The sequence below is a fragment of the Argentina anserina genome, chromosome 5 (assembly GCF_933775445.1).
Source record: "Argentina anserina chromosome 5, drPotAnse1.1, whole genome shotgun sequence".
NCBI lineage: Eukaryota > Viridiplantae > Streptophyta > Magnoliopsida > Rosales > Rosaceae > Argentina > Argentina anserina.
Genome location: NC_065876.1, coordinates 19,564,673 through 19,636,761, shown reverse-complemented (window position 1 = coordinate 19,636,761; position 72,089 = coordinate 19,564,673). Strand labels below are relative to the sequence as shown.

At 37.9% G+C, this 72,089-nt stretch overlaps 2 protein-coding genes, 1 non-coding gene and 1 pseudogene across 4 annotated transcripts; 1 reads left to right on the top strand and 3 right to left on the bottom strand.

Moving 5' to 3' along the window:
* The first annotated feature begins 11,544 nt into the window (after positions 1-11,544).
* Positions 11,545-17,684, top strand: LOC126794239 (thiamine biosynthetic bifunctional enzyme TH1, chloroplastic). Its single transcript, XM_050520904.1, has 10 exons — positions 11,545-11,694; positions 11,784-11,957; positions 12,057-12,131; positions 12,237-12,312; positions 12,399-12,474; positions 14,352-14,486; positions 14,707-14,771; positions 14,884-15,011; positions 15,678-15,934; positions 16,798-17,684. The coding sequence occupies exons 1-10, from the start codon at positions 11,602-11,604 to the stop codon at positions 17,327-17,329; spliced, it is 1,611 nt and encodes a 536-aa protein (XP_050376861.1). The 5' UTR covers positions 11,545-11,601; the 3' UTR covers positions 17,330-17,684.
* A 487-nt stretch (positions 17,685-18,171) lies between these two features.
* LOC126793159 (serine/threonine-protein kinase SRK2A) lies at positions 18,172-21,318 on the bottom strand. 2 transcript variants are annotated; one of them, XM_050519602.1, is made up of 8 exons: positions 20,923-21,316; positions 20,746-20,847; positions 20,593-20,646; positions 20,402-20,494; positions 20,201-20,293; positions 19,478-19,582; positions 19,293-19,391; positions 18,172-18,898 (listed from the first exon to the last, which is right to left on the bottom strand). In XM_050519602.1, exons 1-8 carry the CDS (start codon positions 21,115-21,117, stop codon positions 18,578-18,580), a joined length of 1,062 nt encoding a protein of 353 aa, XP_050375559.1. In that variant the 5' UTR covers positions 21,118-21,316; the 3' UTR covers positions 18,172-18,577. The 2 variants fall into 2 exon arrangements, with proteins under 2 accessions (XP_050375559.1, XP_050375558.1); XM_050519601.1 differs by having other exon boundaries at positions 20,593-20,847; positions 20,923-21,318.
* Positions 21,319-28,011: 6,693 nt separating this feature from the next.
* LOC126795677 (cytosolic Fe-S cluster assembly factor NBP35-like) lies at positions 28,012-64,536 on the bottom strand (annotated as a pseudogene).
* On the bottom strand, positions 35,071-35,177 carry LOC126796559 (small nucleolar RNA R71). The gene has a single exon (XR_007672400.1). It is a non-coding gene; the product is annotated as a small nucleolar RNA R71 (small nucleolar RNA).
* Positions 64,537-72,089: the final 7,553 nt, after the last annotated feature.

Here is a 72,089-nt window from a genome sequence, read left to right as displayed (position 1 = left end):
AATAATTGGTTTGTCTGAGTTGTATTGAGAACTCAGAATTGATCCGTTGTGACATTTAAATGATTTCGATTTCATTGAGATTATTTTGTGTTTGACGACTTTAGAATTTTGAGTTTTTAAGCTTGAAATTTTAGGGTCGTTACAGTCGGTATCAGAGCCTAAGTGTGTATTTGGCGATTATCAATATCATCCGGGAGCGATGATCCGACTGCAGGCGGGCACCCATCACATGCTCCTCGGTATTGATATGTCGTCGGGTACGCGAGAGTGTATTAGGAGCCATACCTTATGGTTTGGTCCTCTAGGGAGTATCGTGATGATACTTCGATGATTCATCTTATCCTGAAATTTCATGTTAATACCTATTGAATCTGTTTTAGTGAATTCGCGATTTCACAAGTATTGACTAAGTGTTTCGTTGTTTGAAGGTGATGAACGCTGATAAGGGCCGAGGACAGGGCCGAGGACGGGCGAGAGGCCGAGGTCGAGGTAGGGCCGCAGGCCGAGTCCGCAACGTGGAGAACCTGTATGAGGAGGCTGCTCCACAGGAGGAGCAGGTTGAGCCAGCTCCTGCGGTTAGAGATGACGGTCGAGTGTTGAAGCTGATCAAGGATATTAGTGCACTGTCAGCGCCGACCTTTCATGGAGGACTAGATCATATGGTAGTTGACCATTGGATCGAGGGTATGGAGACTTATTTTGAGATGATAGAGTGCACAGAGATTGAGAAGAGAAAGATAGCTACATTCTTTCTCAAGGGTGATGCTCTAGACTGGTGGACGAGCATGAGACAGAATGTGGATGTGTATACATTCACATGGGGAGGTTTCACCACCATATTCCGAGACAAGTATTTTCCAGCCTCAGTACAGGAGGATTTAGAGTTGGAGTTTCTGGCACTGGTACAGGGAGACATGACCATTAGAGAGTATAATGCTCGATTTTCGCAGCTGTATCGGTATGTCAGGCCTATGGGTACGACCGCTTTAGCTCAGAAGTATCTACGAGGGCTGAAACAGGAATACAAAACCATGATATCAGTCCTTTGCCTGACTACTAGGGAGTTGATATTTGAGAGTGCCATGAACTTGGAGCAAGCAAATAAGACTCAAGCAGGAGATGTGGGAAGCAGAGATATAAAGGGAAAAGGCAAGGCAATCTGTACAGGTAGCGAGCACTCAGGACCGACGGGTAGGTCATGGAAGAGGCCAAGACCCCACTATCAGGTTCCGGCAAGGGCGACACCCCTAGCTAACAGGGCTGCACCATTCAGACCATTGGCAGCGGTGAGGTGTTATGGCTGCAACGAGATGGGACATTACGCCTCAGCATGCCCGAAACCGAAGAGAGCAGGCTGCCACCGGTGCGGGCAAGTGGGACACATAGCTCGAGATTGTACCCGACCACTTCAGGGTAGGCAGGAACGGCCGCAGAGACAGCTACTAGTGGGCCAAGCTAGAGTGTTCGCAGTGGGTCAGCGAGACACAGGAGTGGAAGGTACATTATCACTTTTTGACTACCTTGCTAGAGTACTGTTTGATACGGGAGCATCGCATTCATTTATTGCTAGTTCGGTAGTAGAGATGCTAGGATTGATTCCCACACCTCTTGGGAACGCTTTATGTGTCACCTCGCCTCTTGGAGTGTCACTTGAGTTAGAGACAATCTGCAAAGCTTGTCCGATTTTGATTGGAAGTAGAGAGTTCTCTGCTTCTTTGATTGTGATTTCGGACCACACTTATGATGTGATCTTGGGGATTGATTGGTTGAGACCACAGCATGCTGTGATTGATTGTTTCGACATGGTGGTGTCATTTCATAGACCTGGGGAGCCTGCGTTTCGTTATCGTTGCCTCAAGTCTGATAACGCCATGAGATCAGGATTTTTGGCACATGTGGAGTCAGTGGATCAGAAAGTAACTATCGCAGACATTGTGGTAGTATCTGAGTTTGGTGAAGTGTTCCAAGAGATACCGGGGCTACCTCCTCGAAGAGTGGTAGATTTATGCATTGATGTAGTACCCGGTACAGCACCTGTGTCAAAGGCGCCATATAGAATGGGGCAGAATGAACTTAAGGAGCTGAAGGTGCAGATCGATGAGCTATTAGACCAAGGGTTCATTAGACCTAGTGCTTCACCTTGGGGAGCACCTGTGTTGTTCGTGAAGAAGAAAGATGGTTCTCTACGGTTATGTGTAGACTACAGAGAACTGAACAAGGTGACCATCAAGAATAGGTACCCCTTACCTAGGATTGATGACTTGTTCGATCAGCTCAAAGGTGCTACGGTGTTCTCTAAGATTGATTTGAGATCCGGTTATCATCAACTCAGAGTGAAGGAAGAAGATATATCGAAGACAGCCTTCAGGACCCGGTATGGACATTATGAGTTTGTTGTCATGCCATTTGGTCTAACGAATGCACCAGCTGTCTTTATGAGTTTGATGAACCAAGTATTTAGCCCGTACTTGGATGAGTTTGTTGTGGTGTTTGTGGATGACATTCTGATATACTCCAAGACACAAGAAGAACATGTGGTGCATCTGAGAACAGTGTTGCAGACCTTGAAGGAGGCGACACTGTATGCCAAGCTAGAGAAGTGTGAGTTCTGGAAGGAAGAGGTCAAATTCCTTGGTCATGTTGTCTCAAAAGATGGAGTACTAGTGGACCCGTCAAAGGTAGAGGCAGTAAAGAATTGGAGTCGTCCAAAGAACCCCACAGAGATCCGTAGTTTCCTCGGTTTGGCAGGGTACTGCAGGAGGTTTATCGAGGGGTTTTCTAGTATTGCATCTTCATTGACCAAGCTGACCAAGAAAGATACTCCGTTCGTGTAGACGGATGCATGTGAGGAAGCATTCAACAAACTAAAGATCAGATTGACCACCGCCCCAGTGTTGACGATTCCATCAAGTGGTGGTGGCTATGACATTTACAGTGATGCTTCGCTCCAAGGTTTGGGTTGTGTGTTGATGCAGCATGGAGGAGTTGTTGCTTATGGCTCGAGACAGTTGAAGATTCATGAGAAGAATTATCCGACACACGACCTAGAACTTGCGGCAGTTGTGTTTGCCCTGAAGATTTGGAGACATTACTTGTATGGTGAGAAGTTTCAACTCTTTTCAGATCATAAGAGTTTGAAATACTTGTTCTCACAGAAGGAGCTGAATATGAGGCAGAGGAGATGGATGGAACTCCTCAAAGACTATGACTTCACATTAGAGTACCACCCGGGGAAGGAAAATGTGGTGGCCGATGCCTTGAGCAGGAAACCGAGAGGCGTGGTGGCTTCACTTATGGTCCAGGAATGGTTCATGCTCGAAACTGCATCGGAGTTTGATTTAGTACCATCGGGAGGAGAACCAAGAGTCTTTCTTGGTAGTGTCACAGTGCAACCCACATTGATCACGAGGATCATAAAGGGTCAGGCGCGGGATAAACTCTCACAAGCTAAGTTGGCAGATCTTGTAGTTGATACGCTTGATGAGTGCCCTTCTGAGTGGAGAGTTGGACCCGATGGAGGGTTGAGGTTTGGGGCAAGATTGTGTGTCCCAGATTTTGATGATCTTCGGGAGGAGGTCCTTCGTACGGCACATCGATCACGTTATACCGTTCATCCAGGGAACACCAAGATGTACAAGGACTTATGCAGGCAATTCTGGTGGAACGGTATGAAGAAAGATGTAGCAGAGTTTGTATCGAAGTGCCTTACATGTCAGCAAGTGAAAGCAGAACATCAACGACCAGCTGGCATGTTGAAACCACTGACTATTCCTCTTTGGAAGTGGGAGTAGATATCTATGGATTTCGTGACCGGATTGCCTAGATCAAAAAAGGGTCACGATGCCATATGGGTGATTGTCGATCGGTTGATGAAGTCGGCACATTTTCTCCCAGTGTCGATGAAGTACTCTGTGGACATGCTTGGGAAACTATATGTGGATGAGGTAGTGAGACTTCATGGTGCTCCAGTTTCTATTGTTTCTGATCGAGATGCGCGTTTCACTTCGAAGTTCTGGGGTGGTTTGCAGAAGGCGATGGGCACCACCCTGGATATGAGTACAGCTTTTCACCCTCAGAAGGATGGGCAGACGAAAAGGGTGAATCAGGTGATGGAAGACATGTTGAGAGCATGTGTGTTGGATTTCAAGGGTAGCTGGGAAGATCATTTGAGATTGATTGAGTTTGCCTACAACAACAGCTACCATTCTAGCATCGACATGGCACCTTATGAGGCACTTTATGGTAGACCATGTCGTTCACCGGTCTGTTGGGCCGAAGTTGGTGATGAGGCACTGATGGGTCCAGAGGTGGTTCAGGAAACCACTGAGAAGATCTCGATCATTCGGGATAGAATCCGGACCGCTCAGAGCAGACAGAAGAGCTATGCGGACTTGAAGAGGAGACATGTGGAATTTGAGATCGGTGATCATGTATTCTTGAAAGTTTCACCTATGAGGGGTGTAGTGAGATTCGGCAAGAAGGGAAAGTTGGCACCGAGGTACGTTGGGCCCTTTGAGATACTTGAGAAGGTGGGCGAACTAGCATATCGACTAACCTTGCCTACTAGCATGTCGGGCGTTCACAACGTCTTCCACATTTCCATGCTGAGGAAGTATGTACCATCGATCATAGCACCATTGAAGTGAAGGAAAATGCCACATTTGTTGTCGAGCCGGTTCGTATCCTGGATAGATCCACAAAGAAGCTTCGGAGGAGAGAAGTTGAGCTAGTCAAGGTCCTGTGGAGTCACCATGATGAGGGTGATGCATCTTGGGAACTAGAGTCAGACATGATGACCAGATATCCACAGTTGTTTGTTGAGTGAGTTTGAATTTCGGGACGAAATTCCTTTAAGGGGGGTAGATTGTAATAACCCTAAATTTTCAAAACAATATTTGATGTGATTTGAATTCTATAAAGTTATGAAATTCAATTAAAATGAATTTGATTGTTTGCAACTTTACGAAACAGAAACGGAAACGTTCTCAGAACGTTTATTAAGAAAAACGTTACGTTTCCGAACGAATTTATCGACTTTTATTCCGTCGCTCGGTTGTGAAAACTTCCTTCACGAAAGTTGTAGAGCTCGTCGATACAAGTTCATGGATATGTGACGCGTTCTAATCGGACGACGTATGTAAAAGTTATTAACGTCGGAAGTTAGTTTCCGATTTGGAAACTAGTATAAATAGATATTTATGGGATTAGGGTTTCCATAATTGGAAACTCTCTCTCTCCTGATCGGTTCGATTACTCGAGATTAATATTAACCCTGTAAGCATCGTTAGTAGTATAAAGCAAGAGGGTATCGTTCACAAACCGGGGATCCAACCAGGGCATAGAATCACAAACATTTAACAACGAATTCATAAGAGTTTGAGGATTTTGAGGATTTTGAAATATATTTCGGATCAAACATAAAATAAACCTAAACTAATATATACATGTGATCAACCAACCAACACATAAGACAAACAAATAACATAAGAACAAAGGTAACGAAATCTACTCTCAATCTTGTTCGTGCCGGAAGTATCATAGTTCATCTTAAATTTGATCATGCATCAAGTTCCTACTTGGTTCCTAATACATAGATATTATCGAGCTCAACTACTTGTCTTGCTATGAAATCTAACATACCAATTCATCATGCAATTACGTATCACAAAGAGAAATCAACATGTTTAAAGCACTTATCCAATGTCGAACTTATGATCATAATCGGTGGAGGAACACAAAGAGGACAAACAATTAATCAACTACTTGTATCAAAATTGTTTTTAACTTTGAATGATTAACATATGCGACATCAACTACTTGTCTTAATCACACATGCAATATAAGAACACACCGAAAATTAATTAAGAACATAAATCGAAACTCATGGCATAAAACCTAAAATCATTGAATAAAAATCGAAAACCTTAATTCATCATGTCATTCGAAAATTACAAATATCTCATAGACAAGAATAAAAATAACTTTAACAAAACCTAAACATAAATCATCCAAGAACAAGAACATAAAAACCCGAAAACTAAACATGAAGATCATAGAGTTACACTTTATAATTCTCCTCCAAGGTTCCTTACAGTGGTAGCACGAGATCTTCAAGAGTATGGTATCCTAGGCTCCCAAGCTTTGGACAGAAAATATGATGAAGGGTGGTGAATTCGGATTCTATGATGTTTGGTGAATGAAAGTGTTTGGGCAGAGCTTTGGCAAGTCTTGTGAGCAAGGTTGATGATGTTTTTCTGTGGAATTGAGGTGCTATATATAGAGGAAGAAACCCAAGGGAGGATGGCCACAAAGTCCACAAAGTTGAAACCAAATTGGTTGAGGTTTCCTAGATTCGGCAGATCTGACCTTTGTCCCTTGTTGTGGACATAACTTTCTCTAGATAATAGATATTTAGATGATTCCAACTGGCAAATTCAACTAGACTTCCGTGGCTTTTCATCCATATAAGGTACATTTTCTCAATCCTTTTGAGCTGTCCAGGAGAGCTCGTCAAAGTTGGATGATCTGCAGTGCCAGAATTCTGATTTCTATAAGGATTGCATATCTTTTGCATTAATTGCATATCTTCTTCCTCCTTTAATGCTGATTTCTTTTGCACAAATTTCTTCCTTTGAATTAGGGAGGCAGCAAAAGTCTTAATTGTTTCAGCCATGTTTGATTTTTCTTACCTCTCCTCATTAAATTTGCTGCATGCCTTCTTTGACTTTCTTGCCTCTTCTCATTTAATTTGCTGCATGCCTTCTTTGACATTCTTTGGTGCAGGGATTTATGGAGATTCTGATCATATTTGTGCTCTATATGCAGGAGGAACGAAGTCCCAAGTTTCCCTCATAGCCCTTGGATCAAAAGCAAATCAATGGCTGAGATAATTCCGTCGAGCTCACTGGACCTCCGAGTAATAATTCGGTCATATCTCCCTGTAGTAATATGATATTGATTTGATTCCAAATCCTACAGAAACTAGACTCAAAATCATTTTTATCCATATAAGGTACGTCTTCTAACGCCCGTCGAAGTTGGACTACAAATCTTGACAGCATTTTCATTCTTGCATGGATTGGGCTTTTAAGTGTAATTTCTTCTCTTTCCTTGTAAAACTAGGATTTCTTTCCTTCTCCAACATGGATTTGTATTTCCTAATAAGAATAAGTATGTTAGAAACAAAGAAATACGAAAGGATGAATCCTACTCGAACAAGGAATCATATCTCAACAAGGATTATTAACACTTAGCACGATTTCATCATCAATTCACTCATAATTGATATAAGCTCTACCTACACACTTATTCATACAAAAGAAACTAAAACAAACTAAATAAGAGGTAACAAAGAGTAAGAATAGGGCATAAACGCATTAAGAACATCACACTTTGTGCTCCTATCATCTCCTTTCGGCCCGCCTCCCTCCTTCTCTCTCTCCCTCTCGACTCTCTCTCCCCTCGAGCTCTCTCCTTCCGAACGAGGTCTCCTCCAGCGATCTCGACATCCAGGCAGCCATAGTCTTCACCGCCTAGCACTGGAGCACCGCACGGTGCTTCTCATCAAACCCCGAGGGCGACGTGACTCTTCGAGACGTTGTGAGTCTCCACGCTCCAAACCAAGGCCGTAAGCTTCGTCGCCACCGTCGAGCACCATCGGCGACACGAGGGCACGGAGGAGAGCATCACGACGCCGGTCCTCGCTTTTGGAGCCCTGATATCGACTTAGGGGCAACCATCGCGCGATTCAAGTTCTCCCCGAGGAATCGAAGCTCCACCGACGATCCGAGCTTTTCCGACGTCAAATCGGAGGTTTTAGCTTCGATTAAGGTATGATTTGTTGTAATTGATGGTTGGATTGTGATTGTTGATGAATTTTGGGATCGAATTGAGGAGATCGGAGGTGTGTGAGGAGGAGGGGTTACCGCCGTCTAAGGGCGGCGCGTGGGAGGGCGTGGGTTAGTTTAGGAAGTGTCTGAGGGTGTGGGAAGAAAGAGGAGGAGGAGGAGAAGAGATTGGACCCGGCGGTAGCGTGATGCTCGCCGTGGTTGGTGTCGGCGCGTGTGCCCCACGCGCGGCCTGCCGGAGGTGGCGCGTGCACCCCACGCACCGCCACGTGCGGCGGCGCGTGAACAGTGATTCCGAGAAGGGTATTTTGGTAATTTACTTACGTACGGTAAATGTAAATGTAAATTTTATTTACGTACGGTAAATGTAATTAAATTTTACGTACGGTAAATGTAATTAAATTTTACGTACGGAAAATGTAAATATAAATTACTTTCAGTAATTGTAAAAGTAATTTGTAAAAGGTAATTTAGTAAATTTTATTTACTGAGATTGTATTTACATTTAAATAGTATGTATACGTACAGAAATACGTAAACATTATGTATACGTACAGAAACAGTATGTATACGTACAGAAATACGTAAATAGTATGTATACGTACAGAAATACATATTATTTTGTGTATTTGTACAGTAATACAGTGAACAGTAACACTGAATAGTGACGTTGAACAGTAACTTCGTAAAAACCGAAAATCGCTGAACAGTAACCGATTATTACTGTTTCGGCATTTAAAGGTTGACGAAACGTTTCTAAATTTATTTTCTTATCTTTTCAAGGTGATCGATAAATCAAGGAAATGAATTATCTTCGGAAATTGTGGAATTACGCTCGAGTTGAAAAGGTGAGTAAAATCTCACATATTTACGAATCTACCCTCGCGGTGATTCAAGATTTTTGCAAGAGTATTTAATAATGAATTACAACATGTATACAATTTAGTGGATTACATATATACTGTATAATGGTAATAAGTACATATATATATAGTTCATTATATTATATACTGTTATTAATTCATTAGAAATGGTCATTTTGATGACGGAAGATTGTGTATTGAGCATGTGTTGTGAAATATGACATGTATAAGATATAGTGGACTATATATATATTGTATAAATAGTAAATAAGTACGAATATATATAGTTTGCTATATAATATACTGTTATGATTTTATTGTGATTATATTGAGCATATGATTGAATTGTACAATATGATGTGAGATTATTGTACGTGATTTTTAACATTGAGATTGTTAAAATGTGAATTGTCTTCGGACCTGATTTTTGGTACAATATGATGTGAGATTATTGTACGTGTTTGGCAAGTCGAAACCTAGCCTTTGGCCGGGCGAAAGTTACGATACAGTTAGAGCTCTAGTCTGTCTGCCTTAGTACTGCATGTGAGGTAACGGGTGGTTATCTGCTCATGGGTACTCAGATTGTTTGGATGTTGGGTAGCGGGTGGCTATCCAATATCGGCGGTGTATTACGAGAGGGTAACAGATGTGTACCAGCGTTTTTGGTACCCGTATTATAAATGCATTTGGGTAACCAGAAGGGTTACTTAATTTTCTCATGAGCGTTTCATTTCATATTCCTTTGGGACAACCAGATGGGCTGTCCATTGACTCATGAGGGCATTTATATTTGTTGATTTGTGATTTTTCGTATGTTTTGATATGCGAATTATATTTTGATTTTACTCATACGAGCTATAAGCTTACCGGGTTTGTGTTTACAATCCCGGTGCACCAATTCGATGGTGTAGGGGAAAATTCCGCAGGTGCTGATTAGTGGAGATTGAGCGACAACTCCGGAGGCTCGAAGTCGTTCGTATCTTACTTGTGGTGAGGTTTTTAGCGTGGATTTGTGTGCGAGAATTGGTGTGGTTTTATTTGTGAGAATTGTGAGTGATTGTGAGGATTATTACATTTTCATTTTATGTATGGATTATAAATTTGGGTTGTAATAATTGGTTTGTCTGAGTTGTATTGAGAACTCAGAATTGATCCGTTGTGACATTTAAATGATTTCGATTTCATTGAGATTATTTTGTGTTTGACGACTTTAGAATTTTGAGTTTTTAAGCTCGAAATTTTAGGGTCGTTACAGTTACCAATATAGTTACACCATGTCAATTTAGTTACTCGTGATATATACATCTCATCACCTCCATTATCCTATCTCTACTATATCCCGACATTACTAGACAATTAGCAATATAGTTACCGAGACAGTTACTCAGTTCCAACAAAGTTACCAATATAGTAACTAAGATGGTTACTCAATTTCAACAAATTTACTAATAGTTACTAAATTCCAATAGAGTTACTAATATAGTTACCAAGACAGTTACTCAATTCCAACAAAGTTACTAATAGTTACTCAATTTCAATTGAGTTACTAATATAGTTACCAAGATAGTTACCAATATAGTTACACCATGTCAATATAGTTACTCGTTATATATTCACCTCATCACCTCCATTATATTGTCTCTGCTTTATCTTGACATTACTAGACAATTAGCAACATAGTTACCGAGATAGTTACTCAGTGCCAACAAAGTTACAAATATAGTTACCAAAACAGTTGCTCAATTCCAACATATTTACTAATAGTTACTCAATTCTAATAGAGTTACAAATATAGTTATCAAGACAGTTACTCAATTCCAACAAAGTTACTAATAGTTACTCAATTTCAATAGAGCTACTAATATAGTTATCAAGACAGTTACCAATATAGTTACACCATGTCAATATAGTTACTCAATATTATCAGTATCTGCTCATGTAAGGCCATAGTTTCTTTCACAGTTACTTTACACTCACACACTTACCTATCCAGTAACTCACACATTTACATATCCAGCTCAAGGCGTTAGAGCCTTTGGTGGAGGTTTCCTCGAGTGAGCCATCAAAATGTTTCGCCATTTTTGGATTCCTACTACACAAAGTAAGGTCATAGTCATATCACAGTTCCCGACACAGTTACTTACACAGTTACGTGTATGGACAATCATAAAATCAAATCAGTTACATAGTTACAAAAGCGGTTAAAAACACAGTTACTCAATACTTTGAGTATAAAAAGCCCAAATGAAAAACATAAACAACTTCAACTCATAGGATTCCTAACCAAATAACTATTGAAAGTTCATGCTACATATAGATACATGCATGCAAATCTCTCAACCTTAATAACCTAGCACTTAACTAGAAGACAAACACAACCAACCTACATGGATGGAATCCATAAATTGGATTCAAAACTCTAGAAATTGATATGCCCAATCTTAAATCTCATAGATCTTAGCTTACATAACAAAATCAATTTGAAAATTTTACTTGTAAAGTGAGAGAGTCATTTTCCGACTAGAGTTTGTGAAGGAGTTGATGACGTTAGTGCTGTTCACAGTTGTGGAGGACGACGATGACGACAGTTTGCAAAGGCAAACGATGAAGGTGACGACGACGGCAATACACGATGAAGGTAGAGAGAGATAGAGAAATTGGAAAAAAAGATGTAAAGTTTATAAGAAATGAGTTAGTTAGAATTAGTGACACGCTCGTAATAACTTATAATTTTAAAAGTACAAATTTTACTCATACCCTTATTTATTAGAAGCACGATGTAAGGACTTTAATTAACATTTTTCAATGCCCTTACTTATCAAAATGCCGTATAATTTCTTTCCTAAAATCGTCAAATTTTAACTAGTTGATTTCAACTCATCGGCGGAACAATGTCGATGGCATTCTACGGGGACGCTCAACTCCTCTCCCGCCGCATCTCCACTTTCTCCATCAACAACAACAACTCGAACAAGAACAACAAGGCAACTTCTTCTTCTTCTTCTTCTTTTTATCCTTTTATCCTTTTTATGGATTTGCTCACCACCAATTTCCCATTTCCTCTCTCAACCAGCCCAGAATAATTGTCATGCAGACGCACCATTTTCCACATGTCCTCACTGTTGCCGGCTCCGATTCCGGCGCCGGTGCCGGAATCCAAGCTGACCTCAAGGCTTGTGCTGCCCGCGGAGTCTACTGCTCCACTGTCATCACTGCTCTCACTGCCCAAAACACTCTTGGTGTTCAGGTCTCTCTCTCTCTCTCTCTCTCTCTCGCTCTCTCTCTCTCTCTCTCAATCAATCATTTATATACTATAATATAATGAACCCATGTCTTTAATATGTAGGGTGTTAACGTTATTGCTGAGGATTTTGTTGCAGACCAACTCAAGTCTGTTCTGTCTGACATGCATGTTCATGTGGTGAGTCCACTTCTGTAATCCAAGCTCTGTTTATTATTATTATTATTAGTAATTACTAGGAAAATGTGGGTTATGGTTCTGCTCATGATATTGATATTTTTCTAGGTGAAAACAGGCATGCTACCTTCTTTAGGCATAGTCAAGATTCTTCATCAGCATCTTAAGGAGTATCCAGTTCGTGGTATGATGATCTAATAAAGTACGTATTAATGTTTAGATGCCATTCGGGTAGCATTTTAACTGAATGGGGGATGTCATTGAAGGCAGCTTTAGTGGTTGATCCTGTTATGGTGTCTACAAGCGGAGACGTACTGGCTGGTCCTTCCATTCTAGCTGGGTTCAGGTATGCCAAAATTTTCTCATCAACATCGAGTAAAATCATATAAAATGCCATCTGGTTTTGTTTGATGGAGTATTTGTGCTCTTCAAACCATCTTCTGAATGCAAAGATTACATTTTCCTCTGTATGTGGGTTGTATAACTAGTATCTCACTGAAGCTTGAAACCAGCTTTTGGTGAAACCCCAAATAAATACTGCCATTGTACTATAACATATTGTCTGATATATTACATTTGCACCTAGTTAAGCTTCAGCGGGTCACACTTTAGAACCTTTTCTTCTTTCTTTTCTTCAAATAGCTACCTTTTCTATGACAAGCATGTTTCATTCGTACTTCTAAGTAACTGAAAAATGTATATATCATATGACCTTGTGATTCTGTTAAGAGAGAGCTCATAACTACCTGCTATCCTGAAGAAGTACTCCTAGAATGTTTACCATGACGGAACAGAATGTCAAGGGATCGTGCCAATTCACATGCATCCTCTTTATGAAAATTAAAGTTCTTTATCCATTGCCTTTTGAGTTCATCAATTTTTAGAAACATTTTCTGCATTCTTTTCATATGGATCTTACGTGGTTATTCTTGATATTGAATTTATAATAAATTTTGAACGTAGACTAGAGGCATTTATTTAGTGCAAAATTTTCTTTAATTCTTTTAACAGCAAAAGAAGATGATTCTACTCTATTTTGTTTAGAAATTTAATAGTTGGAAGCGTTATTTTGCCTACTCTGACAAGATTGACTTAAAGCAAATTTACAGGCAGGGCAATGTGTTTGCTCATGCCCTTTCTAAAAACAGTCTTGAGTCTGCAGTATTTTCATCATGGAGCAGGCTCCTATTCATATGTCCCTCTTTGTTGTGGATCACATAAGTGTGCTTGCTAAACCTTGTGTATCAGGGGTTAGACCAACTGCCTAGTTGTCTTTCCTTTTTGCTATATTGTTGATTTTCGTTTATGTTGGAGCTTATTTGTTTGTGGTCATTAAGTAAATCAAGAAATATTTATGCCAAATTCTAATCTACTACCAAATTTGATCACTAAATAATTGTGAAAATAACAAGGAAACACTTTTTCTGCAATGCCCTTTATGTAAATAGTTGCAACTAAGACCAATTTGATAGTTTCTTGGTTACAACATTATCTGTTTGATAGCAAGATTGACAATAACAGCTCTGCTGATAATATAATACTCATCTAAAAATTCACTCAGATTTAAATCTTATACTGGTAGAAAGTTCTGCTTTTCACCTGTGACCTCTGAATAGGCCTAAAAGTTTGCATCTTGACTGTTCTTGAATTGCTTCATCATGGTTCCGCCACTCATCTAATTTTTTTTTGCCATAATTTATTATTATTTCCGTTTTTTTCCCCTTCAATCAGAGAGGCAGTCCCAGTCTCAAGTATGTCTGATGCAGGGAAGGGTAGGTTGAGAGAGAGAGAGAGAGAGAGAGAGAGAGAGAGGGAGAGAGAGAGATTTAGGGAATAAGGGAGGTCAGGGAAGAGATAACAAGGCACATCCTTCAAAAGATACTTTTCAATTCATTCTAATCTGCCCTCGAAGTACAATAGATAATCATACTTATAAGCTTCAAAGACAATTCTTAGACTCCTAGAATACCATAAGACTATAACTGCTCAAACTTATTGATAATAAGACATTAATAGACTCTCATAATTATTCTTGTAACTGAAACCTAACAAGACCCTTAAACTACCATGGAGACTTTCTTATGGACCAGAAAAGGTTGGGCTTAGGTTTAGACTTCGAAACACGATATTTCTTTTCCAGCCATCTTATGGCTGCTCCATCAATGTTTCTGAAACAGCACATAATTCTTAAAATAATTGTAATTTTCTTGTTCCTGCATGCAGAGAGGAGCTCTTTCCTATTGCTGATATTGTAACCCCAAATCTAAAGGAGGCATCTGCTTTACTGGATGGTCTTAAAATAAAAACAGTTTCTGACATGCGTTCTGCTGCAAAATTACTACATGATTTGGGCCCACGGTTAGTTACTGGAGCATGCTTATAGCCAGCTTATTCCTAGTTGATTGAATTGTAAAACTTTGTTTTTTATATATCTGTTGCATTTACTAATATCATGTCAATATCTAACCTTTGGATGTGTTTCTTAGATATCCGAAAAATTATGTTCTTATCATCCAAAATTCCTTAACTTTATATATTAGTGTCTTACTGTCTTACAATACTCTTTTTCTGGTCTTAGAAATGTGCTAGTCAAAGGTGGAGACCTTCCTGATTCACTGGATGCTGTCGATATCTTCTTTGATGGTGAGCGCAGGCCTTACAGCAATTGTGATGCTATTCTTTTTCACCTAATGTAATGTATAGTGTACGGTTCGTACTCGAGGGAAATTTAATACTTATAAATGCTTCATTACAGGTGAGGACATATATGAGCTGCGTTCATCACGCATAAATACTCGTAATACTCATGGTACTGGTTGCACTTTGGCATCATGTATTGCAGCTGAGCTGGCAAAAGGCTCTTCAGTGCTCGAGTCTGTTAAGGTAACTTCGTAAGTGCTTGTTATATATGAAGTCGTGCTGGAAGAATCAAGGAAAATAGAATGGTATCTTTCTCTTCTTGTGTTCGGTGCATGTTTTGATTCATTTGCTGCATTGAGGTCTAGTTGTGGCCTTTAGAGAGCTACAAGCAATGTCTTTCAGTTAGGTTGCATCCTTAGAAAATACTGCTGGTAATGTTGCCTACCTTAGGAGGATGAGCTTGCCTCAATTCAAATGAAGGAATGCGCAGTTACAGACGTGGATTGAAGCTTTCTTTCCATTTCACCATTTGGAACAATAATAAAAAGCCGTATGATAATTTATTAAACTGTATTAGACTGAAAATCCTTCAACCTTGTAAGTGGTTATTATATGTATAAGTTTTCTTGTGCCGACGATTTTAGTTGATGGTGTAGTCAAGGCTCACATACAAATTATCATTCTTCTTTCTTTTCTCCCTAGTCCCTACTTCCCCCTTTCTACAAGGCTTTACCCTCTTTTTTTTTTTTTTTTTTGTGCGGGTGATTTGCACCATGTTATCTCTTAGGATATGCCTGAAATTTGCTGCTCATTTTATGAGTCACACTTTATACTTCCCATTATCCTTATTAATGTCTCTTTGCTCAGTCTCGGTCCACTAAATCTCTAATCTAGTTAGTGTGAAAACAGGTCGCAAAGTACTTTGTTGAAACTGCCTTGGATTACAGCAAAGATATTTCCATTGGAAATGGTCCCCAAGGCCCCTTTGACCACCTAATGAGTCTTAAGAGTAATGTTCACGAGTGTGGTGGACAAGTCAGATTCAATCCAAGCGATCTATTCTTGTATGCTGTCACAGATTCAAGAATGAACAGAAAGTGGGGCCATTCAATCTCAGATGCTGTTAAAGCTGCCGTAGAAGGAGGCGCTACTATCGTCCAACTAAGGTTTGGTTCTGCCGACTTGTGTTTCCCACTCAAGTGCATTACAATGTTGAGCTTTGTATAATAACTACAAGTGATTGGTGCACTGCTCAAGTAATCTAGTGATGTTTTCTCTTCTTTTGTTCTGAATCATCATTTCTATCTTATGTGGGGTGATAACATGACTTTCATACCAAGTTGATTCTACGGCCCTCTATATTTCTTGAAGGTGAAATATATATGATATATACCAAAATTCTTTTGTGGAGTCAAAAACCTCAAATCATGTGAAAACTTTATCAGTAAATATAGTATCAGGCTATCAGCAACTGATACTAACCTCGTTATTTTTGTTTTTTCCTTCTTCTTTTTTATGGTCAACTGGGAAACAGCAAACAAATTTGATTTGTTTTTTGTTTGTTGGTGATTTGACCAGGAAAGAAATTGCTTGTCAACTTTAGTAGATATCTTTCTTGAGTATAATCTGTATCTGTTTATATGTTTATTGTTTGTACCTTTATTTTCTACACATCAACTATCACCCAGAGACCCAGACCTTAATTTCTGTTGTTTTTTTATTTGTTGGGAAAGTAAAGAGTATTCAAAATCTCTCGCCTAATTAACTTGATCTCGATTAGGGTATGTAGTGTTTGAGTCTCTCAATCATTTATTATCTAATGTTGACGTTATATTAATAATTATTTGTTAGTGTGTATATGCTGTTCCTGCTCCCACCTTGTAAGATAAAAGATGCAGAGGGGGTTACTGTTTTATTAAAATTTTCATGATGAGTCTTTGCCTTTACTTACAAATGGTTCTAACACTACGACTTGGCTCAATAAATCCTGATGATAGTTTCTTAATAGTGGTTTTTACTTGCTTTGCAGGGAAAAGGACATTGAAACACGAGATTTCCTAGAAGCAGCCAAATCATGTCTCCAGATTTGTCGTTCCCATGGAGTTCCGTTACTAATAAATGATCGGATTGATGTTGCACTTGCTTGTGATGCTGATGGTGTGCATATTGGGCAGTCAGACATGCCAACCCATGTTGCACGTGCTCTACTTGGCCCTGAGAAAATCATTGGTGTATCTTGCAAGACACCAGAGCAAGCAGAACAAGCCTGGATTGCTGGTGCCGATTACATTGGTTCCGGCGGTGTATTCCCAACTAATACAAAAGAAAACAACCTCACAATTGGCTTGCAAGGGCTTAAAACGGTTTGTCTGGCTTCTAAATTACCTGTCGTCGCAATCGGTGGGATCAATGCTTCAAATGCACAATCGGTAATGCAAATTGGTGTACCGAACCTGAAAGGTGTTGCTGTTGTGTCAGCTCTGTTTGATAGGGAATGCGTGTTGACAGAAACCAAGAAGTTGCACACACTGCTAGTTGACGCAACACAAATGGTGAAATGAAGACATACACGGGATGACTCCTTCGTGCAACGATTTGGGATCATAATGACTATTCATGAGTTCGTTGTACCTAAGAAATGCTGATAATGATATCACAGTACTATAAGGACCCCTGCATTCATGGTTGGCTTGCTCATTATGGGGTCTTGCTTGATCGTTATGGACGTTTTATTTTTCTTTTCATTTTTTCTTTTTGTAATATTTCCTATATTGGTCACTGTGGGATGCGATGATTGTGCTCTAGTTAATTTGGATAATAGGTCGCCATGTTCTTGGCATGTGATTTGGAGTCGGTGGAGAGACAAGTCCGAGTTATTTGTGCATTATCTTATGGAATTTTTTCTCGGGTGCTTGTTCACTAAATTGAATACAATAGTGTCACCCTCTTCTCTTCAAAACCCTCCCACAACATTCAAGCATGATCCGCCATAAAATGGCCTCTGCCAAAGTCAGAACCTTATCGATTTTTTTAAACTAGTTTCCAAGGTTTCGAGTTCAATTCACGAAAGAAACGAGATATTATTATATACGGCAGAGGGGTATATGTGTTTGAGCTTTTAGCTCAGATCAAATCGATATTAGTACGAAATGAATGAGCTACGGATCCACTCCAGATCTAAGTGTACTTGAAAATGCAACTCTATATGATATATAAAAATGAAATGCACTATATAATAGGCAGTGATAACAAAGACATCAACCTCAAGTCTAACAATCTTTACTTCTCTGCAAGACAACAAAACACAAACATCTACGAATTCAATTACAAACCTCACGAGAATCAAACCAAAATATATCATATTGACGTAGGAAATGTGGAAACTCCGAAGAAACACAGAAAATTGGGGGATAAAATCAGAATATTACAAGAAGTAATATACATGACAAATGTGTTGACTTATATTTTAACTGAACAAACCACCATCTAGTTACCCACATTCGGGTACCAGAATCTGTGAATACACTTTTACACCTCCAATCCTCTCACCTCCCTTAATTCTGGAAAACAAAGGCAAACAACTCACTCACAATCTTTTAACTACAAATGCTAATACTGAAACATTCACAGACAGTCGCAGGACAAACTTAGGTATGTTCCATAGCACCACACTGTATGTTTACGAACATTTGTTTATTCAAGCACCATCCCCAGAGCAGAAACTGACTGTTTATACAAGCCTGACAACATTCTCGGCTACATAGACACTGAAAAAACTAACCTTCTTGGCTTCTCCAATATTGATCATCTCAGACAACACGTACTTCCCCACTTTGATGTGCTTCTTTCACTCTCTTTTCATACTCGTCTTCATCATCCTCACCCTCCTCTTCTAACTCATCCTTTGCATCACCATCTTCTTCTCCTCCCCAGCCAAAGCCTCCAACCGATCGGGAAACAGGGGGAGGATTCTTGGCTTCTTCCACTATCTTCATGATATCTTCAACAGTTTGGAGTGAAAAGGTTGGGTTCTCTTTTCTGTAGTACATGGTTTGAGCTGCTTCCATGAGCTCTCTCGGCAAGTTCTTCAAAAACCATGGGTGGTTCTTGATTTCTTTGATGGTGATCCTCTGAAAATAGCATTGAAGCAGTTGAGCACACCATGAGGAATTTGAAACAAGTCTTTCAAGTTTTAGCAAATACCAGAATATCAAAATCCTTAAGAAAATTAAGTGATGCAACACTTTAATAGATTTACAGTTAGACTGACAATTATATCTATCACCAAGCAGTTCTAAAATTTCTTGGCAATGAAAGATTATAGAGCACATACACTACATTTCTGTGATAGCAATTTCAACATCAGGCCTCAACGTTTCCATAACAAACCTAGTGCAGGAGTGTGTTAGAAGCCTATATGTGTGCAATAATTTGAGGGGTTATTCAGTCTACATAAATTTTCATTCGTATACATATCCCTAAGCATATTCACACAAAAATTACTAAGTTCTAACAGCAACTTACCCTTGCTGGATTTGCAACAAAAATGCGAGAGAGGAGATGCCTACAATCTTGAGATATGTGAACATAGTCGGGGATCTTGTACTGAACAGCCATTATTCGCTGCATCAAAATGATAGAAAACAATAAAGCTTAGACCAGGGAAAAAGGTAAGCCAAGGGATAAGTTGATTAAGAAGATAAACTTACATTAATGGTTTTTCTGAAATTTTTTGGATCTTCTTGGTCCTCAAATGGATATGCTCCCACCAGCATAACATACAGTGTTACCCCACAAGACCATACATCTGCCAACTGAAAAGAGAAAACATGTTTAAGATATCATTTCACTTTCTGCTCTGCCCAAGCCGGATACAGAATTATCTGCTTGATTATATATGAGATGCAAATAAGCGTATTCTTTGCACCCCAAAAGAAATTAATTGAAGTTTATAGTGATCATTGCAGTACTGACATAGCAATTTTCCATCATTTTGCCTGACAATTACTAGCACATGCTATGCAACATAAGGAAAGATAGTTAAACTCATGCAATGTTGTCCTTTCTTACAAAAATAATCCAATAACAAAATGATCGGAAGAACAAAAAACTAAAGAACTGCACATTTCAGATTAGCTAATATATTACTATCCCAATTTATTAAAATGATAGATCTATGGCTGTTAATTACGTTAATAATGTTAGAGCGTAACCACACCCTGGTCATTGAAGTGAAGCATTCATTGGCCATTACTGCAATTAGGTCTCAAATTCTTGAAATAAATTGACGACTTGCAGAACTCCAAAGGGAAGATGACTAAACACAAAGCATAACCAGAAGAAATGAATCTACAATACCATTCATCTCATTCCACCTATTCTATTTGCAGCGAGGCTAATACTGAGGAAAACGAAAAAGTTGCTAAAGATACCTTGCCGTCATACTCTCTTCGGGAAAGAACCTCAGGTGCAATATACGCTGGAGTTCCCACAGTCGACTTTGGTCTTGAATGCAGCAAAGACGACTATCAAAAAAACAAACTCCATCAGCGTATACCACACATTCTAAAGATTTGATTACGAAATCATCAGAGCTGCTTTGCCCCACACTATGTTGAAGGAAGAGTTAAAACCTTAGAATAACCGAAATCACAAATCTTGAGCCGCGGAGCCGGGCTCCCATCCAGCAAGGTGTTCTCCAGCTTCAAATCCCGATGACATATTTGCTGCATATCAAAAACAACAAAACAAAACGAGAATCCACAGTTAAAAAAAGAAAGGAACAAACAAATCGAGAGGACGGACTCGCATTTAGCATCCTCACCAGGGAATGACAATAGCTAACACCTGAGATAAGCTGCTGGAAAAAATACCTAGCCTGCGAAAAAATCAGAACACGATATATACAATCAGGCCTGGACATTGCAAAGTGTGATGGTGTTAATAGTGAGTCCCAAGTAAACGAAGGAGACGAGACCTCGTCTTCGCTGAACCTTCCGGCATTGCAAATACGCTCAAAGAGCTCACCGCCGGCGGCGTACTCCATGACAATAGCGAGATGCGTGGGAGTCAGAACCACCTGCAAGATTGATAAGCTCAGAATCGGAATGAAAATCCAGATCGGCGGAGAAATGTGAGGAAGAGAAATGCGTACCTCCCGGAATCGGATGATGTTGGGGTGACGTAGTGATCTGTGGTTGATGATTTCTCGGGCGACATTCTCATCAATCTTGAGGCCGCGGTCGATGTATTTCATGGCGACGAGTTCTTTGGTCTCTTTGTTGCGCATGAGGCGGGCGACGCCGAAATTGCCGGATCCTATATCTTTGACGAGCTCGTACTTGTCCATTTTTGATGATGATGATTTGGGGTTTGACGGAAGCTGAAGCTGCTAGTGGTGTTGAGGTTTGTTTTCAATTCATGGAAGAAGGAATCAGGATCGAAGAAGTTGGTGATGGATTTGAGAAATTGAAGATGACGGGCTTAGGGTGCATGTGGTGAAGATTGAAACTAAAAGAGGTTTTTCTATTTGGAGAGAGAGAGGGAGAGAGAGAGAAGCAAGGTATCGCAATCTTTCAATTTTATTATTCTTATTTAATATACCGTTACACTGTCGATCCATTCACTCTGTTTTTGGAAGAGAAGCAGGTTTTTTTTAATAGAGGGCCTGTGCCGCTTTTCTGAATGTCGGATTGATTAATGAATTGTCCAATATAAGAGGGTGTTAATTACATAAATCTGAAATGAAATCAAAAGTCTCTATAAAGAACTGAAAAAGTACTCCGCGAATTACCAACTTATAAGGAGTGTTTTAACTGTTATTCTATTTACTTTAATACTATAGCCGTGACGTACTGAAAATATAACTCGAGTATTGTGAAGCATGATTATCCATATGTTGCCACCCCGAAAGGTAAATCGGACAATACTTAGTTTAACCCTACCATTAAGCGACAACAACCATGTCACAATGTAAGTAACTCGCCATCTACCTAAAGCTGATAAGGGTCATTGAATGCGCACACAAGGGGTTTTGTTTCTTACGTGATTATGTTATGATATCTATCTCATTTAGGGGTAAATTGTCTATAATTAAAGTGCAATTCACACCTTAACTCGAGTTGGAGGCGTGACAATAGTCTTTATCATCTTAGTGCTACTTTGAAAGCATTAAATTTGAAGTTTTTTTTTCTTTAATCTCGCAGTCTCGGCCATCTGAGTTATCTCCTCAAAAACAAATTGCACAAAATCTTTCTTTGCACGTAAATATCAATCTTGTACACGGCTTCATATGTGTTTTGATTCAATTCTTGTGCAATAATGACTTCCATTATGATAATATAATAAATTCATCCTAAACTTAGTTTTTACCTTTGCTTTATTTTAGTTTCTCCTTAAGAGTTATGTCATAATATATTAGGATAAACTGATGGTGAAATAAGTAAGAGTAAAAACCCAATGTAGTAAATGAACTATCATCACTAGGCCAATTATGCCTACATGCGACACATATCAAGTGACATATGTTAGGTTAAGTGTTGTTCGGAGGGTTAGAGTAACATATATTTCCGTATAATTCGTTTGAATATGGTCATAAACTCAAAGTACTTTAGGATGAAAAATGGGGCAATATTCAACTGACTCATATATGTTGTGCGAGTTTTACTTTTATTTATGGAGAGATCCAAAAGTTGACCAGAAAATGAAGCAACGATCAGACGACATATTTATGTCGCATGTGTTTGGAGCTTAATTTGGAGGGATATTCAAATTTGACTTCTTCAACTCCCTCTCAAACACCCTTAGTTGACTGAATCATTGATGTTAATCAGACAACATATAAAATGTCGTGTGAAACATCCCATAATTGTCTAAAATAGTTGTGACATTCAGACTACATATATATATATATATATATCGTCTGATATTTGATCTTCATTGCCTAAGTTTCATGGATATAATGTTGAAATTTGAGTACTTGATATCCCTCCCAATGTTTTTGCCTTAGTTACCTATGTGCTTAATTAGATAAGACGATGTGTATATGTTGTCTGATATTGGACCTCATTGTTTTAAATCAAACAACATTTATATGTCGTCTGATATATAAGCTTCTTTGTCTAAGCTTTTGGAAGGATAAATTGATACTTAAAGAATGTTGTTAGTTTGACGACATTTATATGTTGCCCTGGAACTAAATATATATACATACGTTTTGGCTAGAGGAGACGTCATTTATATATCGCTTGCTTGTGTTAAAATTGGCCCAGGTTTTGGATGGCTAAGGCTGTGTTTGGTAGAGCTTCTTGGCTCTGGTGATTATAAGTTAAGCCCCTTAAAGTGTTTGGTAAAGTGGCTTCTTCTTTCGGGCTTCCAAAAGCCTTAGCTTTTTTCCCTGGATTTTAGAAGTTGGTTCCCCCCAGCTTTTAGAAGCAGAAGCCTAGAAAACACGAAGAGAACTGTAGCGAAATTAAATGAAATTTTCAAAATACCTTTGGGTACCCCTCGTCTATTTGAATAATTACCTGATCCAAGTTCTTCTTCGTCTTCGTTTGTTCGACCTTAGGTAGCAAGAAATGGATAATTCATATACAATAGACATGGCAATTTACATGGTGCCCTGAACATGAAGGTTCTGAGACTTCTGAAGACTGACATTATGATAGTTATAACTACAGCAAAGGTGATATCATTTGTATGCAAAGTTTCGCAATCGGAATCTGGCCGGCAAAAGGACATTAATTTTAGCCTCTGTTCTGTTTTGATATTAATCTGTGCCTTGGTCAGTTGAGATTACCCGGTGTGTGTAACCAGAGATCAAGACAAGCCTACTATGCATTTCTTGTGACTATAACCAAAGGCCACTAAATTGGAAATGTACATGAATTCATCAACCAGATGTTCATATCTTACTAAAAAGAAGCATCTTACTCGATACTCAGAACTAAGCACTACTTAGATCGTATTATATAAAAAAATAAAAAATAAAAACACTAATTAGACCTGCATGGTATTCTATCTGATCCTAAAACACTAAAGGAGCTCAAATACATAAGACCTCACTTTGGCTTAGCTAGCTTCCTCTGGTTGAGTGCCTTGACCGGGTGGACCGTCGAAGAAAAACCCATCAACTGTGACAATAACATGTAATATTCGAAATTGCAAGAATAGATGCTAAGTTCTATGACAATATTTCTGGCTACCCAGAAGAACCAAGCAGCCCACTGTACCAACATACTACTATTGTTTCTGATAGCAGATGGGTGTTTGGCATATACCTATTATTATCCCTAACAAAATAACATGTAATGGTTCTTATATCCGGCACAGATGCAACACTCAAATTGAGTCCTCTAAAGCATTGAGCAAGGAATCATTGTACAAGGTTGAAACTTTATTTACTCATGTCATTGTGCTCTGCAGAATCAAGATTAATATCTTACTCAGGAGGCTGAAATTCTGAGCTTTAAGCCTTTAAGCTCAAAGTATGAATGAAGATCATCATGGCATGTCAACCAAAAAAACTAATACCAGAAGGATTAGAAATCCATTATGAAAATGCAGTGACAAACTCTAAGGATGATTGGCCGAATATGTATAATTATGGTTGGGGAATTCCACCATATCTCTTATCCGGAATACCATGTTGGCATGTTATAATTAGGGATGTGCATCAATGAAAGCTGCAATCTACCTTGAAAGTTTGACCATTCAGCGGTGTTAGAGAAAAATCTACCTCTAGTAAACTTCTACTAGGGGTATTAAACTTGAAAAACAGTATTTCTAAAGGCCATAACACACCTTAAAACGGAGAAAAATCAACTTAGATGCAAAAAAATAAAGTTTACTGGGGGTAGTAAAAATTTACTAAAGTTTACTAGAGGTAGTAAACTTCTACTTGGGGTATTAAACTTGAAAAACAGTATTTCTAAAGGCCATAACACACCTTAAAACGGAGAAAAATCAACTTAGGTACAAAAAAATAAAGTTTACTGGGAGTAGTAAAAATTTTACTAAAGTTTACTAGAGGTAGTAAACTTTTACTAGGGGTATTAAACTTGAAAAACAGTATTTCTAAAGGCCATAACACAAATTAAAACGGAGAAAAATCAACTTAGATGCAAATAAATAAAGTTTACTGGGGGTAGTAAAAATTTACTAAAGTTTACTAGAGGTAGTAAACTTCTACTTGGGGTGTTAAACTTGAAAAACAGTATTTCTAAAGTCCATAACACACCTTAAAACGGAGAAAAATCAACTTAGATGCAAAAAAATAAAGTTTACTGGGGGTAGTAAAAATTTTACTAAAGTTTACTAGAGGTAGTAAACTTCTACTGGGGTATTAAACTTGAAAAACAGTATTTCTAAAGGCCATAACACACCTTAAAACGGAGAAAAATCAACTTAGATGCAAAAAAATAAAGTTTACTGGGGGTAGTAAAAATTTTACTAAAGTTTACTAGAGATAGTAAACTTCTACTGGAGTTGCTCTTATATCAACAACTATTCCAATTTACTTTTACTTACCCACATTAGCTAGTAACTGACACATCATGTGACTGTGTATTTCATGTCACTTCCTTTTGCTATCTCATCAGCAATTTACCCTGATGCCTGCATCTGTAGTATTGATTTAGGCCTTACATAATAAAAGGTATGAAACTACTTGATGAAGGCTTTCCATGATTGTCACCTTCTTGCTGTGGCCACCACAACACTTCTAGAAATATCGTGGCCGAGAACCAAGAAATAAAAGAGAACTATTTAACCAAGCACACTCTTCACTTAGAGGAGTTATAGAACGCTCATTTGGAGTTTGGAAAAAAATAGAAGATTTTAAAAGACATGCAAGGATATTCATTCGAGAAACAAGTGAAGATTGTCATCGCTACTATGACACTTCATAATTATATCCGAAGATATGCACATCGTGATAGACATTTTGTCCGAGACGAAGAAAGGGAAGGTGGTGGAGATGAGGAAGATGATGATGATGATGAACAAAATCATCATGGCGCACAAGAAATTGATATATTAAGAGACAAGATTGCTCAAAGTTTGATGAATGCACGTGATTGAGTATTTATGTATTGACATGATCCTAATCAAAACCAAATTATTAATATCAGAGTATATTGGTTTAAGATAATTTTAAAATTATCCAATATTAATATGCCATATATTTTTAGGCATTGTTTTAAACTAAAATTAACTAAAAATTATCTTACATGTCTAAATTGGTCATTTGATAAATTAAAAGCATAAGCTAGTTTGAGTTTACCAAACGCTTTGCCATTACTTCAGTCACTAATAGCTACTTATATAAGCCAATTTACCAAACAGTCTGCAACTTTATTTATCAGCCACTTATTTTCAGAAATCAGCATAAGCCAACTTTTTTTATAAGCCCAACTGTACCAAACACACCCTAATTTTAATGATGCCCTCCTCAAGTTGCCATGCGCCCAGGCTGTGTACATGTAAATCTGTCCTTATAGGAAGACAAATATGTCGCCTAACTAGGTCCTAAAATTTGAACAAAACTAATGGGGCATTAGTTTAGTTTTCCCTAAAATATGCCGTTTTCACAAAAGAATTTCGCAAAAACAAAACAACTCTCTCTCTCTCTCTCTCTCTCTCTCTCTCTCTCTCTCTCTTCTCTCAGCTCTCAATCTCTCACTTCTATCGAATCTGGGTAAGCAATTTCGACTTGAAATTTGGGGATTTTGAGATTTCAATGGATTTTGCGGTTTCATTGCTTATAATGAATTTGGGAAGAATTTGCTGGAAGGGAAGAACTTGCCAAGAGAGCTAAAAACCCTAGAATTGCCCTTTTCTCCCTTCTTACACACCCTCAGCCGCAAAACGCCCTTAATCTCTCCTTCCTTGATTTCTCTTTCTCTCACTGTCACCTCTACCCTCCCCAGAACGGCCATTTCCGGTGGCAACAAGCTTACACAGACATCATCATTCAATTTTCTTCACAAAAACGACCAAGACCAAAGTGAAATTGGCGACATTCATCAAAATTAGCTATTTCATGAAGCCTCCACAGTTCCTCCATCTTACTCAGTCCCAATCTCAGGTCTCACCATTAAGATCTTTGACTTAGAATGAGCCGATTGAGGGGCTCTAGAGTTCCTCCATCGACCCAAAGTCCTCCACTTTAGTCGGTAATCGCGGAACCCTTGTCTTATTCTGCTTTGATTTCTTCTTTTCGGTAATTTATGCTCTCTTATTAATTTCAGTTCGCTATGGCAACCTAAAGACTGCTTCCACCGATCAAAACCTCAACGAGATTCTTCTTCAAATTAAGTCCTCCAAAGCCCATGTAAGAACCAAACTCCCACCTCATATATATTTTCTCAGCCATCCCCTTAATTGCTTACTGGGTCTTCTTATTTTGCATCTAATCGTTTTGGGTTTTTTTGGTTTTATTAAATTCTTCGCAAGTTTTATCAACTATGGCGCAACCTAGTAAGTACACAGCTTGATTGTTTTGAATTATATCATTATATGTATATATGAACTGTGCACCCCACGTGTTTGATGTATTGTCTCAATGAAATTGTGGCTTAATTTTCTATGTTTGTGATGAAGTTTGGTTTGTGCTCTTGTTTCAGGTGTCGAGTGTGTAGCCAGATTCTTCTTGCATTCGGCAAGCTGAGTGATAGCTTCCCAAAGCTTTTGTGTGTCTATGCACATATAGATGAGTGCCTTGAAACAACTCAACACATTCGGTATACGCCGATATTTCAATTCTATAGAGATGGTAAGAAGGTGGATGAGATATTTGGTGCCAGCGAAGAGCCATTTCATGATCGCTTGTGATTGCACTCTTGAAGATGATGATGATGCTAGGAATGACAACCATTTTTTATGTCTAGGTATTGTCCTATGTATTCAATTTGGCAATTTGCAAACAGAATTATTATTGAAGTTATAAATTCTATTTCTACTATCTTGAGGTTCAGGGCCAGTCTGGAGGAGGGCAGGTTGTGCACCCGCACTGGGCCTAGGGCCCAAAGTACTATTTAGGTGAAGCGGTCTCTTGGTCATACTTCTTTGTATTAGGCTTATATATGGAACTATTGTTGAAGTATTTGTTGTATAGAATAACTAATTAGGGATGCCGGTTTTACTATTTTATGAATGGGCAATATTCTATTTGGATTTCCAGAATATTTTCATGGTTTTAGAATGTGTTATCTTAAAGAGGCAGGGACAACATATATGTGTAATTTCAGCTGCATAGATGCAATACAAACCTTTTGATATCCATTGGCTTTTTGATACTAAGATAACACAAATGTGTGCTCTAATTGCTAAAACAAAAACAAAAGATAAAAACATATGACGTCTCAAGAGTGCAACAACAACACATATAAAAACAAATAAGATGTTTAAATGATGCTATATTAACACTTGGACAAAATATATATATGAGAAAACAAGTGTTACATGGGAGCTTATATGTCGCCTTATACCAAATATCGCGACTAATATATGTTCTTTCAGAAGAATTACAACAATAGACAGGAGCCTAAAAGAGGGTTTCAAATATGTCGCCTAGTAGCCTATCAGCGTTATAGCTATTAGGCGACATAATATGTCCATGGAAAGAATATCACGTGACATAAGACTTTTTTCTCATATGTCGCCTGATACACTTTCCAGCGACATATATATGTCGCCTGATAGCTATAACGGCGACATGCTACTAGACGACATATTTGAATTTTCTCCAGTGACACAACACATATGTCGCCTGAAGGCATAATTGGCCTAGTGCATGAAAGGTATTTTTTGGTACCTACAAATTTTTGTTACCTAAAATGCATGGTACCTGAACTATTGCACAGTTACCAAATATGGTACTCCCGTTAACTTTTTCGTTCAATCAATCACATGGCATATATATTGGTTTTTTTTAATGAGTAAATGGCAAAACAATAATTTTGAATCAATTTTGTTATTAGGGTTATTGCTAACAAATATATATACTAAAATTTTGTGTAATGTTTTGTTACAAGAGTTGATTTTCATCTTAAATTTGCAAATTTGATAAAAAAAATTCAAATATACATATCATATATGTACCATTTATCAAGTCCACCAAATTTGCAATCAATTTGGTAAAAATGTGAAAAATTAGGAGGAACAATTTTTATAAAAAAAAATAGTAAGAGAGGAAATAAAAAAATTTGCGGGGTACAAATCATTTGGCATTTCTAAATACATGACATGTTTTTTCATAGATTTAACGGAAAGGTTTACAAATATACCATATTTGGTAACCGTACAATAGTTATAGTGCCATTTCGGGTGATAAAAATTCTTAAGTACCAAAAAGTACCTTTCACAATAGTTCATGTACCATTTTAGTTTTTTATCTATCGACCCAAACCGAGACAAAGCCTCGATCCTAGATCTCTCTCCGCTCATCATATTCTCTAAAAAAACAATCTTGTTGTGGAGTGGTGACAATGATTGCACCTTCTCCCTTACTTCTTTCTTGACATAAATTAGGGAAACTTGTTGTGGAGTGGTGACAATGATTGCACCATCTATGGAAGCAACACCCAGATCTTGAACAATCGAAATGTGCTCGTCTGAGGTCCCAAGAGGAGCATCAACTATTAGAAAATCAAGCTCGCCCCAATCAACATCCTTAAGGAATTGCTTAATGAGCGCATTCTTGCGTGGCCCACTCCATGTAACTACATCATCAGGGTCTGGAATCATAAACCCAAGGAACATAACTCCAAGGTTGACTCAGCATAGACAGGAGACCAACCAAGGTTGCTCTGGTGGATTTTTTGCCCTTTTAGGCCAAGCGTCTTCGGGATGCCAAGACCACAAAAATCAATGTCCAGAAGACCCACTTGTAAGTCCATAGCTGCTGTTCAAATGAAATATGTGTTGAGAATGTGGTCTTACCGACTCCACCTTTTCCGGATAAAACCAGTATCTTATGCTTGACAGTGGCCATCCTTTCTGTAATTGCAACCAAATATGCAGAATCGTAGGAAAATTGTGAGAAGCATGAGCATATAGACAAATCCTGAAGAGTAATGCACATTATTTGTGTGATTATTTGTCTAAATCGGACCACAACTTGCACAGTTGCATATTGGATGAAAATACTACATGGTTTCTAATGTCCTAATGCACTTTCATAAGTAGACACATGCTAATGATCTCACAATCAAGCTCAGATTAATCAGAATTCATACTTTGGTCAAACAATAAGTATACTTCAATTAACAGTTGCTCACCGCTCCACTTAACACACGTCTATCATCAACAAACTCACCCTCACTAATTCAGCTCAAAACAACAAAGAGTGCAACAAATGGTATGTAGAAGCTTGCAATGCAATAACCTTGGCTTTTGCTCAGTTTAGCACCAACAACAATATGTAGCTCCAGAAAGCCACATACACACATGATTAAGTTAAGAGGCAGTAACCTAAATATGATAAAAGGCTAGAATTTGAGATGTTTCAATAGTCAAAACATCCCGGACATTTCCAAAAACAACACAATAAAAAATCCAAAAGGAGTAAAATTAGGGATCAAGAAATACATATTGTTGTTGTTGTTGTTATTATTATTATTATTATTATTATTATTATTATTATTATTATTATTATTATTATTCAATCAAACAATGACGGTAAACTATGACACATTATTATAACCGCAACACATAGCTTATCATATGGATCGACTTGTAATACAAACCATATACCCAATGGTGTGAAAAAGTTCTCAATGTTGTTGATATAAAATATTATCTACAGTTATATTTGATGTAATCTATCTTCCTTGCACATGTTTTAGCTTGTGGTGACTATTATATAGGGATAAAACATACAATTCTACATAAGAACTAGCTTGCCATATGTAGCGACCCTAAATTCTGAACAGTAAAATTTCAAAATTTAGAATGCTAACACTCTATAATAATCTCAATGTAATTGATATTACAATATAGCTGTTGAATATCAATCCTGAGTTTAAATAACAAACTCAGTTACAACTTGAATCCAAACACACTGTTTAAAATTAAGTATAAATTACAATTGTAAGATTTACTCGAGACTCACCAAAACTAAAAAATTGAATCAAACAGCTCGCTGCTGATAGCTGCTCGACTTACCAACTGCAACTACGTACAACCTGCGGTACTACCCCCTGCACCATTGATTGGTACACTGGGATTGCAAATACAAACCCGATCAGCTTCACAGTTGGTATGAGTAAACTGAATATAACTACTTAACAGATAAACAACAATAATAACATGCAACAACGATAATAGATAATGCACAACATCTCAATCAAAGTTAAGTTCTCGACTTAACATTATCATCTCAACAACAATAACACCACGCCCAACACACATTCTAGAACACTCTCTCCACCTCTTACTCAATGTCCAACACACACCACTAAACAAGAAAACAATTAGTGAATCATACAGGAAAGCATAGTTTAGGAATTCACGTATAACAAGAAGAATAATACAAAAGAAGATAAGTGATCCCTGCATAATAGCATAGTTCATAAATCACTTAAACATACAATAAAATACAATAGATAATTAAACAAATAACAATCACCACATGAACATACAAACACCACTAGCATCATTCTAGATGATACTCAACAGTCACTGAGTCATTCATGAGTTGTTCAGCTCAAGCCCCCATGAATGATACTCCTCACCCCTAACTATTCGTGAGTTGTTCAGCTCAGCCCCCACGAACAGTAAACACATACACTAGAAAACTAATCATAAGTTATTCAGCTCAGGCCCCTATGAAAAGTAGACACTGCGTATCACCACAAGGCCTCCTCTTTGGCACAACAACAAACTACACAACATTACACAACACAACATTACACAACACAACACGCAAAACATAAGTCAAGTAAAAGGTAACCTATTACCTCACTCCCTAATCACAGAAATAGGCATAATGCACAACGTCATTACCCTCAACACACTTAGGTCTAATGATCCCCTTCGCCACAAATGAGGGATTAAGTGCCTAATGACCCCCTTCGCCACTTAGGAGGGATTAAAAATCTCATAACCCACACATGAGAGACCAAAACTATCATACAACACAGGTCTCCTTCGCCATGCAGGATAGACCTTAACCTATAACAATATTGGTTGCTGATAGGAGCACAAAGTGTGACGTTCTTAATGTGATTATACCATATTCTTAATCTTTGTTACTTCTTATTTAGTATGTTTTAGAGTCGTTTTGTTAGAATAAGTGTCTAGGTAGAGCTTATATCGATTATGAGTGAATTGATGATGAAATCGTGCTAAGTGTTAAGAATCTTTGTTGAGATATGATTCCTTGTTCGAGTAGAATTCATCCTTTCCTATTTCTTTGTTTCTAACGTACTTATTCTTATTAGGAAATACAAATCCATGTTAGAGAAGGAAAGTAATCATAGTTGCGCAAAGAATAAGGAAAGGGCGTGCGGTGTTGATGGTTTCCTATTGGGAGTTGGATTCTAAAACCAAGTTAGAGATGGATTTCGAAGATGTATATGAAGATATTTTCATGCATATAAATCAGAATTATTAAAGAGAAGAAGATATGCACTTAAAATCTCAATCCATGAAAGAATCAGAAAGCTGTCAAGATTCGTAGTCCAACTTTGACGAGGCTCCCCTGGACAGCTCACGATGATTCAGACAATTCATGATATATGGATGGAAAGCTACGGAAGTCTATTTTCAAATGGTTGGAATCACCTCAATATCTATTTTATAGAAAAAGTTATGATGACAACAAGGCACAAAGGTCAGCTCTGCCGAATTGAGAAAATCTAGGAAACCTAAACCAATTTGGTTTCAACTTTGTGGACTTTGTGACCAGTCTCCTTTGGGTTTTTTCCTCTATATATAGCACCTCATTTACACAAGAAAAATATCATCAACCTTACTCACAAGACTTGCCAAAGCTCTGCCTTAAACACTTCTCATCATCCTCAAAGCCATTCAAGCCAAAAACACCATCTTCCTTTCATTCCATTCGATCCAAAGCGCTACGCCTAGGATTGCCATTCAAGTTGAAGCTGTGCTGCCTTATTTTGATACCGCTAAGGAGATTTACAAAGTGTAACTCGTTACTTCTTCACTTATGTTTTCGGTTTGGATTCTTTGGGTGATGTTGTGTTTCTGTTTTTGACTAGTTCCGAATTTGTGGAATACTCATATGTAGTTTACGATTTTACAAGATGTTATAAAGTAGTTCTAATTTTGTTTTCTATGATTTTTATGTAGATGCCGTGAGTTTATAATTCAATGATTTAATGATTCTCTTTCTTTTGCGTTAACTATATGTGATTCAAGGCACTAAGTTAGTTTTGCATATAGGATTCTTAAGTGTTCTTGTTAACTTGTTAAAGTAAGTGACATGCTTGACTTGTTAATAATCACTAAGAATTAACCATGATCCGTTTGTTATCTAAGATGCGCTAAGTAATTAGATAAGAGATGAATGAATCAAGTGGTAAGATTGAGAATGACATCTTACCTTGTAATTTCTCAGCGCTAAGATAGGGGTACCAGACCATGTTTCGAGTTAGGGATGCGCTAAGTAACCTAGTTCGGCATTAGGTTGTTATTTGTTCACTCAATACTTATCCACTAAGGCTCGATGTTTGCATATGATGATATTATGATTTTGAAGCTACTTGTGACGTTTTTTTGGTGATGTTTATGTGTTGGTTGGTTGATCACATGTATATATTAGTTTAGGTTTATTTTCTATTTGATCCGAAATATATCTCAAATCTTTTAAACTCTTATGAATTCGTTGTTAAATATTTATGATTCCTTGCCTTGGATGGATCCCCGGTTTGTGAACAATACGCTCTTGCTTTATACTACTAACAATGCTTACAGAGTTAATATTGATATCGAGTAATCGAACCGATCAAATGGCGCCGTTGTCGGGGATCCACCTTTATAGATCTCTAATATTTTAATTTCAAATTCACTGTTCATATTGTAAATTTGTATATGCTTATCTTATTTTGTTGTAACATATAGTAAATATTTCTTTGGATGTTGTTTTGATGGTTGAATGAATGATTGTTGTAGGTTGTAAATCGAACGGAATAGGTAAAGTCCCTTTTGTCAATATTAGCCTCAACCCCTCATGTTTTCTTCCAAAGTTTTTGCATGAGGTTGAGGGCGGCTTTTATTAACACTTGGAGATTTGTCTAACACCCAAGTTTGAGTCCAGCTGAGTAGGGGGAACGCTATTTTATTACCCTAGTGCATGGGACTAAAATTGGATCTCAGAAAACTATTGACTGACATACATCTCGGTGATGGAGTCGATAGGGAGTTCACTCTCCGTAGTTCATAAATGAGTCCTAACATGTTCACTATCTCTAATTGAACTCTACGGCCTTCTGAAACAAAGACTTGATCTTGTGTCAAGACATCCATACTTAGGCCGCACGTCCACCTCGGTTTACAACTTAGAATTAATCAATCGTTCAATCATTGAAACGGCAAAAAGAACTTGTTAATTGTATGAACTTTGTAAACGTAAAGAACTAACTTTGTAACATGACAACATAGTTGCCGTGACTCTTCCATAAGTGTGCCGTGTAATGACCAAGAAAGGGCACGATTCATGGTTTCATTTTGTATTCTTCAATGCTAACCGTTTAGCTCGTATTACAGGAATTATGCATGTCCGCAATATCTAAGAAAACACAAGAGCTCAATGATCGAATTCAAGCACTTAGAGACTTACAAAAATCTTTCTCGAGTGGACCCCTATATTTCGAATCATCTCCAAGCAATTCAATCTTAAACTCTTCACCAAGATCAGAAGAAGAGGAGAATCATTTCTTCCCCTTCATCTTCAATTCAGAGACAGACACAATTGCGGACCGTGACCTAGTTCTTGCTGGTGCTCTAATGGCACTCAAGAATGCTTTCATCCCCACCACCCCTGAATCACCTTGATGCCAACTTCTCCATTCTGGTTCAATTGTTTGGGCAGCTGCGTAAGTACTCTAGTTCCTTAATGGAAGACCCTAATGTTCACCTTAGGGAGTTCTTAGACATTTGCAAACTCCAATCAAGTCATCATCTGTTTTAAGAAGGCTTGAGGTTGCTCTTGTTTCCATTTACTCTTAAGGAAGATGCTAAGCGTTGGTTGTACTCTCTGCCTGCAGGGATCATCACCACATGGGACGAAATGAATAGGAAGTTCTTGAAACAATTCTTCCCTGCTCAACTCACGAAAAGACTAAGGAGGAAGATTCAAAACTTCACTCAAAAAGATGGTGATTCACTCTACGAGGCATGGGAGGAATTTCATGAACTACAAAGGAAGTGCGCTCACCATGGTATTTTGTTGAATGACTTGATTGATGACTTGGCCGACAACAATCACCAATTTAGTTCTAAGGAGAAGAGAGGAAGCAAGAGCCGTGGGGTGTATGACGTTGATACAAGGAATCAAATGGCTACTTTAAAAAGAAAGCTTGACGTTCTTGTCAAGGCATTCAATGGTTCGAGTATCAACATTCAAGCGTGTAGCATTTATTCCTTCAAGGACCACACCACCGAGAATTGTCCAAATGGTGTAATGACTGAAGAGGAGTTGAACTTCATGGGGCAAACAAAGGCCTAGGTATGATCCTTATTCGAACACATACAATCCTCGACTTAGAGACCATCCCAACTTTCGTTGGAACAACAATGCTCAACCATCCAAATGCTCAAGGTCAAGGACCTCGTCCTTCAGGTTTGTTTGTGAGGCCTCATGTACTTCAAGGTTTCGTTCCCTTTAACTCCAATGTCCATGGTTCAAATAATGCATCTGCACCCAACTATGATGAACTTTTGAAGTCCCTTGCTCAAAGGCAACACAATTTAAACTCTGGTACTCAAGCTTTAGTTACAGGTCAACAAGCTTATTCTAAAGACATAACCGAGCTTAAGAAGCAAATGGGACAAGTGATAGACTTCATGGGCAAGATCCATGAAGGAGGTAAGTTGCCGAGCTAAACTGAGCTAAATCCTAACGTGAAGGCCATAATGACAAGAAGTGGGAGGATCTTGGATGCTCCATTGCAGCAAAACAAGAAGGCCGTGCCTTCCAAAGGAAAAGAGGCCGAGAGTTTCAATGCCAAAGACTTAGAGAAGGACCCTGCCTCCCCTAAGGCTAATGATGTCGTGCCTCTACCCCAAGGAGATCATGTCGTGCATGACAAAGGTAAGGATCCTAACTCTAGTGGTTTGGTTTCAACTAATGCTCTTCCTCGTGCTCCCTTCTCCAATAGATTTTCAAAGCAAAAGAAGGATGACTCTTATCAAGCCATGCTCGACATCTTCAAGAAGGTGGAAGTGAACATGCCTCTTTTTGAATGCATACAACATAATCCTAGGTAGGCTAAGTTGTTGAAAGAATTGTGCACCAATAAGAGGATGACTCGAGAGAAAGAGGTTGTCACAATGAGTGAGACGGTTTATGTAGTGCTCCAATGGAAGCTATCACCAAAGCTTAAGGATCCAGGGAGTATTTATATCCCTTGTACAATCGGAAACAAGACATTTGAAAAGATAATGCTAGACTTAGGTGCATCGATCAATGTAATGCCTTACTATATTTATGAGGATCTAGGTCTAGGTGATTTGAAACGAGATAATGTTGTGATTCGATTGACAGATTGTTTCAACAAAGTCCATTTGGGCTATGTTGAAGATGTTCTTGTGCAAGTTTCGAGCTTAATTTTTCCTGCAGACTTCTATGTCATTGACATGGAGCCAACTGAGGTAGATGACAAGGAGGTCTCTATCTTCTTGGGCCGTCCCTTCATGAGGACTGCACGAACGAAAATTGATGTGTTTAATGGATCACTCACATTTGAGTTCGATGGTGAAGTGATTAGCTTCAACATCTTTGAAGCCATGAGGTATCCCTTTCTGGAATTAAGTGATTGTTGTTCAGTTGACATTCTTGATTCTCTTGCAGATAACTATCTAGATAGCTTGGCACATGACGAGTTGGCACTCACCATTGCCCACGGGGCCGGATTTTCAAGTGATGGCTCCAACGTTTCTGAGTTGGAAGCCAATGATGCCGTGCCATCTTTTGTACTAGAGAACGTGGCCTCTCCTGAGGTTTTGCCACGTGAGGTAAGTTATGTCTCTCATAGTCCAATTCTCTTAACCACTAACAAGAATCTTCCTTCTATGGTGAATGCCCCAAAGCTTGATCTTAAGTTTCTTCCGGACCACTTGAAGTATGCATTTTTGAGAGATGAGGATACATTGCATGTGATCATTTCATCCGCCCTCAACAAGGAACAAGAGGATAAATTGATTGAGATTTTGAAAAGGCACAAGACGGCCATAAGATGGACCCTAGCCAACATCAAGGGAATCAGCCCTACAATGTGTGTGCATCGAGTTTTGCTTGGAGATGGTGCCAAACCGAATAAGGAGGGTCAGAGACGTTGTAATAACCCGAATTTCGTTATTCATTTCTTGTAATTTCATGGAGATTAATGAAATGATATTTTGGGTTATATCCATATTCAACGTCTTTTAAATAGTCTTCACTCGAAGTAGAAATCGGTTCAAAAACCATTAAGTCGTTTTTTTTCGATTTAATTCGATTGACTCAAGAGTTGACTTTTGATCCGTCATTCGTTTCTGAAAACTTCCTTCACAAAAGTCGTATAGCTCGTCAAAACGAGTTCATAGACATTCAGCACGTAAATTTTGGAAGTCGGAGGAGTGAGATTCTAATAACGGAATTTGTTGTTGAAAAGGGTAAAATGGACAGAGGAGAAATTGGAAAAAAATAAATCTCCATCTTTCCCCTTATCTCCTTCTTCCACCGACCCTATCTCTTCTTCTCCATTTCTTCTTCTTTCCTCTTCATTTCTCTTCTTCATCCACCGACTCCATTTCTTCCTTGTTTCTGAAAAATCTTCCCTCACTCCAATCTCTCCATTTCCGCCACCAATCTATCATCACCAGTCATCCTTGAGCCGCACTGACTCTACCTAGCACCCAACTGAACATTCACACCCCTCCATGCATGTCCAAGGAGCTCCGGCAGTAACAGACTTGCAGCTAGGGACTTTGCCATTGCAAGTTGCGGCATCACTGTCGGCATAGGGACTTGGGTCACTTCAGGGGGTTAACTTCACAGCTGCATAAGCTTTGGAGTGCTATTAGACAGCAACTCAGTTCCACAGCAGCAGTTTGGAAAGGAGGAGAATTGCCCCTGCCCTCTGGCAGTCCCTCAACCTTGCTGTCAGTATTTTTGTGGTAAGGAGTTTCTTACCTTGACTTATTTTGCTGTGAGGTTGTGTTTGAGGCAGTGAGGTTGAGTTAGGTTGAGTTGAGGGAAGTTAAGAGTGTGTGGACCGTGGATTTGTTGCTGGTTTGGCTAGTTAGTTGTGTCTGTGTTTTGGGTGAAGTTTTGGTTAAGTGGTTAGTTGTGAAGTAGTTTAATTGGTTATGATTTTGTTGCTGTTTTGGGATAGTTGAGAAGAAGAGAGAGAGAGAGACCGAGAGTTACATAAGGAATAAGGTGTGGAGTTTCCTTATGTTAAAAGAGGGTTTGTTGTGTTGAGTGGTTTTAGTTTTTTTTTACTAACTGATGTTTTGTCACTTAGGTAATTGAAGGAGCAAGCGAGTGATCTCACTTGAGGATTACAAGTTGATTGCGGGAGCGAAAAGGTGAGTAAACCTCATGTTTGGTCTAGTTACCTTGGCAGTAACTAGACGTGTGAACTTGCATTTTATATATTTTTACTTGTTGTGTGATTGAATATAAATGTGTATATATTTGGTGATTGATATACGTATATCTAAATGGTAATATGATATGCATATATTTATCAATAAGTATATAAAACTACTATATTTGTGAAATATATTGTGTATTTTTAGTTGGTTTTCATTGAACTGTGGAGGATGGGACCGAGGGGCAATAAAATGTACCTCTCAGTAAATTGGAGGTTTTTGGATGGAATATTTGTATAGTCGAAGTGCTTATATGTTGTGTGACCGGAAGGGAAGAAAATGTACCTTCCGGCATTATTGTGTTGTTACCAGAAGGGAAGAAAATGTACCTTCCGGTATGATTATTGCGTGTGTAGCTTTCTGGGTTGTGATGTTGTCTTTGTGGCGGCCTTTTTAGGCAAAAGACTTGTGTGAGTTGTTCTGCCTTAGTGGCGGCCAGTTTGGCGAAAGAAAATGAATACATATGATTTAGCCTTAGCGGCGGCCCAAGTGGCAAAATGTATTTCAATGTTATGCCTGTGTGGCGGTCTTAGTGGCGTAGGCATATGTCAGAACCACTCCTTAGCCGGTTGTGGGGATGATCATCTAGAGCTCTAGTATTACTGCCAATCTTCTGGGTGCGACTTGAGGTTCGCATTAACCCAGAATGTTCTGCATATGTTGCGATAGATTGTGAGTTGTGATTATGCTTGTGTGGCAATATATGGTGTTTGTTGTGGCATTAGTTGCGAGTTGACGTTGTTAGTGTTGTGATGATAATGTTTTTTTTATATATATTTCTGAGTTTAGAAATATGTTACATTATCCTTGAGTATTTCTTTTAGTTTACTCATACCAGCTTTGTAGCTGACCAGGTTGTGTTTACAATCCTGGTGTACCATTATTGGTGCAGGGGGTAGAACTGCAGGTACTTCACAATAGTAAAGGCAAAAAGAGTGAGCAGGGTAACAACAAGGGGCTGTTTTTGCTTCTATTCATTTTCCTATTTTGGTGAGGACTTGTGAGAGTTGACTACTGTACAACTTACACGTGTATTTACTTTTTGTTACAGTTTGAAATCTAAGTGTTTTGTTAAACTTGGATAAGATATTCAGCTGCTGTAACGCAATTTCATTTATTGAAGTTATATCAGAATGCTAGCATTCACAAATTCGAAATTTTACTGTTCTGAATTTAGGTTTGTTACATACGTCTTCACCCACCAATGATGCAACTCGTCAAAGATGAGATCACTAAGTTACATGATTGTGGCGTCATCTATCCTGATTCGGACAGTAGGTGGCACTACTACATAAAATCGTTCCATGACGTTTGAAAAACGTCATGAAAAGGCTTTAATGACGTTTTCCAAACGTCATCCCAAACGACATCTATACAGGTGCCATCGTAGGGGTATCCTTTGATGACTATAGAAAAACGTCATAAAACCCTTTTAATGACAGTTATAAATCGCCATGAAATGTGTTTTTCATGACGTTTTTCCAATATCATAAACAACATTTCCATGACGTTTTCAGAATGCCATAGAAATCCTTTTTATGACGTTTCACGAAAGTCATATAATGTTTTTGATGATACTTATTAGCAGTCATAGATTATTTTATGACATTCACAAATCGGCGTAAGGATGATTTCCATGACATTTAAGCAACGTCATGTTATGCTTTCATGATGTTTTTAAATTGTCATTCTCTCACATTCAATGACAAAGAGAAAATGTCATAAAATGAATTAAATTTTGTAAAAAAAAATATAATAAATAATAATTGGAAACTAATATTGATTTCATTATCAGATACAATTATATAATTCAAAATAAGTAGGCACTAACATTGTGCTAGCTACCAATGTAATAGTTGCAAATACAATGGCTAGCTTATGCCTTACTCGCCAATCAACAACAAAATAGTTCAAAGTTAGCATGCATTATGCTAGCATAACCAAAAGCAAATTCTCCTACAAGTACACCAATAGTAGTACAAAGTTTATCATTTGGTGTAAGGGATAATATATTTGATTGGCCAAGCAATGGTACTTCCTAATGCATCTTCCATGGCAGAGAATTCTGGAGTAAATCGGTAGAATTCTGCATTGGCAATGATAACTTCATCTATGGCAATTCTATAGCAATCAGGTCCAAGCTTATAACCATGTACCTTTGTTGCCGGGTCTGTTGCAGATATGTGTCCTTTGGCAACAATTTCACCAGTGCCCTCCCAAGTGAGCAAATCACATTTATCATCAACACTGAAGGTGCTTCCTTGTACTGACTACACAAGAAAATCAAAAAAATCACTCATACCAAAGCCTACACAACATGATCAAACCTTCATACATTCAGTCATTTAGTGACAATATCAATTGGAGGAAACTGGTTAATCTGTATAATACATTAGCATATGCTCTATTGTCAGTTTTTTAACCTGAATTAGAAAAACATTGAAGGCATGCTCCATAAAGAGAAATATCAACATTTTACTTCCACATTTTCAGTAACAAAGATCTACAAGTAACTAAACTACAACAATAACATAAGAATATACACAAATGACCTAACTATTGATAGAAGAAATTGCTGCTGAAATCACTAAACAATGTCCTAACTGGCTATGCACATGTTTCTCAAATTAGGATACAACATCAATATATTGAACTTAAGTTAGTTTGTGCTAATGCATAATCTATATTAAGATTACCTTAGAACCAGCAGTGTCAGGGCTAGGATTCATATTTCCTTCACCATTCACATGTCCATCCTAGATGGTTAATGTTTAGCTAAGTTAGTACTTAATCATAAACTCATTTAAAAACAAGTTACAAAATCCACAAATAACTTACTAGTTGACCATGAAGAGAAGTACTTGGCCGCATGAAACTTTCACCATCACAACCACCACTATGCACATTACCATCACCAGTAGAAGGTTGCTTCTTTAAAAAACAATCTCCAATTATTTCAGAATGCATATACATGCATTATTTGATCTGAAAACAATGTGAGAGGAAAAAACTAACCAGACTGAGAATGAAATCCTGAAGTATCTTGAAACGCTAGTTATTCTCCTCTAGTTTAGCTTCTACTGCTTCTTTCCAGGACATGTTTTGTAGTTGAGCATCAACCTTTGAAGGTGTAACACCTGCTCCCAATCCTCTAACACGACCAGGTCTGTCTTTGCCAAGAACCTGACTCAATACATCATGCTTCACAAGAATAATCTCTTCAGTAGGCAGTTGTTCCTTAAGTTTCGCTTGTATCTCAGCCTACATAATGAATATAGAGAAATTTGTAAAATAATAAAGTCAATCATAATAATATGAAACTTAATCTGGTCATATATTTGGTGCTTACAATTTTTTGCATCACAATAGGATTTTTGGCCTTCTTTGGCTGGTGGCCTAAACAATATATTTCTGTCCGGTTCAACTTCTTTCCTGGATTTTTCTTATTCTTTGATGAGAACAAAGTGATATGTTAGTTTATACTTTACTACTTCACAAATCAGTCCAAACAGTCGAAAATAAAATACAAGTGAGCTTTACTTATTGTGTTATTACTTACATGTTCATGTACCATTCTTGCATAACCTTGTCGACTTATTGTGTGATGCATTGTCTGCTTAGCCCTAATCTTCTTCATTTTCTCACTCTTTTCCTGCATATAACAACACCATCATTATTCTTTTATTTTATTGCTTACAAAATATCACAAATACTTGATCATATTGAGTTACCAGCCATGCAGGTGAGCACCGTTCTGCCACAAAGGCATCCCACTCTGTTTGTGGCACATCAGCGGGTCTAAGTAAGGCAAGGAGCCGTGTACGTTTTGTCTTAGTGTGTCTTGCATCTATAACTACCCTGATCGATGTCGAAAGTACATTCTTGTATGCTCTCCATAGCCTTCCCATTTGTTGTAAGATGAATGTCTTATGCATAAGTTTCACTTGATATTGTTGCTATATCAAAACAAAAATCAAACTATTAAATCTTCAACATTTAAGGGTATTGGAAATCATAAAAACTGATACAAAAAACTTGCATAAAGTAGAAAAACACGGAAGAGAGAACACATTACCATCAGAAGCCCCCATAACTCATTCTTTTGTTTAACAGTCACCTTATGCCAAGATTCTAGGTTGATTGGCACTTGCTCTCTTACTAAAATCCCAATGGTGGAGCTAAACTTCACAGAAGCTCCTCCAACAGGTTGTCCACTTTCATTCCACTCAACCCAAACATGTTTTGACTGTCCTGAAGGAAGAACTTGCAAGGTAGTTTTGCCTCTTACCTTCTTCTTTCCATTTTCAGCTCCGGGAGTAAGCTCAAGGTCCTCATCTTCATCTTCTAGCTCCTCATTGTCTAGGTCAGCTTCTGCAGTTAGTGATTCGAATTCAGACCCCTCAATCTGTGGCCTTTCTCTTGCCTGTTGACATGGTCTATTTAGCAAAAACAACGTTAAATCAGCAATACAAATATATGGAAGTCATCAATAACAAGAAACATGGATTACAAAATGCATAGATTACAAAAGACAGTAACGAAAACATGTAATCTGGAAATATTAACATACCATATATATATATACATCAGTTCAAAAGATATCATTAACACAGATGGATTACAAAATACACAAACTGTGGCTTTGTGTCTTAATTAATACAAAACTGGATACTGAATACAACAATCACAGATGTATCCTACATAAAACCTATGGTTAAGGTTCAACACCATCATTATTGTCTACATGAAGTGCAGAGGACTCTTGAGCAACAAAAGATGTAAATACAATCTCATCAAATAGTTCCAGATCATAAAAACCTCTTGGTGGTGCCTTCAACACCACATACCAACTTGATTGTTCAGATTCTTTAGAATAAAACACTTGCTGGGCATGTGAAGCTAAAATAAATGGATCTTTTTTAGTTAAACCTTCATAAAGGTTAACTAAGGTGAATCCATCTACTTTTTGGCCCAATCACACTGAAAAACAGCTAGGCGTAACTTGTGGAAGTCCAAAACCAAAATATCTCTAATAATGCCATAATAATTGCATAAGTTATCTGCTTCTATATGCACACCATAATCTTGCGTAGACACATTAGCTTCCATGGTATGGAAGCGTTTCCCATTGATAATAAAACCAGAGTGCGACATTGCACAACGCCTTGGCCCTTTTGCAAGGTAAAACAACGTATCATCAAGACTAACACTAGTACTTTTCCCTTCAGATCTAATCTGGAAATAATTATTGAAAAGAAATGCACTTTTAGACTAGGCATAAAGTTAACAGAAACAATAGCATACAATAGTTGTCAATGGATTAATAGACCAAACCTTAGCTTTTAACCATTCGATAAATGTTTCCAAATGCACTTTTTCTAGCATTTTGGAGTCGTTTATCAAACGTTGATCATCACACTTTAACTCTTCCTTATGAGCCCTATTGAAGCATAAATCGAAGACAACTTTAAGAAATTTAATTTCCTGAAGCTTAGAAAATTTTCAGAACATAGGAATATTTATTTACTTACTCAATATAAGGCACAACTTGTTCACTGTTGTTAAGAACACAGAGATGCACAGCCTTGTGCATTTCATCACTAAGTTGAACAAATTGACCCTTTAGAATCGTTGATCCTTCATTAATAAACTCATTTTCATCGACATTATTCCGTTTTCGCTTACTACTAAACATATGATGTTTACTATATCGACCACAAAACCGAATACACTCATCAGCTAGGTAATTTTCTGCAATACTTCCTTCTGGACATGCACGATTCTTAACATAATCTTTAAGCACCTTCATGTATCTAAACAGTTACAGAATTCAACTCAAAGTTAACAAAAACACATAGATCACAAGAAAATTAAAAAGAATTATAATTCAAAAATATATACCTCTCAAAAGGGTACATCCATCTATAATGCACAGGACCACATAGTTTTGCTTCTCTTCCTATGTGAATTGTAAGATGAATCATTACGTCGAAAAACGATGGAGGGAAGTACCTCTCAAACAAACACAAAGTTTCAATAATCTCATCTTCTAGCTCTTCCAATCTTCTCTTATTAAGTACTCTTTGACACAACTCACGGAAAAAGGATGACATACGATATATTGCTTTTCTAAGTCCTACTGGCAAAAGCCCTTTCACAACAACTGACAAAAGTTGCTGCATTAAGACATGATGATCATGAGACTTCAATCCCTGAAGTTTGCAATCTTTCATCTTGACACAGTTCGCTATATTGGAGCAGTATCCATTAGGAAATCTTTGCATGTATAGCCTCCAACAAAACTTCTGAAGCTCAACTTTTGTAAAGGTGTAAGGCTGTGAACTATCAATCTTATCTTTTCTTTCTTCTTTAGGAACATCATCGTCCATAAGTTCCATTAACTCTAAATCTCTACGTGATAAACCTCTAATTTTAGAATTCCTCTTCTCATCAAAGATGGCTCATAAAATAGCCTCAGACACATTCTTTTCACAATGCATGACATCCGTATTATAACACAAAGGCAGTTCCTATATATAAAACAGCAAAACAGAAAACATATCAAACACATAAATCAATATCATAGTATCTAATGATAGCTAATAGCAAGGTTAAGATCAGAACCTCCCAATATGGCAGGTCATATAACACAGACTTCTTCTTTAGTATCTTAGCCGGATCACCTCTTTTTAACTTCTTCACTTTCCCTTTTTTTTTCCCCCACTTATTTTTAAATCCAGCTAAAGCTGCAACTATAGCTCTCCCATTAAAAATTTTAGGCCTCATCCTTTTCTCTACATTACCATTGAACCATTTGTGCTTTTTGCGGAATTGATGGTTTCGTGGAAGAAATCGCCTATGGTCCATATAAACTGTTTTTTTTGCAAGAGGTAACCATTGAGAGGATATATCAGGACCACATACGGGAAAACCAAATTCTCCTTTTACAGCCAATCCGGATAAGTTTCCATAAGCTGGAAAATCATTAATGGTCCATAATAAGATAGCTCTAAGGTTGAACATGGCTTTACTATAGGCATCATACATTTCAACACCATTCCACAACTTCACTAAATCATCTATCAGAGGCTGCAAATATACATCAATGTCGTTCCCTGGTTGCCTAGGACCTGGAATGAGTAAGTTACGCATCAAGTTTTCAGATGACATACAAACATTTGGGGGAAGATTATATATGACTAGAATCACTGGCCAGGTACTATGTTTGGTGCTTTTTTCACTGAATGGATTGAACCCATCAGTTGCAAGTCCAAATCTCAAATTTCTGGGATCAGAAGCAAATGCTGGCCATTTTTTATCTACAAAACTCCATTGAACTGAGTCAACTGGATGACGCATCATGCCATCTTGACTGTGATGAGAGGAGTGCCATGTTAATTGTTCTCCTATGGTCGACGAAAGAAACATTCGTTGAAGTCTAGGAATTATGGGAAAGTACCGCAAAACTTTTGCAGGAGTTCCTTCTTCTATCTTTTTAGTACGTGGGTTTACTTTCCACCTAGAAGCCTGACATTCAGGACATTTTTGCAGGTCCAAATTGTCTCCCCTGAACAAACAGCAATCATTGATGCACGCATGTATCTTCTCATAGCCTAAAACAAAATCCTTAAGTGTCTTCTTTACTGTGTACAATGAATCAGGACATGTATTCCCTTTAGGCAACATATTCTTGAATTCCTTTAAGAAGTTGTCAAACCCAACATTAGAAAGACCAGAATCAGCCTTCAACTTGTACAAGTTTAAGGTGGCTGATAATTTTGTGTATTTAGTGCAACCAGGGTATAAAGGAACCTCAGCTTCTAAAACTTTGTTTCGGTAAAAATCATCCAAATTTGTAAAAGTAGAGGTTTCACCTCCATCAGGCCTAGGCAACTGAAAATGTGTATCTTCATACATCTGATGTGCATCATGCATTTCATAATCCTCATCAATATGAGGTACTTCTACAAAGCTATTGGTCCTTGCGGACCTTACTGGTCTAGTTGTCTCACCATGACCAACCCAGTCCTTATACATAGGGTCAAAGCCGTATTTGACCAAATGCAACAACAATACTTCATCAGTTTGTGTACTACGATTTTGACAAACAACACAAGGACATCTGACCAAATCAGGATTTCTTGCATACTTCTTAGAGTTGAAGATAAATTCTTTGGCTTTTTCTTGGTACTCTGAACTATTTTTATCCCATGATATCCAGCTTTTATCCATTCTAGACTAAAAAGACATTACACCTAGAAAATTATGAATAGACCCATCAGAATAAAAAATAATCTGTAGGCAGTAGGCTAGTCATCTCATACAAACACTTCACAATGCTTTATTAGTAGCATAACCTACACAACAACTCACATCCTAGATAATTAACTAACAAACAATCATGCAAACTTATAATATAAAATATACAGAATATTAGAAAATAACTAAACATTAGTACAATATACATAACACCATCACAAACTGTTATAGTCATCTATTTCTTGCTGAGATCAAAGCACACATACCCAAGTATAATTCAAATGGATAACAGAAAGCAAAGAAGATAGAAAGCATAAAAAAAAAACAAGCAGATCACAATCAAAACACCATCCAATATAATACAGTGACAATGTAAATGCAGAAAGCCAAACATAACATACAAAACCAACCAAAACCCACATCAAAATACAAGAATTTTTAGAAGGGAATGATAGAACTTACCAGGATTCTCCTGCAATACTAACTAGTGATGTCACCTCCTCAGTCTCAAATTCAAACTAAATGCTCTTGTTCCTTGAAGAGAGGGAGAAAAGGAAAAAAAAAGTTATTGATATGTAATATTGAATATAGGTCTCTAGACATTACCTTGGTGCAAGTTGAAATCCATACATATTGCAACAATGAAACCATTTCAAAATCAATTATCTAATGCCTAGGAAGACTCAAATATAAAACTCAACTCTCCCTTAGAAATGAAATTGATACTAGTAGATGATATATCAAGTATCATTCCACAGCTAAAGTAATATTAATATTTGGAAATTAACAAATTCAAAGCTTCTACAAGGATGCAATACTTGTAATATTATGCATCACTATTCATTACATCAATGGCGAAAACTGAACTTAAAAACAACAAAGCAGTAACACAGTAACACTAAACTATGAATTGGCTAAGAATTACTGAAGTTAGGGTCATTCAAGACAATTAGTCCTTTTCAAACTTGTATCCCCATATGCCTATATTTTAAGTAAAGGAACCATATACCCAGTTTAAGACAATAAGTCCTTTCAAGCTTTTATCTTAATTAGTTTGTACTTCAACAAATTTGGCTGACATATATTCAACAACTTCTCACTTTTCAAACTCCAACAAAAAATCAAACCAAGAAACCTAGAACACAACTTTAAGCATTTTTCAAAGTTTGCAAGACAAGAATATTTATAAGTACAGGAGTTATGGAGGGAAGAGTCAGAACTGTGACATCTACAACATTGGTTATAATTGCAGAATAACTCTTAGTCAAAGTCTGGTGGTGCCTCACGGACTACAATTGATGTTGAGTGCTACTTTCTCTTAATCTTATTAAGTGAATCAAAATCACCACCTCCTGGACCTAATCCCTATCGGTTTTCCAATTCAACAACTACAAACCCAAAAACTCTATTTCACTCATCAAATCACAAAACATTGAATATTGTAATTCACAACACCATTATAAAACAAAGTTGAGAAATATAAGAAGATGAGTCTCGAACATTACCCAGCAATAGGTGATGGATATGGGTTTTCTGGTGGAGGAAGGGGTGGGATTTTGGTGACGAAAATGGGTTTTCCGGTGGAGGAAAGGGTGAGGATTCTGGTGACGGAGATGGGTTCGCCGGAGTGAGCTGTCGTGCGGGATGTTAGAGTCTTCAGAGGAGATGAATTTGGGGAAAGGAAACAAAGAACACGTATAGTTGAGAGAAAAAGGAAAGTGTGTTAATTGAATTGTATTGGGAGTTGCGAATTGGGCTAAGGCGCCAAAGTGAAAAAAAAACACGCGGGTGTTTTAATTTTGGGCCAAAATAAGTCTATGACGAAAGGAAATGTCATAGCCCACTGCACTACTATGTGACGATTAAAAAATGTCATGGAAAGCTTTTTCATGGCGGCTAGAAAACGCGGTAATATATCTTTATCATGGCGTTTCCAAAACGTCATGCAAATATTTATAATGACAACCAGAAATTGTCATTACAATCATGACATTGCGCAAACGTCATAGTAGGAAAGAGACCAACAATGACATTTTCCAAAATGTCATAAAACTAAACTCAAATTGAGATCAATGACGTTTCATAAAAAAACGTCATTGAAAGGTCCTTTTATGACGTGTTAAAGCAAATGTCATAAAATTAGTGTCATTAAAGGGCATATTTGTAGTAGTGTGGGTCTCTCCTATTCAAGTTGTGCCAAAGAAGTCCGGAATCATGGTAGTGAAGAACAAGGATAACGAGTTAGTGCCTCAGAGAACGGTGACTGGTCACCGTGTGTGTATCGACTATAGGAAGCTCAACTCCACAACAAAGAAGGATCTTGCCATTCATTGATCAAATGCTTGAGAGGTTAGCTGGTATTTCTTTCTATTTTTTCCTTGATGGATATAGTGGATATAATCAGATTAGTGTTGCGGAGGAAGATCAAGAAAAGACGACATTCACATGCCCTTTTGGTACGTTTGCTTATCGTCGCAAGCCTTTTGGTTTATGCAACGCTCCAGGTACATTTCAACGTTGTATGTTCACATTTTCTCTGAGTATATTGGTTCTAAAATTGAGGTTTTCATGGATGACTTTTCTGTTTATGTTGAGAATTTCGATACATGTTTAGAGAATGTGGAACTTGTGCTTAACCGTTGCGAAGAAACTAGCTTGGTTTTAAATTGGGAAAAATGTCATTTTATGGTTACGCAAGGCATTGTCTTAGGCCATATTTTATGGTCACTTACCCCTCCCCACAACTGTGAGGGATGTTCAATCGTTTCTTGCACATGCAGAGTTCTATCGTAGGTTTATCAAGGATTTTCCAAGATTGCGAGACCATTGAGTTTGTTGCTTCAAAAGGACGTTGCATTTCACTTTGATGATGATTGCAAGCACGCATTTGAGACAATGAAGAAGCTTTTAATGTCGGCACTGATCATGGCACCGCCGGATTGGTCATTGTCATTTGAATTGATGTGTGATGCCTCCGACTATGCAGTTGGAGCCGTGCTAGGGAAGAGGAAGGACAAGCAGCCTTATGCCATTTACTATGCCTCTCTAACGCTCAATGATGCTCAACAGAACTACACCACAACTGAGAAAGAACTTCTTGCCATGATCTTTGCTTTAGATAAGTTTCGTTCTTACTTACTTCAATTCAAAGTTATTGTTTAAACTGACCATGCAGCTTTGAAGTACTTAATGACGAAGAAGGATGCCAAACCAATATTGATTCGATAGATTCTCTTACTCCAAGAGTTTGATCTCGAAATCAAGGACAAGAAGGAAAGTAACAACATTGTGGCAGACCATTTGAGTGGTTTAGTGAGAGATGCTGAACCCCTGGCCATTCAAGAGAGTTTTCCGGATGAGCAACTCTTTCGAGTTGAGGTAAGTGAGCCATGGTATGCAGATATAGTGAACTATCTTATTTCTAAGCAATTTCCAAATACTTTATCGCATGCTCAAAAGATAAGAGTCAAGGCTTTAGCTAAGTATTACATTTGGGATGAACTATACTTGTGGAAATATTGTGTTGATCAAATCATTAGGTGTGTCCCTGAATCTGAACATCATTCTATACTTACCTTTTGTCATTCTGAGTCTGGTGGAGGACATTTTGGTTCACGCAGGACTGCTCTTAAGGTATAAGAATTTGGTTTCTTTCGGCCTACAATCTTTAAAGATGCATATCATTTTTGCATGACTTGTGATAGATGCCAATGCATAGGAAACATACGTTCTAGAGATCAAATGCCAATGAATCATGTCTTGACTGTTGAACTATTTGATTGTTGGGGTATCGATTTCATAGGACCTTTTTACAAACTCTAATGGTTTCTTGTACATACTCGTTTGTGTTGATTTTGTTTCGAAATGGGTGGAAGTAAAAGCCAACCAAACTAATGATTCTCGAATGGTTGCAGATTTCCTTCGTTCTAACATTTTCTCTAGATTTGGTATGCCAAGAGTGATCATTAGTGATGGAGGATCTCATTTTCACAACCGGACCATTGAGACGTTGTTGATGAAGTATGGTATCAAGCATAAGGTTGCTATGCCTTATCACCCCCAAACAAGTGGACAAGTTGAGCTATCTAATCAAGAGACCAAGATAATTTTAGAGAAATCATTTGGACCATCATGCAAAGATTGGTCTCAACGATTGAATGATGCTCTTTGGGCTTATAGAACCGCATACAAGACTCCTCTTGGCATGTCACCGTTTCGATTAGTCTATGGCAAGGCGTGTCATCTACTTGTGGAGCTTGAGCATCGTGCATGGTGGGTTATGAAGAATTTTAACATGGACATTGACGAGGCCGGATTGCATAGGAAATTGCAATTGTATGAGCTTGAAGAGATTCAAAAAGAGGCCTATGATTCGGCTATGATTTACAAGGAGAAGACCAAATCGTTCCATGACCGTATGATTAGGAAGAAACACTTTATCGTTGGACAGAAAGTTCTTTTGTTTCATTCTCGACTTAAGTTGTTTCCGGGCAAGCTTCGTTCAAGGTGGCTTGGCCCATTTGTTATTACTCACATTTTCCTTCTGGTGCTATCAGGATTAAGAGTGCAGTGAATGGAAAGGAGTTCACGGTCAATGGACATTGCTTGAAGCCATACTATGAGAATTTTGTGGAGCATAACGTGGAGGAGACTTCTCTCCTTGAACCTATGGCAAGCAAGTGAATTTTTGGAGATAGTCTAGGCTTTGGACTATAAACTTAAGCCAATGAAGGAGCCATTAACGAGAGGTTACATTTTCTAATCCCTTATCTCTTTTTAATTTTCATTGCTTATCATTTTGTACATTGAGAGCAATGTAAGTTTTAAGTGTGGGGTGGGGTATACAGCATTCGTTGTATTCTATTGTTTGATGCTTATATGTGTTTCGATTTTGTTGCTTTGATTTTTATTTTGTTGCTTTGATTTTTGATTTTTAGATTGTTTTTATTTTATTTTTGTTATGTTATTGTTTTGATTTTGTTTTGAGTCTTAAGTATGCCTTTAACTATCTATGATGAGTTGATTTTTAAATTTATGGTTGATAGATGATCACAATTTTGAATTGAACTTCATTGATATTTGATGGTTAATCGATGTGTAGAAATTGTATGAACAAGTAGTAGATGAAGATTTTGAAACTTAGGTATAGAATGAGCATGTTCCTTACTTGTTTGAATTCATGTAACCTTTTCGAGTTTCGAGCGATATGTGTCTTTCTTTTTGAGTTTTATCTATCGTTTCTTGGCTATATAACCTCATTACATCTATTTTGATCAATTTATATGCCATAGAATTGCAATGAACCAGAGAATGCTAGAACTTACTTTTTGAAACTTCCAAAACTTGTATCATAATATACTATGATTTTGAAAAAGATTTTTGGATCGTTTTAGGATTCCACCACTTTATACCAAAAAGCTGTGTGCCTTATTTGTGCCCTGTTTGGGATACCTTATTGTTAACCCATTCTAGCCTACATTAAACATTTTCTTTCATTACCAACATGTTAAGATCCTTGCTTAGTATAGTTATATCTATATCTTGTCCTTGAGGCTTGGCAGAGTCATTCTGGTGTTAATATGGAGTGATGATTCGATTTAAGTGTGGGGTTATGCTATGTATGTATGTGTGCCGTATGAAAAGAATGAAAAAAAAATAGAAAGCTGACGTGAGAAGAAAAAGAGAAAAATACATGGACACGGCTTGAAAGAAAAAAATATATATAAAGAAGTTACGACATAGCTATGTTTGATGTGAATTTGGAGTTGTGATGTATTTGTTGAAAGCTCAATAATGTTATACTTTAGCCTTTGTCATTTTCACAATGCTTAGAGTGAAGATGGGTCCAACATGATAACATTTTGCCCTTGTTTTATGGAGTATGGTGACATAAGGTGGATGATTCTTACTCTGGTAAGTCTTAAGGATGACATTTGTGATTCATTTTTCCTAAAAAATGATATTATTGCCGAGCCTAAGCCATCAATTTTCCAAAGATCCGCAAGATTCTTAAAATGAATAGCTCTTGATCTGTGGAGTTTGTTTCATGAGTAAGCATATGATTTTGGTTTATTCGTGCATATGATTGGTATCTTTCATAAGGTTTTCAAATTATTTAATGTGTTCATAACTCGTGTGTGAAAAACTTTTAAGCATATGTCATGTTTTTCAGAGAAAAGATTCGGAGTGCATATCCCTTGTGAGTTGAATTTTGAACTTGTTTTAAACATGTCGAGCTTAATATCACATCTGTTTCTACCATGTCTTACCTGTTATGCGAGATCTCATGTTTATTAACCATTGAATTCATTCTATCTATTTCGATTAAGTGTTATTCTTGATGCTATGAGTTTGAAGATCTCTGAGACAAAATGTTGAAGACATTATAGTTGAGTCGTTAGTTTAGTTGTATTGATTTTTGTTTTATGTTTTTGTTTTCCTTTTCTAGTGTTTGCTAAGGGACTAGTAAAGTTTAAGTGTGGGGTTGTTGATAGGAGCACAAAGTGTGACGTTCTTAATATGATTATACCATATTCTTACTCTTTGTTACTTCTTATTTAGTATGTTTTAGAGTCATTTTGTTAGAATAAGTGTCTAGGTAGAGCTTATATCGATTATGAGTGAATTGATGATGTAATCGTAGTAAGTGTTAAGAATCCTTGTTGAGATATGATTCCTTGTTCGAGTAGGATTCATTCTTTCCTATTTCTTTATTTCTAACGTACTTATTCTTATTAGGAAATACAAATCTATGTTGGAGAATGAAAGCAATCCTAGTTGCGCAAGGAATAAGGAATGGCCGTGCGGTATTGATGGTTTTCTATTAGGAGTTGAATTCTGAAACCAAGTTGGAGATTGATTTCGAAGGTGTATATGAAGATATTTTCTTGCATATAAATTAAAATTGTTAAAGAGAATAAGATATGCACTTAAAATCTCAATCCATGTAAGAATCAGAAAGCTGTCAAGATTCGTAGTCCAACTTTGACGGGCTCTCATGGACAGCTCAGATCGAATTAGATGAGTCTAGCTGTATGAGTCTAGCTTTTTCTGTAGGATTTAGAATCAAATCAATATCCTATTCCTTCATGGAGATATGATTGAATCATTACTCGGAGGTTCAGTGAGCTCAGCATAATTATCTCAGCCATTGATTTGCTTTTGATCCAAGGGCTAAATGGAAACATGAGACCTTGTTTCTCCTATATATATAAAGCACAAATGTATATCAGAATCACCATAAATTCTTGCACCAAGAATGTCCAAGAAGACATGCAGCAAATAAATGAGAAGAGGTAAGAAAGTCAAAGAAGGCATGCAGCAGATAAATGTGAAGAGGTAAGAAAATTCAAACAAGGCTGCAACAATTAAGATTCTTGCTGTCTCCCTAATTCAAAAGAAGAAATTTGTGCAAAAGAAATCAATATTACAGGAGGAAGAAGATATGCAATTAATGTCCAATCCTTATGAGAATCAGAATTCTGACAATGCAGGTCACCCAACTTTGACGGGCTCTCCTGGACAACTCACAATGACTCAGACAATGCATGATATATGGATGGAAAGCTACGGAAGTCTATTTTCAAATGCAGTTAGAATCACCTTAATATCTATCTTCTAGAGAAAGTTATGGCGACAACAAGGCACAAATGTCAGCTCTGCCGAATTGAGAAAATCTAGAAAACCTAAACCAATTTGGTTTCAACTTTGTGGACTTTGTCACCAGCCTCCCTTGGGTTTTTTCCTCTATATATAACACCTCATTTCCACAAGAAAAAATCATCAACTTTGCTCACAAGACTTGCCAAAGCTTAGCCTTACTCACTACTCATCATCCTCAAAGCCATTCAAGCCGAAAACACCATCTTCCTTTCATTCCATTTGATCCAAAGCGCTATGCCTAGGATTGACATTCAAGTTGATACAGCTAAGGAGAATTACAAAGTGTAACTCGTTATTTCTTCAATTATGTTTTCAGTTTGGATTCTTTGTGTGATGTGGTGTTTCTATTTTTGGGTAGTTCTAAATTTGTGGAATACTCATATGTAGTTTACGATTTTACAAGATGTTATAAAGTAGTTCTAATTTTATTTTCTATGATTTCTATGTAGATGCCGTGAGTTTATAATTCAATGATTTAATGATTCTCTTTCTTGTGCGTTAACTATATGTGATTCAATGCGCTAAGTTAGTTTTGCATATAGGATTCTTAAGTGTTCTTGTTAACTTGTTAAAGTAAGTGACATGCTTAACTTGTTAGTAATCACTAAACCATGATCCGTTTGTTATCTAAGATGCGCTAAGTAATTAGATAAGAGATGAATGAATGAAGTGGTAAGATTGAGAATGACAGGTTATCTTGTAATTTCTAAGCGCTAAGATAGGATTACCAGACCATGTTTCGAATTAGAGATGCGCTAAGTAACCTAGTTCGGCATTAGGTTGTTGTTTGTTCACTCAATACTTGTCCGCTAAGGCTTGGTGTTTGCATAGGATCAGATTATGATTTTGAAGCTACTTGTGACATTTTGTTTGGTGATGTTTATGTGTTGGTTGGTTGCATGTATATATTAGTTTAGGTTTATTTTTTATTTGATCCGAAATATATCTCAAATGTTTTAAACTCTTATGAATTCGTTGTTAAATGTTTATGATTTTTTGCCATGGATGGATCCCCAGTTTGTGAACGATACCCTCTTATTTTATACTACTAACGATGCTTACATGGTTAATATTGATCCCAAGTAATCGAACTGATCAGTTGCCAAACTAACGTCCTCACCAAGTCACACATCTAACTCAACATACCACAACACACTGACCACGAACACACACCACACTTCAACACCCACTCACACAAGAAAGAAATGCAAGAAAACAAATAGTGAATCCTACATGAAAGCATAGTTCAGGAATTCACGTTACAAGAAATAAGATAAGAAAAGTGTAATCAATGCATAATAACTTAGTTCAGGAGATTACACTGCACATAAGAACAATTAGTGATTCCTGAAGAATAACGTAGTTCAGAAACTCACTTATCAAATTGATAAATCTAAGAAATAAGAATCCTACATCACAATCATTTAACATAGTCCTTAACCATTAACCCTTTTTAAAAACTATAACAATAAAATCATGTTTACTTACCCATGGACCGTAGTCGATCAAGTCCATATATTTTGAAAACAAAATATATTTATCAAGATTTAGTAGGCTAATGGCCCTGAGACTATATCAACACCCTCCCTACTACAAATAACAAATAATATAAAACAACTCACCTTTAACATGACCCTTCTATCTAATAACCTTTCAAACCATTTTACTAAAATTCCATTTTTACTTACACATGGACCGTTGACAATCAAGTCCATGTATTTTCAAAACAATTATATTTTAGAACGATTTTAAGGTTGGTGGATCAAGAACCATGCTAATAGGCACATCATCAAAAACCACACGACAAAACTCACCATATCACAACACACAAGAACTCACAACAAAGACAAAACATCCCCAAAAAACAAATTCATCTTCGCCCCTTGGGCCGACACTAAGCAAAACACACACACTCGCAAACATTTTGCCAACAAGGCCTCCACCAATGTAATCACACTCCCATTTTCATTTGCAAAAAAGACCGTCATTCAAGGTAAAACACACACTCACACTTCTCATATGCCAACACGTCAGCCACTATAACTAACAACTTCAATCCAATCACATCACATCAATCATACTGGAATGTACATTTTATTCACTTCCAGCCAAATAAAGCAACCGACACTTCAACTATACAATTATCCTAGACAAATCTCTAGTTTACCGAGAGGTACATTTTATTCCCTCTCGGCCACATCCACTACAATCAATATAAACCAACAAAACGCACACAATATCTCAAAGTGATAAATAAAATATAACATAAAAACAATAAAATTATATGCACGTTCTCATTATCACTTGAAGGGATATATATATATATATATATATACATATATACTAATCTCACAACATAAAAATAATTAACGCATACTAAATACGCCTAATTACCGCCATGGTAACTAGCTTAACGTGAGGTGTACTCACCTCATTTCTCGCTTGCAACTTAGCAACTTCAATCACTAAGGCACCTAAGTGACAAGAAAATCACTTAGTAACAAAGACAAAGTTTCAATCTAAATTAACCCAAACTCTCTAACCACTCCAAGAGCATGATGCTCTTTCTTGCTCTCTCTCAAAAATCACTTCAATACTCACAACACCCCTCCACTTCAACAAAAACAACCTAGAATCACCAAACATTTAACAACAAGTAACTTACTCAAGAATTAACCTAACACATGCAAATGACCTATGTAAACGCTTGTATCGATGAGCACGTCACCATGGAGTAAACCATTACTCCGAAACATTACCCTACACGCTGCCACTCAACGCCAACACTGGCGGCATTGGCACTGTTCCGGTGACTACCAATGATCACCAAAATTTACCACCACAATCTAAACAACATTTACAACAACTTTGTAGTTGACAACAAAGTCTAAATCTAAGTCTAAACAGTCAAATCGATGAAGAATATAAAATCGGTACTATTCGTCGATTTCCTTTGTGTGTTTCAAAATAGATAAAACTGTTTTAGAGGGTTGATATACATCCTACAAGCTTCAAAACAGAATAAGAATCACCTTGATTGGTTGCCAAAGGAGGGAGTTCTCCTCACTTCTTTAAAACTGGACATCAACATTGTTCTTCATTTCTGCGCTTCAAACAGCTTGAATCTCTCCCAAACACTAACCCATATCAGTATTGGACAAAGAGACGGTTCCAACGCCACCGGTCTCACTCAAATTCCGTCGCCGGACGATGGAGATATGGCCGGAGAAAGATCCGCAACCAAGAGAAAAACCGCATGAACATTGCCGACCTCGGGTGAACAGTAACCGATGTGGGTTTAGGAAAAGCTAATTTTCTTAATTTCTAATCTTCTCTCCTTCCTTTTATACTCCTTCCAAAATCGGAAACAAAACTTCAGTTGCTAACAACTTTCACATACGACATCCGATTAGCGTGCCACGCGTCTACGAATTCGTATTGACAAACTCTACAACTTTCGTGAAGGAAGTTTTCTAAAAAAGTGACGGATTAAAAGTCAACTCTTGAGTCAAATGAACTTAATCAAATAACACACATTTGGCTCTTGAAACCAATTTCTACTTCGAACAACGACAAAATAAAAGACGTAAAATGTGAATTTCATCAAATTACCATTCTCTTAATTTTCGAGAAATTAAAAGAAAATGGTATTGAAAATTCAGGTTATTACACCTTATTAGACCAAACGATGAACTAGACTCGGTAAGTCAGTATTATGTACCACATAATAAAACTCTTTAATACAAATCATTTACAGTTTTAAATCAAAACTCGTGAATTTATAAAGAAAGAGTTGCACTATAAAGCTGTTGCATGCCATGATTTAGCATTAGAAAGACGTAGCTTCAGACTCATCTTAGCATCCTTTAATATTGCTGAAGAAAGTATCTTGATTGACTTTAAAAAGTGCTTCAACAAAATAACAGTAGAACCAGTATTTGCTTCTTTAGATTTTCCCACGCACAACAAATTTCATATTTAATGTTTGAATTGAACATTGCTATCATGAGACAGTGCTTAAAATCCAAAAGAAGCTTATGAGTTTTAACTCTCTAGGCACTAAGGAAGATACCAGAAATCCTATAATTAACCAGATACTCCTCTTCGCCAGGTTGTACACCAAATGAATAAAAAATTTGCATATCGAATGCATCAAGATTAATTTGACGTCTTCATTTTAGTATTCTAGCAACGAGATGGAAAGAACTTCACTTTACTTTAAAAACTGTATTGTTAGAATTTCTTATTCCAAACTTTCGTATCTTAAGTCTTAACTTGCCAGATATACAGTTGATTTTAAAAGGGTTGTCTAACCCTAGCTTTGTGAGATGAGCCTCCTCTCTTTCTCTCTCGTTCTAACCCTAGCTCTACTCCCTTCTCTTATTGGTGGTATTAGCGGTGGATCTAGCGATGATGGTTTCGTCCAACGTTGAGCAACCGGGTGGCCTAGTGTCACGGACCTAGCCATTCGGCTGCCACACTTGGTCCATGCGGCGCTCCATCCCCATGGAACCAGTCTTATCCAACGGGGCAATACACTGGTTTCGCCCTGCCTTGGGCTCATCAGGGATCGGCTCCAGACCCCTACCTGTGTGTAGGACGGCCAACTCGCCTCTTTGACGTTAAGTCCTCGACTAGCGACAAGCTCTCCGAATTAAACCGGGTCGGCATGCCTGAACCCCTCGGAAGGAGCAGCCATATATCTCCCACACATTGAATCTTGGAGCAAATCCCACATATCCTTGATGTTCTTTCAACCAGCAGCCCACGATCGACACTCCCAAAATAGGGACGTGACATCCTCCCCCACCAAACTTGGTGTACATCCTCGTACACAGCATCCTCACTTGTGGCCCGCACATCCCTTGTGCGCCCGCGTTGCCTAGAGCGATGAAAAGGAGTTCCCAAAGATCTTCCACCCAACAATGACTTCGCGCCGGATCTCTCTTGTCCTGGACATTGCCACGGATCTTCTCGTCTGGTCCTCCCCCCTGGAGGCGACCCTGCCTACTCGACTCCCCCGCGGAACCCCCCGTATCTTGGGGACACGGCGACACGTGTGAGCGCTTGGCGAACACAACGACAGCGATGTTGAGGTGGCTCTGATACCACTTGTCACGGACCTAGCCATTTGGCTGCCACACTTGCTCCATGCGGCGCTCCATCCCCATGGAGCCAGCCTTATCCAACGGGGCAATACACTGGTTTCGCACTGCCTTGGGCTCATCAGGGGATCGGCTCCAGACCCCTACCTGTGTGTAGGGCGGCCAACTCGCCTCTTTGACGTTAAGTCCTCGACTAGCGACAAGTTCTCCGAATTGAACCGGGTCGGCATGCCTGAACCCCTCGGAAGGAGCAGCCATATCTCTCCCACACATTGAATCTTTGAGCAAATCCCACATATCCTTGATGTTCTTTCAACCAGCAGCCCACGATCGACACTCCCAAAATAGGGACGTGACACTAGGCTGCCTATCGGCGTGCCCTCTTCCTCTCCTGTGGTGGCATCCTTGGTAAAGGAAAGGCTTTTACGATTCAGATTTTCACCTTGGTGGTGTTTCGTCCAGTAGGTATGTGCTGGCAGTGGTGGATCTTTGTAGAAGGGTGGTTATGCCTCTCCTCTAGTCTGGATGTCGTCGAACTCTCACCTTGGTTGTGTCAGATTTTGGTATGGGCAAAGGGTGATGCTGCGGTTTCGACGGGCATTTATGCCGCTGAATTGGGGGGTGGGGTTGCAATCTTCCGGCGACTTAGATCTGGTGGCGCTTGGGGCAACATCAGGATCAAGGTGACGACGGCTACGTCTCTGGTCGAGGAGGCATCTAGGGTTGGGGCGCAATGGGCCAAGAAGGGATCGGTTTGGGCTACTACAAGGCCGAGGTGGCATTGGGTCGGTTCTGGTGGCTTAGCCAATGGAGGATCCGATGGGTTATGGGAGTACCTTTTCAGAGGGTGCCGATCCGAATTAGTTTTCGGGTTTCTTGGGTCTAAGAATAAGTCAGCTGATGCGAACAAGGCAATTTTTGTTTGTTTGTTTTTTGATTACTTTTTTAGCAAGACTACAACGGCTATCATCATAGATCTTCTGGGTGATTAATGGATCTAGTTCTCTAGTTTTTGATTACTTAGTTAGGCAAAAATTCTTCCCTCCACTAGTGGAGGCTCACTGCTGACATGGCACAATTCCAGCCACTTGTTTCAGCAATTTTTAATATTAATAGCAGTCCATTTATATTTGTTATCGTTTGTGCACAGCGCGTGGGTAAGCATGAGACTATGGCTGGTGTTGGCTTTTGTAAAGATATGACTATATTTTAATCATCTTTATATCTTCCTCTGAGAATTCATTTGACCACATACAATTATACAATAATTAGTTGATTACAATCCTCCCATCTCTCTATTCTATACCAAGTTACCAACCCTTTCTCTATCAAAAAGCCATATGATTTATTTATGAACACACACAACACCTCTACGCATTCCTAGTACCCAAAAACCTTCAATTTTCTGAAATAGTGAAGCCTTTACCTCCAATTTCTTTCTAGGAACTATAAATCTAAAGCTACAACTCCTCTTCGTTCCTATAGCTTCCAATGCCTACAGGTGTTGCTTCTCACCCAAATTGCAGCAGCTGCTCAATCGGGATCCCATACCTCACTTTGGTCTCTTGGTGGCTACTATGATGTCGGGATAGCGGTTCTCAACGGTGGTTATAGCAGCGGACAACTGGGAAGGGAGAGAGAGAGAGATTTTTGTGGTAGTGCGCCTACTGGAGTCGCCGACATGGCGGAGCTGGGATCAGGCTTTCTATATATTAGTCGAAGAAGAAGATGTTTTTCGAAGGAAAATTAAAGAAAGGGAGAGGTGATAGCTTATAAAGAAAAAGAAAATAAAAAAGATGGATTTAATGTGCTCACCCCCCTCTTGGGGTGTCATATTATCACCCAATACGATGGTGCCATCCATATAGAGCTTAAATGATAGTTAACCCATGGTTAATCTAATGAAAAATTTAAAATAACCATTATCAGAAAAGTAAAAATATAATTTGATATTATTACTTATAATTACAGTATTTATGATTAATCAACACTAGATCAACTCAATTTTTTGTTTACATAGCAATGAATACACACATAGCTCATTATATAAACAATTGAGCAAAATTTAGGGTTTTGATTAAATCAGATGCCAACAATTTCACTCTTGACAATAGAATTGTATAAAACACTAAAACACCAAATATTTTACGAATCCAGAACAAATTGATCTCTTATATTCATCAGATTCAAAGAAATTGAAACTGAAATAGATAAAGAACTAAAGAAGAAATTAATTATAATTACTGAAATATAAATGCTAATATTAATTTTGTTTACTTTTATGATAATAGTTATTTTAATTAAATTAACCATGAGTTAACTATGGTTAAGCTCTATATGGATGACAACATCTTATTGGGTGGTAATATGACCCCCTAAGAGAGGGGGTGAGCAAAACTAAATCCAGAAAAAATGTAGGGCTGAGATGGAAGTATGGTGAGATCTGATGATTCAGGTTAATCAATGCTATTTATTCTTATATCTCTTCTAAGGCAACCTTATCACATGGATGTAAATATGCAAAAAAAAAATGTGGGTGGATAGAGTTTATGAGATTGAGGGATTGAAGTTTTTTTGGGAATTTTTCGAGGGCCGAAACTATTTACTATGAATTTCACAAGATTTTAAAGGTTTTGAAAATTATCTATACTCAACTATTACTTACGTGGCATATTGTGAGCTCATTAATTGTCCTCAGGAGATTTACTCTAGAACTGGTACACAGTGCATGTTTGTTTAACAGTACTAACTGGTATTGCCTTATATAAGAGGTACTAATAATTTGTCATACGTTTGGTGTGAACGGGTATTAGGATAAATGGCACAAGCTAGCACTAGGTCCCTTCACTCAGCCTCACAAAGTTGTGTTATCGTGGGTGCTCATTTCTGAGACCCCAAGATAGTACCCCTCTGGTTTATCTCTTCATTTCTCACTTTTTACAGTCAAATTCTCCAGAACGTCGATCTCCCAGGTTACCACCATCTTTTTCATCCTCCTCCTCTCATTGTCTCTCTTCTTTCTTTCTTTCTTAATAAATCTGTAATTAAAAGTCGATTTTGGGATTTGAATTTAGAAATTGCATATTGGGTCTCTCTCTCTCTCTCTCTCTCTCTCTCTCTCTCTCTCTCTCTCTCTCTCAATTCGGCAACCAAAACGTTTATACTCGATTTTCAGAGAATGAGTTTCAGGTTTTATTTATGAAGGTTGTGGGATTTATGTAGGGTTTCAAATTTGGTTTTTTGAATCTTGGAAGAAGCTTTTCTTATAGAGGTTGTGAGATTTATGAAGGATGAACCCAGATCATGCAGGGAGACCTGTGGGTAATTAAGAATTTAGTTGCAAAATTTAATTTTAATTGATTACATAATAAAACTAGAAATGGATTCATCTTTGGGTTCTGATAATTTGGGTGCAGAATCATATTGCTATTGATTCATCTTTGGTCTAAACCCAGAATTTTGATGGTAGGGAGTAGTGCCTCCTTATACAGTCATCCCCATCAAGCATGACTCAGATTAGTGTTAGGTAACCCTACCCACGTGAGAGTAACACAAGTATTAATTTGTGAGTAACTCACATCAATCCTGCCTACCAAAAGTTCATTGAATTCCTTCATGTACATGAGTTGTCAACTGGTTATTAGCAAAATTCATTTCTAATCCTAGGCTTGCACACACCAAATTGTAACACCATTCTTTGCACATCGCCAGCCGTATCTTCTCTCTTCAATAAATTGAAGAAGATGAACTCATGAACAACTAAGCGAAGATGAAAGGATGCAATCATTCTTTGATTCCACCCACGAAAGGATGAACAACTCATGACCCGTTGACCCGACTTGAGATGAGTCTTCATGTGGAATTCTGCGTAAACATGATTCGGCAACGACCATGGCGGGTATCATTGATCCGACAAAACAAGGCAATGAAAGACATTAAGGCCTTGAAGGACTTGTAAGGAAGAGATGGGAGACGGGTTGGCTGAGTTTCTGTAAAGGCATAGGCATGAAAGACATTGGTAATTTTTGCAGTTTTTTTTCACAGTTCTTGGTCCAAGCAATAACTAACAATGTGTGGGTTGCACGCTCTATTAGTAAAACTGTCAAGTGAAGGTTGACAAGGTGGGTTGAAGAACCTCTGTTAGTTAGGTCGTGCACTCTCAATTACATTGCCTGATGATAAGGGCGGGAGTGTGTTTATGATGTATCGTACCAACTGATTCTGATCAATATATCTACGACGACTCGTCATTTCTCAAAAACAAAAAAAAAACTTCAAGATATCATCATATTCACACAATTCTGCCCTTATCTTAAGTCGTGGGGAAAAAATTGACACAGAGTTTTCTACAACATAACAAGCGATCAATTTTACCAATCAGCACATTCAATACTAAGTTCTACTCTCCAACTTCAAAGATGACTGTAATGCTGAGAAGTAAACTATCAACTAATGCAAGGTAATAAAACAATTGAGTTCTGCTCTCCAACTTCAAAGATGAAAGTAGTGCTGAGAATTAAACTATCAACTAACGCAAGACAATACTTGAAACCTCCACATCAACTAAAGCATACATCTTTGTCTTGAAAACAATTTATCACATTCAATAACTGGCACCAAGCTCAAAATTTGCAGTTAAAGCAGAACATGAGCACATAACAAAACATAAGCAAAAGATAGAGAGATAGAAAAGAAACCTAGGCCAGTGCCCTTTGGAGCAGTGGCACAAATATGTTGATTGTGGCATCCTTCACATGAATCAGACTTGCCTGCATACTCAGATTGAGCACCTGGGCATTCTAAGCAACAACAATAACACCCATAAGCAAAATAAAACAACAACTAAAAAAGACATCCCAAAATGACAAAACCCAAAACTCTCACATTCATTAGCTTTCGGCTATTTGGCCATTCTCCATGACAATGAGAGTCGAAGAATGATTTTGGGGTTTTAAGGTGAGGCTGTTCATTTTGGGTTGATTGTAATCTTAGGTGGTTTGAATTGTTTTTTGTTTTTTTTGCTGTTTTTGGGTAAAATATCCTCTTTCCCAATTCGGATAGCCCCACTCTGATAAATAAATGAAATTGTGTAGGAACATGGAACCACATCTCACTTCTCTTCTTTTCTTGTCTCCCAAAACACAAAAAAAAAAGTATTCAATTAGAAATCTGTTGGATTGTTTTGAATTTATAGTCTATGAGTATTCAATTAAGATTTATAGAATTTTTTTAAAATCTTGTGGTATTCAGTTAAGATTTAAAAAACTCTTTTCTAAATCTGATGGTATTTAATAAGATTTATAAGGATTTTATTAGTAGCAGGAATTTGAAGAATTTTAGGGGCCTAGCTATCTAAGAAGCACAAACATGGTAAGATGATGGCGGATCCAGTGCCGAATATGGATACGGATACAGATACATATATGCTTGACACACCAAACTACGTTCGGACATGCGTATTGTATTTAGACGAGAATCAGACATGCCAGTAGCCTACGCGGACATGCATAGAAGTGAAATACGACACTCGTACTCTTCGATTGGGTTGGCGAAACTCCAAAAATTGAATCGATCGGTTCTCTTTGTTATTCTTCTTCTTCTCCTTTGTAATTCAATTGCATATAGATCTAGGGGAGTAGGAGGTTGGGAAACATGGATACTCAAATTGCAGCTTATCAGAACTATCCAAAAACTTTGTATATCAAGTTCCATGCGCAAAATGGTAAGACAGTGGTGAGGATTGTGGAGAGCCTCGACAAGGAAAGGGTCGATGATGGAGTCATCTTGGGGACTCCTGAAATTGACCACAATACGGGAGGATTCCATCGAGAGCTTAGGTGATCCTCTTGTTTATCCCTTCTCTTGGATTTGGGTCAAAGAGAATTAAGAGGATTCCGAGTGTTATTGGTCTGAAAGCATCTGTGGAGAGATAAGAGAGGAGATGAGAGGATTGTGGATAGATCTGAGGGAGTAGTTCACGGGTTTGAGGGATAAGTAAATTTCAAATACCAATGGTTTTGACTTTATCCAGATGTATCACTTTGTTTGTACTGTCTATTTTACCCTTCAAAAGGTTTTCATCTTAATTATTTACTTATCTAGTATCATACTTTTTAAATTAAATGTATATACGTAAATATAATATATATTAAAATTAATAATTAATTAATGTGTCCATCACGTGTCCGTGTCCAGAATATTTTTCACCTTACGTGTTCACGTATCATATTGTGTCTAATACGGACACTCGTGTTCGTATCTGTGCTTCTTAACTAGTTATAAAAACCGGAGCCTATTCAGAATCTTGTCTCCAACCATCAGATTTTGAAGAACTTCTTTTCTCTGTCGTCTTGAAGAACTAAGGACCAATTGACCTTAACCTAGAAAATTCTTGGGTAAGCAAAACTGAGTAGTTGGGTCTTTGTTATATTCCAGAATTGCATGTGTACTTGAATATCTAATGGGATCGATCAAGTGTTCTCTTTCATCGAAAACCCTAATTAAGAAAGAGAGCTTGAGTCAAATGTGACATGTTGTATGGCTTGGGTGTCACCACAACGCCACCGGATCAAACTACCGCGATATCGTCAGAATCCCTGGCTTACCTACAGGAATGCCTTCGCCTATTTGATATCGAAATTGAAGCTGTAAGACCTTACAGTCTTTGCGTTAATGTATATGCACTATTATATTTGATGCTTAAATTTTGAGATCTTATGAACCACGAGATGCTATTTATAAGTCACTGTAATATTGTCCTTTTGAAATTAGAACATATGGCCATGGAAGGGAAGCGTTTCCCAACTCTAAACCAAGCTTGTATGATGTGGAGATAGTGCTGATCGAGACTAACAAGTTTGTACGGTTGTTATTAGAGAATCAATTAGGATCTTTATATAAAGTTCTCATATAAATTGAGTTGAATACAAACTTTGTCCTCTATTGATATTGCTATGTCGTGTATTCATAAATCTTTTGGTACATGCATTAATGAATGATGATAGTCTTGATCTAAGCTTCGTAATTGCTCCCCCTTGGCTTTTGACTGCCTAAATAAGAACATGGATATGTGATAGGAGCACTTTATGTGACGTTCTTAACATATTTTTACCTCCAGTTGTACTTTTTTAGCTTTTATTGTTGTAGTATTGAGTCATTTAGTCGTGTTAGGAGTCTATAGTGACGTTGGTTGTATTTTGGTGTTAAAACAGGTTGAAAACATAGAAATTGTCGAGGGTCCTATTTAGAGTAGGATTCCTTGTATAACTAGAAATCCTAGTTAAATTAAGAGTCTTCATTAATCGGCATTTCTATAACATTTGTGATATATTGAGAATCCTACTTGCATTAGAAATCCTTTTAGACTAGAAAACGTACCATTTGGGAAAATCCTACTTGAACTGAAACTCTTATTCTGTAACTTTCCTAATCGTACTTTCCTACTCCGTAACTTACTTGTCTTTATTCTTGTCTTTTATTATTTTCAGATTTTAAAGATGAGATTGTGTAGCTAGAATGAAGAAAAAAAAATAGAGGAAAAGAAGCAAAAAAGGAAAATAAAGAAAGAAGAAGACACCTAAAAAGGAGAAAAATAAGGAATTTATCAAAGGACCCACCAATGACTAAAATAAGTGAAAGAAATCGAAGAGAAAAAGTCCAAGCCATAATATTCAAGGAGCCTAAACTGTTCTATAAATAGCTCGTCATTCATAAAGAAAAATCATCACTTCTTCTTAGCTACACAATTATTTATCTATGAAGATTGTACGTTGTTGTTTATGTGGAAGTATAGGTTTTTAATTTGTTTTAGAAATTTCATATTGTATTTGATATGTTTTTGAGACTATGTCGAATCTATGTTCTTATAATTATTGAAGTTTGTATTTCCAGTGTTGTTTTCTACTCTTCTTTTACTTACTCTTAGATAATTTTCAGATATGTGCATACAAATTTAGTAGTTGAATGCAGTCCCTAAGAGTGTATTTGAGTGCTATCTTCATCATCCATATTGACAAAAATCGAATCATACCCTAAGTAGGTTCGGTTTGTGTTAATTAAAGTGAGAAATTCTGGAAATTTGGTGCTTAAATGTAATCTTGTTTGATCTCTACCATAAGTGTTATTAAACTTGATTGCATGCAATTTAGGTGAGGCCCTAAGTCAACCTAAACGTCAATAGAAATCTTGCATGATTAGATGTTCCACAAGGCTCTAATTGTATTGTTGTCTAAAAGTATGTAATCAGATGAATTAGAATGCATGATAGAACCAAACTTGTAATTATGTGGTGCATTGGTGAATTTGGTTTAGTTTGGTAAATAGAAGTCGATCATGTAAATAGTAATTTATGTTTTATTTTAGTAGTTAATAATCAATCTCAAACTCCCCATTATTTGTTAACACTAAAAGTTTAGAGTTCCCTTCAATTCCCCAGATTGAATGATCGCTACTTATTATATACTAACGATGACATTTTACAGGGTTAATTGTGTGACGCTAGCTGAATGTTTAAATATGTAGGATAGATCTAATACTTGGTCTTGCAACTCTTTGTATTGTTAAGAAATATAGATTAATTTTTAACCAAACAGAATGATTAAAATTATGATTCTGATTCTGATTTCATTGTATGAATATGTGACTGTTTATGATTTCATTGTATCATCAAACTTAAGAGGATTCAAGCCTTAAAAGGGGCATATATGACTCTTTTTTATTCTTTTTGGAGTTAAAAGCTCCATTCTTCATTTTGTTAGAATCTTGAAATCCAATTCAATTGTTAAAATGTAATATCATTATAATGGTTAAACGACTATGGACGGCTTCATCTATCAAAAAGTTTTGGGTTGTTGAATGAAGAGTCCATGTTTGATGCATCTCTGTCATTGGTTTGCATGTATAATTGTTTATGCCATAGTTGTATTATGAAATTTAGCCACATACAAAGAAGACTTGTGGCTTTTGTTTTGAACATCAGCTGAGAGTTATCGATCATAATGCATAGGCATGTCAAAGCATGAGAAGCTTAGCGTTGAGGTCATTCACAGCGAGGACATACATGTCAGCTAGAGAGAACAATAGCAGGCCGGACTGATATACACTCCAGGGAGGACCAAAATAGCCTACAGATACAAACTTCAAGAAGTGAAGAACGCTGTTTCTGTTGAAAAATCAATAACTGCGGTATTTATAAGCCATATTTGCTTGGACAATTCTGTGACTTGAATCTGTATCTTAGGCTTGTAATTGCAAATGTATATGTTGCCATCTTGCAATGCTTATTGGAGCAAATGCGTTGGTTCAAATCTGTATCTTACGCCTTCTTAATTTTGAAGCATGCAAAGAACAAACGACGTACAAGTTGTAGATTGTTTTTGAATACAAGTTCTAGTTAATACGAATGTTCAATCTTTTATCATATTTCAACACCAGGCAGTTCAGGGTGAAGCAAGAGAGCTGTCCATATCCAGACAGAGACGGGTACGACGACCAGTACATCCTCATCCAGATCGGCTTTTGCAAAGGAATTGGTGGCCGGACTAGCCGTGACTGGCCATTAACTTACCCCACGTTAATCGGCATATGTGGAAGGGATATTTGGGTCCATCTCTCAGCATTCAAGGAGAATCCTTCCCCCTTCCGCAGCCAAATAATTGAATTATTTAGGAGGTATGTTTCACCCAGAAATGTCTAGTTAGAAGATTTTGTAATTCCGCAGTTAGCCGAGGTTGTTGACGCGGCTGAATCCACCGATTTCGCCACTTTTTTGGAGATATGGGAGTTTATTGCTACTGTTCCTTCGGATACCGTTGACACTAGTCCCAGAATATAGACCTGCAACAAGGGAGTCCATTGGGGACTTGGAAAGAGCGAGCCTTGATGGATCACAACTTGGAGAAATATGTGCCCTTTGTTTGGATGGAGGACTATGTTGATGAACAACTGGTGGTTAGTGGTTACTAGGCTGCCCTGCTATGGAGATTGCATTCTCCGGTGGCTCAACATCCATCACTTGTGTCCTATGTGCAGATTCGCAATGCCAGCACAGCTCTGAATGCTGCTAAGAGGTCTTACTGCATGCCCTCTTTATTTATTTGCTGCAATTGGTTTATCTGCCGAAGCAAGTGTAGTTTGTTGTTTCCAGTATTATTACAGGGGTTTCTCCCCTTTCATCTTTCCTTAGTCTTCTTCTGCTTCCATTTGCTGCAGTCTGTACTTTAATTATGTAGGACATGCTTCGTTTGCTGAAAATCAGTCTGTACTTTGATCATGTAGGATATGCTTCATTTGCTGAAATTATATAATCAGTCTGTACAATTGGGCTTTGTATTTGGTGAACTGTAGAACCTTCAGCTTGTTGATGCATGTATTAATGAAAGGGAAATCCTTCCCTTGTGCTTAGATGCTGTTACCTTGAACCCTCTCTACCAATACATGCAAAAACTGAAAGGCCAACAGTTTCCTGTGTGGAAAGTACCATAGTTTAAGTAAACTGTGGTAATAAAATGTCATGACTTTTCAGTAAACTGTGGGCGGTAAGTTCAATTTTTGCTTCATATTGCCTTTCCACAGTGATGATTAAACAGAGTGACTCATATTGCAAGGGTGTCATCAATATGTTTACGGCTTGGAATAATCGTTTGTATTACAGTTCGAGCATGTTTCACTTTAACAAGGATAAAGAGTACTTGATCCGACCAGTATTAATTCCAATATTGCTTCATGCTGCTACCGTTTTATGGGGGTAATTTTAGTGAATGCTCTGTTAAGAAATGAGTATAATGCAATTATATATCATAAATTGCTGCTTAAGTTTCAGCGTTTTGTTTTCTTCTCTTTGATAATTTCATGTCCGTAATACATGCTGCTTCAAATGACAAAGTGAGAAAACAATTATGGTTTGATATATGACTAAACATATCAATTTAGTTAATAACACATTGTCTTGCATAGTTTTTGTTGGAGTGAGCTGGAAAGAAGCTGTGTTAGGAGCATGAGCATGTTACTCATGGTGGAGTTAACAGCTATGCTTAATTATTAGAATTAGTGTTAAACAGCAGTACAATATTCTCTCATCTTCCCTATAAATAGATAGGTTAGTCTTGTATCAATTCATAAGAGAAAATATCAATATACAAACCTCTATATTCAAGTTGGTATCAGAGCATTGCTCTGTTTTTACCTGGGATTTTTAGTTTTTTCTGTTTGGGTGTGAACTGGGCTGGTATTCTCAGTTGGTAGCCAATTTTCTTATTTCCGAGAAGATTCTTGCATTGTGTGACCATCCCTCAGCGTGCAGTCTTGTAGAACCGCACTGTGTTCACTCAAAAAACCCTCCACGTTTGCATCCCGACACCTTCACAGAAACCTCCACGGTCCCGCGCCGGTATCACTGCATCACTCGCGCCGGTATCACCTCTGCCTGGTCCTACTCTGCCTTGTTGCAGACTTCCGACCCCTAAACGACGCCGCCGGCGTCATCTTCCTCTCCTAAACGGCCGTCTCCTCCCGGTCCGAGAATACCCCGGCGATTTCCTTGGTCTGCCGCCGCTGAGAAGACCTCCACCGCTTCCACCGGTCTTGAAAGGGACTTCACATCGCCGCTGCAAGTCGTGGATCGCCGCTGCAAATCGTGGATCGCCACTGCATCTCGCTGCAAATCCAAAACGACCCGGATTCGACCCGCCCGGCCCAGCTTACATTCAACCCGTCCGGCCCGTCCCAATCTAGATCCGACCCGACCAGATCTGACCCGGCCCAATCTAGATCCGACCCAACCAGATCTGACCCGGCCCAATCTAGATCCGACCCGACCAGATCTGACCCGACCCGGTCAAATCCGACCCGGCCACCTTTGTCAGCGCTGGTGCACCGACGGTGCCCGTGCACCTGCGATAGGTTCATTTCGTTTTTTTTTTGTGTTTCCGCTGTATAATTCCTGATTTTTCATTTCTTTTCAATGGGTTCTAGAGACGAAGCTGATATTCCGAAATTTGAAGTATCTGTCAAGAGTTCTGACAGTGGGTCATTTGGAGGAACTAAACTCAATGGGACTAATTTCCGTAAATGGAAATGACTTATGACGGCTCATCTTCGAGGCATGCACAAGATGGGGCATGTAACCGGCGTAACTAAAGCTCCTAGTCCCGATGATCTTATTGCCTACACTAAGTGGGATGACGATGATGGCCTTGTCATGTCCATCTTGTGGAAAGCTATGAATGACGAGATCATTGATCTGGTAGAAGCATGCGACACTGCGCAGGCAATATGGCTGACACTTGAAGGTTTATATACTAATGACTCTGATTTCATATAGGTTCATGAGTTAATGTGCACTGCTTTAGCAATGCAACAAGATGGGCAACCGGTGGCGCAATATTTCACCAAACTTAAAAATATTTGGGCTGAGATTGATATGAAACGTCCCTGCATGATCAAACATCAAGAGGATATTGTTTGGTACCAACGT

Bases quoted from the DNA above. Each gene is read 5' to 3' on its own strand.
- LOC126793159 (XM_050519601.1), bottom strand. From the start codon at position 21,117: ATGGACAAGTACGAGCTCGTCAAAGATATAGGATCCGGCAATTTCGGC. The intron at 20,294-20,401 runs GTTTTAACTCTT...TTTTTTTGATAG, and splicing joins GTGATTTCGGTTATTCTAAG to TCGTCTTTGCTGCATTCAAG. The intron at 19,583-20,200 runs GTATCTTTAGCA...TTCTCTTTTCAG, and splicing joins GAAGAGAGTATGACGGCAAG to TTGGCAGATGTATGGTCTTG.
- LOC126794239 (XM_050520904.1), top strand. From the start codon at position 11,602: ATGTCGATGGCATTCTACGGGGACGCTCAACTCCTCTCCCGCCGCATC. The intron at 12,132-12,236 runs GTGAGTCCACTT...ATATTTTTCTAG, and splicing joins CTGACATGCATGTTCATGTG to GTGAAAACAGGCATGCTACC. The intron at 14,772-14,883 runs GTGAGCGCAGGC...GCTTCATTACAG, and splicing joins TGTCGATATCTTCTTTGATG to GTGAGGACATATATGAGCTG.